This window comes from Piliocolobus tephrosceles, chromosome 1 (assembly GCF_002776525.5).
Source record: "Piliocolobus tephrosceles isolate RC106 chromosome 1, ASM277652v3, whole genome shotgun sequence".
Taxonomy (NCBI): domain Eukaryota; kingdom Metazoa; phylum Chordata; class Mammalia; order Primates; family Cercopithecidae; genus Piliocolobus; species Piliocolobus tephrosceles.
In genome coordinates this window covers 95,773,974-95,827,505 of record NC_045434.1, presented here as the reverse complement: position 1 = coordinate 95,827,505, position 53,532 = coordinate 95,773,974, and the positions used below count along the sequence as shown (strand labels likewise).

Here is a 53,532-nt window from a genome sequence, read left to right as displayed (position 1 = left end):
CATATGAATGTTAGGATTGTTTTCTCTGATTCTATAAAGAATGACATTTGTATTTTTACAAAGATTTCATTGAATCTGTAGATTATTTGGGGTAATACGGTTATTTTAAGGATATTAATTCTTCTGATATGTGAGCATAGGATGTTTTTCAATTTGTTTGTGTCATCTACAATTTCTTCCATTAGTGTTTTAGAGTTTTCATTGAAGAGATCTTTCACCTTCTTGGCTGAATTTATTTGTAAGTATTTTATTGTTTTTCTAGCTATTGGAAATGGGGTGGCTTTCTTGATTTCTTTCTTGGTTAAATCATTGTTGGTGCATAGAAATGCTACTAATTTCATATGTTGATTTGTATCCTGCAATATTACTGAATGTATTTACCAAACCAATGAGTTTCTTGGTGGAGTCTTTAGGTTTTTCTAGATATAAGATCATAATAACAGCAAACAGAAACAATTTGACTTCCTCTTTTCCACTTTGAATACCTTTTATTTCTTTTCCTTGCCTGATTTCTCTGGCTAGGACCTCTAGTACTATGTTGAATAGGAGTTGTGAAAATGGGCATCATTGTCTTGTTCAAGTTCTTGAAATGTTTTCAACTTTTCTTCATTCAATATGTTGTTACCTGTGAGTTTGTCGTATACGGCTTTTATTATTTTGGGGTAGTTCCTTCTATGCTTGGTTTGTGGAGAGTTTCTATCATAAAAGAGTGTTGAATTTTATCATAGGATTTCTCTGTATCCACTGGGATGATTGTATGGTTTTCAGTCTGTTGATATGTTGTATCATGTTTATTCATTTGTGTATGTTGACGTAACCTTGCATCCCTGATATAAATCCCACTTGATTGCAGTGGAATTTATTACCCACTTTTGATTACCTTTTTGATGTGCTATTGAGTTTTGTTTGCTAGTTTTGTTCTTGAGAAATTTTGTGCCTGTGTTCATTAGAGATATTGGTCTATAGTTTTCTTTTTTGTTGTATCCTTTTCTAGTTTTGGTATCAGGGAGATGCTGGCCTCTTTGAATGACTAGGGAGAATTCCCTCCTCTTCAGTTTTTAGAAGTAATGGCAGAAATTGGTTTTCATTCTCTTTTTTTTTTTTTACATTTGGTACAATTCAGCTGCAAATCCATGTAATTCAGTTTTTCTTTGTTGGAAGATCTTTTATTACTGATTCAATCTACTACTCATTATTGATCTACTCTGGTTTACTATTTCTTCCCGATTCAAACTCAGTAGCTTGTCTATTTCCAGGAATTCTCTATTTCCTCTAGGTTTTCCCATTTGTCAGCATATAGCTGTTCATAATGGTCTCTGATGATCTTTTGTATTTTTGTGATATTCATTTTAATGTCTCCCTTTTCATTTTTGATTTTGTTTCTTTGAATCTTCTCTCTTCTTTTCTTGGTTAGTCTATCTAGTGGTTTATCAATTTTGCTTATCTTTTCAAAGAAGCCATTTTTCATTTCATTGGTCTTCTGTATTTTGGGGAGCCTTTATTTGGTTTTATTTTGCTGTAATTGCTATTATTTTTGTTCTGTTAATTTAGGGTTTGACTAGATCTTTTTAGTTCTCTGTGTTGTCTTGCTTGATTAATTTTTAATATTTCTACTCTTTTGATTTAGACATTTCTTTTCTTAAACTTCTCTCAACACTACTTTTGTTGTCTCCCACAGGTTTTGGTATGTTCTGTTTCCATTTTCAACTGTTACAAGAATTTTTTATTTCCATGTTAATTATTCATTGACTCAGTGGTCATTCAGGAGCATGTTCTTTAATTTTCATGTATTTGTATATTTTCCAAAGCTTCTCTTAGTATTGATTTCTGGTTTTATTCTGATGTGGCATGAGAAGATGCTTGATATAATTTTGATTATTTTTAATTTGTTGAGACTTGCTTTGTGGCCTGATATATCGTCTATCATGGAGAATATTCCATGTGCTAATGAAAATAACTTGTATTCTGCAGCAGTCAGATGACCTGTTCTGTAAACATCTCTTAGGTCCATTGGCCTAAATTCCAATGCAAACCTAATGTTTCTTTGTTTATTTTCACTCCAGATGATATGTTTAGTGCTGAGAGTCAGGTGTTGAAGTTTTCACTATTACTGTATTGCGCTAAATCTCTCCCTTTTGATTTAATATTGGCTTTATGGATCTGGGTGATCCAATGTTGGGTGTATATATTTTCAAAATTGTTATATCCTCTTGCTGGATTGATCGTTTATCATTATATTATTTGTCTTTTTACAGTGTTCGTGACTAAAAGTTGGTTTTATCGGATATAAGAATACCTTCTCCTACTAGTATTTGGTTTCCATTTGTGTGGATTATCTTTTTACATTCTTTTAGTTTCTATCTTTATATGTATGTACTGGTAAGGTGAGTTTTTTGTAAGCAACATATAATTGGATTATGTAATTTTGTCCATTTAGCCATTCTATATCTCATAAGTGGATAATTTAATCTCTTTAAATTCAAAGTTACCATTGATATGTGAGGCTTTATTCCTGTCACATTATAAATTGTTTTCTGGTGGTTTGTGTATTCTTTGTTCCTTTATTTTTTCCTTGTCATTGTGGTTTAGTGGATTTCTATACTGGTACCATTTGAGTCTTTTCCCTTCCTCTTTTGTATGATTGCTTTACCACTGAGTTTTATACTTCTGTGTGTTTTCGTGATGGTAAATGCACTCCTTTCACTTCCAGATTTAGTACTTCCTTGAGCATTTTTGGGTTTTTTTTTTTTTGTCAACTTGTTATAGACTTTAATCCCTGGAGCATTTCTTGTAGGACCTGTCTAGTGTTAACAAATTTTCCTCAGTATTTGCTTTTGTAGTACAGAGTAGTTCTCCATTTATACAGAACAATTTTGCTTGGTATATTTTCCTGACTGGTATGTTTTTCTTTTTCTTTTGCACTTTGAATATACTATCCCATTTTCTTCTGACCTGTGAGATTTCTGCTGGTGAATCTACTGTTAACCTGACAGAGTTTCCTTTATCAGTGACTAGAGACTTCTGCTGTTTGGAGGATTTGCTCTTTATCATTTTCTTTAGATGATCTGATTGCAATGTTTCATGGAGAAGACCTTTTTTGTATTGCACCTGGCTGGGAATAATTAAACCCCTGTACCTGAATGTCTAAATCTCTTTATATACTTCAGAGATTTTCACCTATTATTTTATAAAAATGATAAATAGATTTTCTAACTTTATACCAGTTATAAATAATAATTTATACTATTTATAAATAAAAAATAGGTTTTCTAATTCTTTCTTTTTCTTTTCACCCTCAGTGATATGTTTTGGTAGTGTCCCCACCCAAATCTCATCTTGAATTGTAGTTCCCATAATCCCCATGTGTTGAGGGAGTGACCTAGTGAGAAGTAATTGAATAATGGGGGCAGATTTTTCCTGTGCTGTTCTCATGATAGTGAATAAGTTTCACAAGATCTGATAGTTTTATAAAGAGCAGTTCCCCTGCACATGCCTTCTTGCCTGCCACCATGAAGACATGCCTTTGCTTCTCCTTTTGCCTTCTGCCATATTTGTGAGGCCTCCCCAGCATGTGGAACTGTGAATCCATTAAACCTCTTTTTCTTTATAGATTATCCAGTTTCAGGCAAGTCTTTATTAGCAGAGTGAGAACTGACCGATACACTTGGGGATAGTGATAAGCCATATATTTGGTCACTTTTTGTACTCCCAAATGTAATAAAGGCTTTGCTCATCTTTTTAACTTTTTCTTTATTTTTGTCTGACTGAGTTGTTTCAAAGATTTGTCTTAAAGTTTTGAGATTTTTTTTTTTGCTTCATCTAGTTTATTACTGAATATTTCATGTGTATTTTGCATTTTCTTCAATGAATTTTTTATTTCCAAAGTTTTTGTTTGGTACTTTTTAAAAATATCTATGTATTTGGCAAATTTCTGATCTATAAGCTAAATTATTTTTTGACTTCTCAGTATTATTTTTCAGATTTTCTTGTATCTCAGTGAGTCTCTTTAAAATTAATGTTTTAAATTATTTATCTGAGATTTCTGAGATGTTTTTATTAATACCTATTGCTTGAGTATTACCTTGAAGGTGTCGTATTTTCTTCCTTTTTCTTGTTTCTTGTGTCCTTACATTGATATCTGCACATCTGGAATAACAGTTGATTCCTCCTATTTTTTGAATTTACTTTCGTAGGGACAACATTTTCCTGAAGACATATCTATTGATTGGTCTGGGCATTTTGGATTTGACTCTGAGTGTATGCAGTAATATAGTCTCTGTATATCTTTAGCTCTAAATAATGCTAGTGGTATCTGTGGTTTCCTATCAGGGTTAGGTTTTAGTTATTCGTGGAGGTTGTGGTGAAGTCGTGCTGGGGACTAGGAAGCCAGGAGGGTCAGTCTTCAGGCTACACTAGTAGCAGCAGTGGTCTGTGCATGTCTATCTTTGTGGTCCAGGGTGGTGTACCCTGGCACTTGTGTCAGTGGTTACCAGTGGGCTGATTCTTGAGCCCCTAAGTGGCTTGCTTGGGTGACTATAGTGGTAGCAGTGAGTCAAGTAGGTGAGCAGGTTCTCAGGTTTCTGGGCAGCCAGCATGGTAAGGGCTATGGCAGTAGCAGTAGTGGAATGACTGTTTGGGTCCCAAGTAATGTGGGCTAGTGGTGGTGGTGTCTGTGGTATGGGGTAGTCCCCAACACCCCGAGACACACTGCTTTCAATCTGTCTTGCTCCCTGTTGCAGCAGCACCATGAAGAGGGGGGAAATCCCAGCCATGGAGCCCCTGCTGCTAGTGGAGTCATAGCTATGACTCATTCCCCCAGACAAGTAGTCTACTGGCTCATTTGCTCCAGTCTCTGGTAGCAGAAAGAGAGGATGTGTGGAGGGGCAAAAGGGCTTTATTCTCTGTTTGTGAAGCCAAGCACAGAGGTCACTCTGCCAGTGAGAGGGGATTTTGTTCTTCCCTTGCAACACTGAGGACACAGTTTGTGCTGCTACTAAGGTCAGGGTCACTTCTCAAAGCTCCAGTCAGGGAGCTCTCAGACTCTGAAAAGCATGTGCTATTCCAAGCCCTTTTGGGCTCCTGGCCCAACTCAATGAAGCTGGCTACTCACTTTCTTCTCCTTCTGTACCTCAGATCTTTCCCATCAGTTCTCTGTTGGACTCCAGAATTCTCCTTTAGATGTTCTCTTTAATGTATGATTGTCAATTTATAATTTTTCTTCTTCTTTCCGAAGATGTCTCAAGTTAGCCATCTTGAACTAGAATCCTTCAATAGCCTCTTTCTTGGGGAAAAAAAACTAAAATTTTCTCATATTCTTGACAAATGTAGAAATTTACAGTAATGCTGATTACAGTAACCAGTTCTTTTCTGATGTCTGCTATTCCCTTAATTTCTATATGAAAATTGTAAAATATACTTCAGTTCTTTTTCTATTTTCCCATGACATACCTATTTTGAACAGCCAATTTATTAAATATTATCAGCTTTTCTGATGAAACTGTTTTTACTTCTCTTTAAAATAAGGAGCATCATCTTTATCATAGGCAATACTTAAACTGAAAAACTGGAAAATTACTTTTAATAATTACCAAACTTCTATTTGCCTCTTTATTTATTTCACCAGAACAAAATCTCAATAATCTTTAACTTTCTGTTTCTTTTATTAATACTCTCAAACTTCTTATCTTGGAGCCCCATAAGACAAACTTTTTCCATGGTAGTGCTATTCCCATAAAGATGGTTCTGATGCAAAATGTCCTAAGGGCCCAAGTACAGGCTCAGAACCTTTCCCTAATTCCATCACAGTGACTGCTGAGACCATTTTGTAACTCTTTATATTATTTGGTCATGTTTCAAGAATGAATTAATCTAGAGTTCATAGAGAATAATTCTTCTTGGTTTTAGTACAGGTTAGCATTTTGTTCCATAATGTATTATATAACTTCTAGTTTAGGTTAAATTGTATAGCGATTATTATTTTTTACTTCAATCCTTTCTTAATTTGCACCCTGATTACTAATGAAATCTGTTTTTTGTCTGTTTTTCCTTTTTGTGGAGAATAGAATCTCACCATGTTGCCCAGTCAAATCTGGAATGCCTGGGCTCAAGCTATCTTTCCAGCTATCTTTCCTCACTAAGTGCTAGAATTATGGGCATGAGCCACAACACCCGGCCCAGAAGTCTCTGTATTGACACCCTTAAAATCAACCTCTACATGACAGACCCAGTTATGCTTCTAAGATGCAAACATTGTAGCTACTCTTTTGAAAACTCTTCCATGTGTCAAAAAAAGAAGGTAAAATTGTACCAAAATAGGAAATGAGTGAACTGTGTCATCAGTTTTTTGTTTATAGCTCAGGGGAGAAGAAATCCCTTGGCAATGGCATGTTTGAAATCAGAAATTGTTTTTTTCAGATCTCTGTTTAATACATTTTTATGTTCTCATGCTAGTTTTGAGGAGGGAAAATGTGTCATTTCAATTTTTGATACATTGTATCTCTATCATTTACATCTTTTATTTTTTTCTTCTGAATTTATGTCTGTACATCTGGCATCTCAGATAATTTTGCTACAGACTCTGTGTAAATAAATTACTTGGCTATTATGTCTTTATGAACCTTTCAAATAAAACTATAATCACTATTATTTTGTAAGTATTACTTTTTAAATTTGTCACTGCTCCAAATTTATAACATCTCTGAAACTTGTACTTCTTAAAAATTTTTAGCACTTTGCTGATTTCCTTGATAACATGTTAATAAACTTGGACACATTCTCAAGATCAATTTTTCTAAGAAGTTCTTAAGAATAGTTTGTAAACACATGTTTTTTCCCCTCTTGTGAGATCACACCCAAATACTGTAGTATAACACACAAAGGCCTGTACATTCTACCCATATACTCCTTATACCTGGCCATGTCCCATTTCTCACATTCTATGTCTGTGCTTCTCAACCTACCTAAGGTGAAAGACCAATGTTCTCTCCCAGATTTATTGTAGACTTTGCAAAACACAATGAAACTTATTATTTTAAAAATGAAACAAAACAGGACATACAAGACCTTTCTTTGTTACTATTAGATTGACAGATGTAAAATGACTTTGTAGAATTTCCATAAAAGTTTCTAAACATTTACTCTCAATTTCTATACTTATCTTTTCCACAATGAGTAACAAATGTTTCCTAGTCTGACTCTATTCCTTGGACCATACTTTGAACAGCATTACTTGGATATAAAGATTTAAGTTGCAGAGGTGGAGCAAGATGGCCGAATAGGAACAGCTCCAGTCTCCCGCTCCCAGCGGGAGCGACATAGAAGACAGGTGATTTCTGCATTTTCAACTGAGGTACTGGGTACATCTCACTAGGGAGTGCCAGACAATTGGTGCTGATCAGCTGTTGCAGCCCGACCAGCGAGAGCTGAAGCAGGGCGAGGCATCGCCTCACCTGGGAAGTGCAAGGGGGAGGGGAATCCCTTTTCCTAGCCAGGGGAACTGAGACACACAACACCTGGAAAATCGGGTAACTCCCACCCCAATACTGCACTTTAAGCAAACGGGCACAGCAGGAGATTATATCCCACACCTGGCCGGGAGGGTCCCACACCCACGGAGCCTTCCTCATTGCTAGCATAGCAGTCTGTGATCTAACTGCAAGGCAGCAGCAAGGCTGGGGGAGGGGATCCGCCATTGCTGAGGCTTAAGTAGGTAAACAAAGCCCTGGGAAGATCGAACTGGGTGGAGCTCACAGCAACTCAAGGAGGCCTGCCAGTCTCTGTAAATTCCACCTCTGGGGACAGGGCACAGCTAAACAACAACAACAAAAAAAAAAAAAAAAAAAAGCAGCAGAAACCTCTGCAGACGCAAATGACTCTGTCTGACAGCTTTGAAGAGAGCAGTGGATCTCCCAACACGGAGGTTGAGATCTGAGAATGGACAGACTGCCTGCTCAAGTGGGTCCCTGAAACCTGAGTAGCCTAACTGGGAGATATCCTCCACTAGGGGCAGACCAACACCCCATACCTCACACGGTGGAGTACACACCAAAGAGGAAGTTTCCAAAGCAAGAATCAGATAGGTACACTCGCTGTTCAGCAGTATTCTATCTTCTGCCGCCTCTGCTGCTGACACCCAGGCAAACAGGGTCTGGAGTGGACCTCAAGCAGTCTCCAACGGACCTACAGCTGAGGGTCCTGACTGTTAGAAGGAAAAATAACAAACAGGAAGGACACCCACACCAAAACCCCATCAGTACGTCACCATCATCAACGACCAGAGGCAGATAAAACCACAAAGATGGGGAAAAAGCGAGGCAGAAAAGCTGGAAATTCAAAAAATAAGAGCGCATCTCCCCCTCCAAAAGAACGCAGCTCATCGCCAGCAATGGATCAAAGCTGGACAGAGAATGACTTTGACGAGATGAGAGAATAAGGCTTCAGACCATCAAACTTCTCAGAGCTAAAGGAGGAATTACGTACCCAGTGCAAAGAAACTAAAAATCCTGAAAAAAGAACGGAAGAATTGATAACCAGAATAATTAATGCAGAGAAGGCCATAAATGAACTGACAGAGATGAAAACGATGACAAGAGAAATACATGACAAATGCACAAGCTTCAGTAACCAACTCGATCAACTGGAAGAAAGAGTATCAGTGATTGAGGCTCAAATGAATGAAATGAAGCAAGAAGAGAAGTCTAATGAAAAAGAAGAAAAAGAAATGAACAAAGCCTGCAAGAAGTATGGGATTATGTAAAAAGACCAAATCTACGTCTGATTAGGGTGCCTGAAAGTGAGGGAGAAAATGGAACCAAGTTGGAAAACACTCTTCAGGATATCATCCAGGAGAACTTCCCCAACCTAGTAGGGCAGGCCAACATTCAAATTCAGGAAATACAGAGAATGCCACAAAGATACTCCTCCAGAAGAGCAACTCCAAGACACATAATTGCCAGATTCACCAAAGCTGAAATGAAGGAAAAAATCTTAAGGGCAGCCAGAGAGAAAGGTCGGGTTACCCACAAAGGGAAACCCATCACACTAACAGATCTCTCGGCAGGAACTCTACAAGCCAGAAGAGAGTGGGGGCCAACATTCAACATTCTTAAAGAAAAGAATTTTCAACCCAGAATTTCATATCCAGCCAAACTAAGTTTCATAAGTGAAGGAGAAATAAAATCCTTTACAGATTAGCAAATGCTTAGAGATTTTGTCACCACCAGGCCTGCCTTACAAGAGACCCTGAAGGGAGTACTAAACATGGAAAGGAACAACCAGTACCAGCCATTGCAAAAACATGCCAAAATGTAAAGACCATCGAGGCTAGGAAGAAACTGCATCAACTAACGAGCAAAAGAACCAGTTAATATCATAATAGCAGGATCAAGTTCACACATAATAATATTAACCTTAAATGTAAATGGAATAAATGGTCCAACTAAAAGACACAGACTGGCAAACTGGATAAAGAGTCAAGACCAATCAGTCTGCTGCATTCAGGAGACACGTCTCACATGCAGAGACATAGATAGGCTCAAAATAAAGGGATGGAGGAAGATCTACCAAGCAAATGGAGAACAAAAAAAAGCAGGCATTGCAATACTAGACTCTGATAAAACAGACTTTAAACCATCAAAGATCAAAAGAGGCAAAGAAGGCCATTACATAATGGTAAAGGGATCAATTCAATAGGAAGAGCTAACTATCCTAAATATATATGCACTCAATACAGGAGCACCCAGATTCATAAAGCAAGTCCTTAGAGACTTACAAAGATACTTAAACTCCCATACAATAATACTGGGAGACTTCAACACCCCACTGTCAACATTAGACAGATCAACGAGACAGAAAGTTAACAAGGATATCCAGGAATTAAACTCATCTCTGCAGCAAGCAGACCTAATAGACATCTACAGAACTCTTCACCCCAGATCAACAGAATATACATTCTTCTCAGCACCACATCACACTTATTCCAAAATTGACCACATAATTGGAAGTAAAGCACTCCTCAGCAAATGTACTAGAGCAGAAATTATAACAAACTGTCTCTCAGACCACAGTGCAATCAAACTAGAACTCAGGACTAAGAAACTCAATCAAAACTGCTCAACTACATGGAAACTGAATAACCAGCTCCTGAATGACCACTGGGTACATAATGAAATGAAAGCAGAAATAAAGATGTTCTTTGAAACCAATGAACCAATTCTTCACAGAATTGGAAAAAACTGCTTTAAAGTTCATATGGAACCAAAAAAGAGCCCACATAGTGAAGACAATCCTACGCCAAAAGAACAAAGCTGGAGGCAACACGCTACCTGACTTCAAACTATACTACAAGGCTACAGTAACCAAAACAGCATGGTACTGGTACCAAAACAGAGATATAGACCAATGGAACGGAACAGAGTACTCAGAAATAATACCACACATCTACAGCCATCTGATCTTTGATAAACATGAGAAAAACAAGAAATGGGGAAAGGATTCCCTATTTAATAAATGGTGCTGGGAAAATTGGCTAGCCATAAGTAGAAAGCTGAAACTGGATTCTTTCCTATTCCTTATACGAAAATTAATTCAAGATGGATTAGAAACTTAAATGTTAGACCTAATACCATAAAAACCCTAGAAGAAAACCTAGGGAATACCGTTCAGGACATAGGCATGGGCAAGGACTTCGTGTCTAAAACACCAAAAGCAATGGCAACAAAAGCCAAAATTGACAAATGGGATCTAATTAAACTAAAGAGCTTCTGCACAGCAAAAGAAACTACCATCAGAGTGAACAGGCAACCTACACGATGGGAGAAAATTTTTGCAATCTACTCATCAGAAAAAGGGCTAATATCCAGAACCTACAAAGAACTCAAACAAATTTACGAGAAAAAAACAACCCCATCAAAAAGTGGGCAAAGGATATGAACAGACATTTCTCAAAAGAAGACATCCATACAGCCAACAGGCACATGAAAAAATGCTCATCATCACTGGCCACCAGAGAAATGCAAATCAAAACCACAATGAGATATCATCTCACACCAGTTAGAATGGCAATCATTAAAAAGACAGGAAACAACAGGTGCTGGAGAGGATGTGGAGAAACAGGGACACTTTTACACCGTTGGTGGGATTGTAAACTAGTTCAACCATTATGGAAAACAGTATGGTGATTCCTCAAGGATCTAGAACTAGAAGTCCCATATGACCCAGCCATCCCATTACTGGGTATATACCCAAAGGATTATATATCATGCTGCTATAAAGACACATGCACACGCATGTTTGTTGCGGCACTATTCGCAATAGCAAAGACTTGGAATCAACCCAAATGTCCATCAGTGACAGACTGGATTCAGAAAATGTGGCACATATACACCATGGAATACTATGCAGCCATAAAAAGGGATGAATTTGTGTCCTTTGTAGGGACATGGATGCAGCTGGAAACCATCATTCTCAGCAAACTATCGCAAGAACAGAAAACCAAACACCGCATGTTCTCACTCATAGGTGGGAACTGAACAATGAGATCACTTGGACTCGGGAAGGGGAACATCACACACCGGGGCCTATCATGGGGAGAGGGGAGGGGGGAGGGATTGCACTGGGAGTTATACCTGATGTAAATGACGAGTTGATGGGTGCTGACGAGTTGATGGGTGCAGCACACCAACATGGCACAAGTATACATATGTAGCAAACCTGCACGTTATGCACATGTACCCTAGAACTTAAAGTATAATAAAAATAAATAAATGAAAAAAAAAGAGGCTCTTTGAGCAAACTGCATCTGCACAAATTGTTCAGGGCCTCCATGGGACCCAACTACACCTCCAAATCAAGGTGGGTGATTTGATATGTTTTATCTGCTGTTTCAGTGGCCAGACAAGAGTTGGGATGTGCTATAGGGAAAGGCTGTCTTATGCATGTGGTTTTCAACTCCACGACTTGGGCACATAAGAAAGGGCCTTAGGTCTGGAACATTTTCTTACCAGGAGACAAAGAGCCGCCATAGCTTTTGCCAAGTTTATTTTCTTGTGTGGGAAAATCTTTCCCTATTTCAGACTCAACGTGTGCTCCTCCATTTTGCTTCAGTGTGTGCATAAATGGCCCACTTTTGTAGCACACTCCCAGCTTTCAGTATTTCAGGCTCCAGGAAGAAAAGGAGAGTATCCGTCTGCTGCTGCACAAGAGAGATGTATACAAGCCAACTGCCCTGTGCGGGCTGCCAGGAGGGACCCATAGGCCAAGAGAGAGGGACACACACTATTGAAAGTGATTTTGCTCTGTCGCTTTTCTATGTAAGTAAAGTGTTATCCTATCCAGGACCTGACTGTGTTGTGTTTTTCATGGAAACTCTGACATCAAGAAGCATCGAGCAGAAGCGTTTGGGTTTCTATTCCTGATGGTTGGCATGGTGATGGTCTTTGCTACTCTCCACATAGTTGGAGTCCTCCTCCAACAATGGTAACTGGTGCACAGTGTTCTGTTTAACAATGACTATCTATGATTAATTGTAGGACCCATTTTTCACTTGATAATTGTATAGATAATTATTGCTGATAAACAATCCCCCTGTATTGGTTTCAATACATACATTTTTGTGATTACTGTGTTTACTATTTCCTCTTTAGTCTTGCCTGCTTATGCAAACAAATATGCATATAAATAACCCATAGTTAATAGAATGGTGTATACTATACATATATATAACACTACCATTTATTAAAATCAATAAAAATTAAACATACTATAACACTCAAACAAATTTGCTTGGAAACTCAATATTTTTATTTCATATTTTAGAATGGTTGTTCTTTATCTGAAGAATGTTGGTAATCTAAATTTTTTCTTGACACAAGAAATAGAACCAACTACCTCCCTTGGTGGAATTTCTCTTTTCTTTAAATGTATAATCAGGACACTGGGGCGTATACATACGATATGTAGTGGTAAGCAAAGCACTTACATTAAGAGTGACAGAAATTGAGAATATTTTTTAGGTATTTTAACAAATTGAGTTTATGTTAATCCTTTGCAACCCATGTAATTTCATTTACTGCTATGACTTACCTAGCTAATTTGGCCAATCAACCAAAACTGAAGGAAAAGTTGCTAACAGATTTTTCACTGAACCCCAACAGTTGGGTGAGAGTCAGAATCTGATGTTATTGTACATAGAGACTTTAAGAACACAACACAAGCCAAGCAACTTCTGGAACTGAGTATCAAATGAGTAAAGAATGGAAGCATAGCCCATACCCCATGTCTCTATATGGAGCATCCCTACATAAAGCCATCTGAGGACTGGGCAGAAGCTTTGTAGAAACAGGTGGTAGCTACCCTTGGAATAAAAATCATCTTTTTGCCATGGGTACCAGCAATTTTGAAGCTGTTCCAAGCAACCCTGAGAACAGCAGACAGTTGGCAAAGGGAAGCATGAACTGGAGAGGAATAAACAAAGCAGGTGTTACTTGATAACTGATGCTGAAAGACTGGGTTGTGAGCACAGGTGAGGCACACTTTTAGTGGGGATAAGTTTGTACTAGTGAAGATAAGCAGATTGGGATCATCGTAATTTGAGTGTAGATATAATCATGTCCCATTTTGTAGTCACAGATGGCAAACCCAGGTGACACTTGTGTTTAAGAACTCATCTCCTTTTGCTAACCACTGTATTAAGGTAGAATTGACATGTAAAAAGCAGTTAATGTTTAATGTGTATAATGCAATGAGTATAGAGGTAAGTATATGCCCATAATAATCACCACTATCGAAGCCGTAAGTCTCTTCACATCCCCTTTATTAGTAATAGTAAGGTTTTGTGTATGTTGTAGGAACACTAAACACAAGTTCTCTCTTAGCAAATGTTAAGAATGCGATACAGCATTATTAGTCATAGGCACTGTGCTGTACAGTAGATCTCCAGAACTTATTTATCTTACGTACTGAAACTTTGTGCCCATTGACCACAATCTCTCCATTGACTCCTCCCCTTAGGCCCTGACAACCACTATTCTACTCTCTGCTTCTCGGAACTCATCTCCTGTTACCTAACAACCGTTATACATTTATTTAAAACCCTGCAATGGCTTTTAATCACTGTACAATAGCCTATAAGGCCCCTTTGTGATCTGGCTCCAACTCACTGGCCTCATTTCCTATGTTCTCTATCATTTACTCCAATTCATCTACACTGGAATTCTCACAGGTTTTAGAAAACAGCCATTACAATGCCACTTTTCTTTGTAGTTCCTTTGACTGAAATGTTCTTACCCCAGATACTGCATGACTTGTTGTTTGTTCTTGCTTTAGTTCCTTTTTCAAAGGCCACATTCTCAGTGGCCCATTCTGTCCACAAATTTTGAAATAATAAATAATTTCTCTCTGATTCCTTTCCCCTGATTCAGTTATCAATCTTAATATGTCATCACTTTAATATAATATTTTTGCTTACTTATTGTCTGTCTTTCCAGTCCCTCCACTACCAATGTAAATTCTGTGAGGACAGGGTAATTTATTTTTGTGTCTTTAATGTTTTCCATTACCATAATAGCATTTATCACATAACAAGCTTCCAATAGTTATTTAGTGAATGTTTACTGTCATAGTTAAAGCAGGAATTTTGGAGCAAAATTGCCTACATACTTACTAATTATGTGACTTTTGTCTCCTCATATATAAAATAGGAATAATATTATATGCTCAGGATTGATAAGAAGATTACATGAGTTAATATTTATAAAGTGTGGAGAAAAGTGCCTGGCCTACAGCAGGCCCCATTCAAATGACTTTTATTATTCAATCAGCTTTAACTGTAAAACAGACACTTCTCTTATTTGCTATAATAAGAGCTCATGCTCAATATGTGATCATTATTGCATTATTGATAATGGCATTAGTAATTTGCATTACATTTTTGGCAGTGGGGTTCACACGTGGGTCAGGAACAAGGAAGAGGGAATGGAACATAAGAGAACTTATAAAGAAAGCTCTGATAACTTGCTATTCAGGAAGAATAATGAAGCAAGCAGAAGAAAGTTTGGATCTTGAGAAACTAGTAAGATAATGGAACCATTTACATAAGGAAGTGAGAAAGAGAAAATGGTTAATGAGGAAAGATTATGAATTAATTCTAATTCCTTAAGAGTAAAGTCAAAGTTTTAAAACTCTATAGGTACCTTCTATGCATAACCTGAAAAAGGAGTCATGTGCCTTTAATGATACCTCCTCCTCCTCTGAACACTAGCTCCAGAGCAGGTGCTGCATAAACATCTTTCTTCATTTGCAGGTGGTACACTTGGAGGCCTGGCCCCCTGTTTCAGTTTATGTTGCTCCGCTTATCAAGTTTTCCATATCTTCAGCTTACCTCATTCATTAGATAGAAGACAGCAGACAGGTTAGGTCATGGTTTATCCAGGGCATGTGGATACGGCACTGTTCTGAGCTTTGGCCCCAGCATATTATGATTCAGTCTGATGCAGTCCCACTGCATCCTCCCTCAAACAATAAATGCTATTTGTAGAGAAATTTAGCAACCATCAAGAATACCCCCTCTATCTCTTTTTCCAAAACTGCCTGCTCTCATTCCTACTGTATTTGTGTTTACAACAGAAAGCAGAAAGTTCCAGATGTGTACTGTCAGCAAAGCAGATTGTCTTATTTGTTCTATACCTGGTGAGAATGGAAATTGGTATCCTTAGCTTCTGAAAAAAAACTACCCTGGTCTTCCAGAGTAAGTGTCACGTCCCAGAGTTTCAGCCAGAATGAAGTGGTTAATAGTACTAGGTAACATCTCTGTCTTGGGGCAATTTAGCAACATGTTTTGCTCTTAAGTACTCCATCATCCAGGAGTTATAATGAAATTATCTAGCGCAAAGGTTTACCACACTACATGGAAGACCCAGAGCTTCTTTGACACTATTATGGATTGATATTTAAACTTCCTCAAGTCCTGTTGAGCTGATACTTCTTATAACAAGATTACTTGTCCTCAGGCTTTCTTTTTGACCCTTCTATGTCAATTTATAGGGAAGGAGGATGTATATGTGCAGGCAGCCCAGATCTATGGTCTCCAGGAGGTAAAGCTTGTGTCCCCCCCTAATATATGCCCACTTCTCAGCTAAAGGGCTTTGTGAAAAACTGACTTTGAACGCATTAAGGTACTTTGTTCAATAACCTGGAGCTTCTTAAAAATCACTGTAGACAACAGTCATCTGTCCCTAAGCAGTTCCATGGGGATCACCAAAATACAACAGAAGAAAAAAAACAAAGTGGCACTTGTGGTTAACTGGGGTTGCTACTCATAGTACAGAGGATTCTGATCTGGGGTCTCCTCCCTTCTTACTAAGCTTTATCTGTATCTTAGATTGTTGGCAGACTTGTAAAGTTAATGACTTGAAGGAAAGAGAGAACGTGGCTCTCACCTTCAAAGAGTGACCAAATTTTACCATCTTTGCACAGTATCTATGATTCACCTGGTTTTTTTAGTGACACCAGCACTTTGGAAACATATTAGTACCTGAAAATATATGGCCTATCAGATAGATACTGGTAAAATCTCTTCTGGCAAGTCAAAGTTTAATCCCGTTTTTTCACTCAACAAAACTTTTTAAAATCACCCACTATATGTCAGGCTATAATCTAAGCACTGAGATACAAATGTGATCAAGATGGATAAAATCTAGGATGTTATAGTGCTCACATTTCAGATGAAAAAGGCCATGAAGACATAAAAAGGTAATTTCAACTAAATTAAGTATTCAAAATAAATTGGACTAGTATATGACTGAGATGGAGTGTGCTGCTTAAGCTAATCAGAGTATGACACTTGAACTGAAAGTTTGACATAACTAAGAGACAGAAAAAAATCTAGTGTCACAGAAGCATAATATACAGTGGGGAAAATATTGGACAGGGGACCAGAGAAGGTAGCATGAGGCAGATCAGGAGTTCAAGAATTACTATAACTCTCCAAGGTAGAGTTACAACACGTGATGCAACCCTGACCTTTCATCATTTGTTGCTCCAAACAACCCTTTAAAATTCTACCTTCCTCTCTGGACTCTAGTGGCCTGACTGTAGATAGACTGATTGGATGTGCCATATGGAAGGTGATGGACTCTCAACAGTGAAAATTCTGGCCTCGATACCTTATTCATGAGTAAGAGTGCAGTCTGGATGTGTGATCGTGGGACCCTTGCTGATTATTTGAAAATGGCCAGCATGAATTTTATAACTTCCACTAAGAAATCTGCACACATTGTTCAATTATTCTATCTAAGGGAGGGCTTGACTGGACATGTATATAAATACTGCACCTCTACCAAATTCCTGTTCTCCAGTAGGCTCAAACAAATGTATCTCAATTGAAGTAAATTATATAAATGTAAGAATCCATATAAAAACTAAAGAAAAACAAACCGTAAATAATAATAAGCCAGACTAATATACAAAAACAAACATGTAGCTTAACTGGCATCCAATCACTTTTTTGCTTCATTACCTTAGCTCTGGCTCAAACCCTATGTCCTCTTTCTAATTGCTCAAGATATGAATTTATCCCATGAATATGCACATCCCCAAAGACACACATAGATAAACATGGCTCAGGGAAGTAGGAATGCCAGTTCAAACCTGTCCTAACTTTGAAAGGAGATAGCCCTTATGTTATTATTTTCCTAAATATCCCTGAAGATTCATTAACATCCCAATCACTCAGATTAAAGCACTCATCTGCCTCCTTCACCTCTGGTGAGAGACAAAGGGAGATAGGAAGAGTTTTAGTAAGAGCACAGTCAAATGATGCAGACATATCAGAGAGGGAATGGAGTAAAACAACATCACTTGATCTGACAACAAATTTATTCAGTCCGCATTCATTGAGAAATATTACATTCAAATTGAATCAGCTATATAATTTGTGGTGTCAGTGAAAAATGAAAATACAATATCTCTTGTTTGAAAATGACTAAGGATTTCAAGATGACAACAGCAGAGCATTAAATCTAGCATGGGTTCCTGCAGAGCATACGATTCCATGTGTCTGCACAGATCACATGCTCATGAAACTGGTCCTGAATTCAGATAAGATTTTTGGTCGTGAACACAGACACAAATACCTAAATCTTACTTTCAAGCAACTGAGATTAAAAAAAAAGAAAAAAGAAAAAAGAAAAAACCTAATTAACTACTGTTCAGAGTAGGAAGAAATGAATGTGCTTGTGAAGATCAGTTCAATTTGGGGAGTACAGGAGAGCCCTTAATTGGGTGATCATGGAAATCCATGAAAAAGAAGTATCTGGATTATAGTTTGAAAAATCAACAATGGTGGATATGTAGCCAAAGCAGGAAAAAAAAAATCTCTGGAAGATGAGGAAAAAAGTATTCCTAAAGGGATCAGTATCTTTGCTAGTACAAACTGTTTAAATTAAAGCATGCTTCCCTTATGGGACCTGGATGGTGTTTCAGAAGATGCAGACAAGGATTTTATGTATAAGGCAAAGCAAATGTCATGAGAGTTGGTTTAGGCGTGTCTTCCACTTCAAGAATCTGTTTTTGATCCACGATACTTGTGCCAAGCAGAAGTGATGTCTTGAATTATTGGTGTCCTGGATGTTGGCTCCCATGGAAAACACAGGGCTGGGTGCACGGGGAGAAAGAACGTTCTTATTTGAACTGTGGGAAAAGAGGAGGATATTAATCTCAAAGAAAGGAAATAAAGGGGAAAAGCAGAGGGAAAAAAGAAGATAGAGGAAAAAAAGAATGAGTTGATTACAGGTTGAAGAAACAAAGAACAAGAAAAGGCTCACCTCTGTTTTTTTAACCGTAAGTCAACTACAATCAATATGACCAGGTTAACTATCACAGTCAAACAGATCAGGATGAGAAAGATGGAATATCCACCTGGTTGGGGATAGAATAAGAATATCATCCCTAAATTACTCTATTCCACCAAGCTGAGATTTCCCATTTTGCAAGGGTGGTATCTTCCTAGAGTTTTCATCTGTGTTTTCCAGAGCTCTCATTTCAATTCCTCCTGATCCTTTGTCTGTGGTCTCCTCCCAGCTCTCTCCCACTAAATCACTAGCTCCTCCTCCTTTTTTTGTTAGTATGTCTAATTCCCTACTTCCATTTTCTTAAAATTTAACTACTGTCATACTCTATCCTTCTTTATTTTCATTGTCCCAGTTTTACCCTTTTTGTGCCTAGCATTCCTACCCATTTCCTCAGCCCCCACACTCAAAAGCCCCAGGGCTATTTTCATTATTTCCCAGCAGAGCCTCAGCTCTTTCTCACCCCAATGGATGATTAGATCATGGCCCTCTATACTGCTGTGTTTCACCCGACAGGACAGGCCAGTTGCCTCCCCAGCCGCCACATCCAGGGTTGCTCGGAGATACCATGTCTCGTCAGCATTAGGCAGGACGTCCCCTCGCTGAGTGCCCCGCTGCTCCTGCTCACCCCGCATCCACATCACCCACACGGGCTTTGGGTAGAATCCTGACACATGGCACACAAGCTGCAGACGGCCAGGGCCAGGACTGGGGCCACGGGACAGCCAGGCTTCTGGCTTCACTAGACAGAAGAAGATAAGAAAAAAAATGGAATTTTGAGGGGCACCCCAGGCCAGAGCTCAGGAACTTATGTGCCTAAGTAGTAATACTAAGAGTGATTTAATAATCACTTCTTTCTCTTTTCTAAGAAACAGTCCTAAACCCACACGTCTCATTCTCTAGTCTCTCACTTTGTCTTTCAAAATGATGATGAGAGGCAAATTCAAATAGGAGAGTTATAGTACTAGGAACAAGAGGGGAGAGAGAGAGTTGGGCTCACCTTTTCGTTTCAGTTCTGACTCCCCTGCTTCCATGAGCCCCGCTAGAAATCGAGGACAGGTGTGACCAAGAAGGCTTTGCAGTATTTCCTTAATATCTAGGTAGCGATTGAGCACTTTACAGACGTTCTGGGCCCGGATCCCTGCTCCTGGAGATGGCTCCCAGGAAATTCCTTGGAAACTCAGGAAATCTGATCCTTGATATGCCATATTGATGAAGATTTGTGGGGCATTCATTCTACAGCCAGCTAATATCTGGATCTCGAAGGGGTCTGAGAGTAGACAGGGACGAGAAATCAATATGGAAAGAATGACAAGGAAGAAAAACAAACAATTTAGAGAGTAAAGAGATTCAAGGGAAGAAAAATTTGCTGGGAAATCATATGGAGACTAGAGTTTAGTGGCAAAGGGAAGAAAATTTGTGGGAAGAAAATGTGAAGATAATAAGGATTCTTTGAAATAACTAATGGGAAAGTGGTAGATGGGAAGGCTATCAGGAAGATAGGAGATTGGTCATAAATAATTCACATGAAAGTGGTTAGGTACAGGCCAGTCCAGATCAACACTCAGGCAAAAGTTAAAGAAGGGTAGAAAGCGGGGTGAGAAAGGCTGAATCTGAGGGCAGGAATGAGGGGCAGAAGATCAAGAGGAGACAGTCATTCCAAAGAGCCAGACACAAAGGTATGTTCATGTTGAGATATGTACATACAGGCCCTTTTGTGTATATGGTGGAGTGAGGGTGGTGGTGAAGGGTGAAGCAGAGGAGGGAGTGGGAGCCAGAGAGTGGGGAACAAAGTTAGTAAGGTTAAATGATGGTCAGAGTCTATACACCATCTCCACTTTGGAAAATAGTTGATGTTCCCAGGCAAATTACCAGCTTAGAGCGACAAACTTACATTCAAGCTGAAATTGACCAGCAGAAGCTTGCACTATCGGGATAAAACCGTGGAAGTATAACTGGAACAGTGACTGTAAGTTTTTCAGCTCCTGCTTGCTGAAGTTTCCATGGGACCAGGGCTTCAGAAAGCGGATGGTGCCCATGACAGTGTCCCAGCCATGAGTCTGCAGGTCACCCAGCCATCCTGAGCCCTCACTGTGTGCCCAGCTGTGGTTGGCAAAGGAGGAAGTTTGGAGCATGCGGAAGGACAGGGGCTCCTCTGCTGCTGGATGGTAGGATTGTAGAGCCTGGGGAGCTGAGAGAGAAGGAAATGACAAGTAGAGAGAATGTAAAGGAATGGGAAAAGTGATGCCAAAGGAGAAAAAGGAACTTAGAGATGAGAGATAGTTAGGCAGTTTGCACATACGCTTTTCCTCTGGGGTGAGCTTCCTTTCCCCAAAATCAGAGACAAAAAGTGAGACTGAGGACAAGAATTCTCTGCCTGGAACTAGCCTGAAAGTCATACTCCAAGGGCATCCTAGAGGAGTACTGCTCCCTTCCCCCAGGACCTCCCCAGAACTTCTTCTCAGTCCTCTGGTGCCCTACCATAGGTAACTTTCCACCTGCACTCTTCTTACCTGCTGTATTTTCCCCAGGACAGCAGAGTCCCTCGAAGAGAAGGAACAGGAGCAGCATTGAAGCTCTGTTAAAGCAAGGATTCTTTGGCAGGACACCTGCCCTCAGAATTCAGATGTCAGTACCCCTCTCCACGCCCTCTTGTACTCTCATCTGACTTCCCTTACTGCACAGACAGAAAAACCTCTCCCTCTGCCAACTTCCCTGTCAGAGAAGCCCCACTGCCTCCCTTTGCCACAGCCTCCCACGGGGTTGTTCATTTCCCCTCTGTCTCTCCCACTGTCTGGCTCCAAATTTTCTCCCTGCTCTTGTCTACATCCTCCCAACCCCCCTAATTGCACTAACTGCTGGAAAACGGGTCCTGGCTTAAAACAAATCTGTGGTCTAGCTAGAAAATTGAGTAGCTTTTCGCCTTGAAGAAATCAAATCCATACTTGGGTTGTCAATAATCTAATCTGTGAGAAGTGATGGTAGTCACTTGGTGGTGCCTATCCACCAGTCTCCCACTTCTACCTTTCTGTGATCCTTTCCTCTGCCTGTGTCTCTTCACTCTGCTCTTGATCATGATCAGAAGACACTCGGCATCCTGGATGTAGCTGCATAATCCGCATGCAACCCTCCATAATCCAACTCTCCATGCCGTGCCTCTGAAAAAGGAGCAACAATGGCAATGCAGATTATCAGATAATCTAAAGAAAGCTCCCTTTTTTTCAGTTTCCCCAGTCAAGCTAACTATCACTGTTAAAGTGGTCCATGAGTGGGCTTGACCTGGAAGTGGTGAGCTAAAGGGCAGGTAGATTTCACCCATGTTTTACAGGTGGGTCTGGAAGAAATACACAGGGGACTTGGATCCCCATCCCTACCCAGATGAAGAGAGCATGTCTGGAAGTCTGTGGGCCAGTTTCGCCCTGGGTATGAAGAAAGACTGAGAACAAGCATGAAGCTTCTCATTAGTTCATGGCCTGAGAGCATTGGCATCCCCGTGCTTGCGTTTGCTTAGAAAGCAGTTTTGGTGAACACAGGGAAGTAGCCTTAGAGGACTGAAGTGTTCACTGGAGAATTAATTACTCTATTGAGTCTTTATTTTTGTTTCTTTTTCATTGGTATTTGTTGTGACACCCTGAAGGCAATTGAAATAACATTCCTTTGTTTGGTTTTTATACATTTGTTCAACTGACATTTATTCAGAGCCCTATGACCAAAAACAATTCCCAGACCCTAAGATATCAGAGATAGAAGTCTTTGGGAAAAAAAACAAACAAAAACAAAATTCAGCCCCAAACCTCTACTTTTCTTATAGAGTGAATTTGCAGAATGGTGGTCAGAATTATTGAAAAAGGTCCAAACCTAGTTTCATCTTATTATCATTTCTAAATTCTAAGGTTAAAAAAAGATAAAAATTTTCCTTGTTTCTTGAGTAGAATGTCTACATTTATTTTCAATACTTTTTCTTTTCTACAAATACATTCAAAGCTATAAGTTGCTATGTAAATCTATCTATAAATCGCTATGTAAATCCAAAACTGGTTTCATAATAAAATTATCAACAGTAAACAAAGATAAATATTCATGAGAATATATACTAACCTACAAAAACCATAACACATAGTAAAAAGATTGGCACGACCTATGCCAGACATCAATACTACAAGTAACTGTTTTCATTGGAATTTTTGTTTTGTTTTGTTTTTTCCTGAGATGGAGTCTTGCTGTCTTGTTGTGTTGCCCAGGCAGTGCAGTGGCACAATCTCAGCTCATTGCAACCTCCAACTCGCTGGTTCAAACTATTCTCCTGCCTCAGCCTCCCTAGCAGCTGGGATTACAGGCAAGCGCCACCATACCCAGCTAATTTTTCTATTTTTAATAGACACAGGGTTTCATCATGTTGATCAGGATGGTCTTGATCTCCTGACCTCGTGATCTGTCTGCCTCGGCCTCCCAAAGTGCTGGGACCATGCCTGGTCCATTAGAATTTTTAAATCAGGCCAGGCACGGTGACTCATGCCTATAATCCCAGCACTTTGGAAGGCCGAGACAGGCGAATTTGAGACCAGCCTGGCCAACATGGCGAAACCCTGTCCCTACTAAAAATACAAAAATTAGCTGGGTACCTTGGTGTGTGCCTGTAATTCCAGCTACTGGAGAGGCTGAAGCAGGAGAATTGCTTGAGCCTGGGAGGTGGAGGTTGCAGGGAGCTGAGATTGTGACATTGTACTCTAGCCTGGGCAAGAGAGGGAGATTCTGTTTCAAAAAAAAAGAGAGAGAGAATTTTTGTATCGTTTGCAAAGTAAAATAAAGCTAAGCATAATTGGAGAATAAAGCAATTTTGTTATTCCACAAAACAATTGCACTATTGTACAAGTAAAGATAACCACACCCTAGTTTTTAATTTTGAGGTTACAGAACTCAAAGATAACTGCAAATTACTAAGCAAAGTAGAAATAATGTCTGATAGCAACCCAATAATCATTAACAAAATATTTAATGAGATTCCTTCTAAATTAAAATTATCCAGAAGTTAAATTCCAAAGAAAAAACATTAATTTTAATTTTTGTAACATTATATGGTACATTTATTTCCTTCCTACTTTACAAAATTCCATAAGTGAGTAGGCCAGGTGCCGTGGCTCAAGCCTGTAATCCCAGCATTTTGAGAGGCCGAGGCAGGAAGATCAGGAGATCAGGAGATTGAGACCATCCTGGCTAACAGGGTGAAACCCCGTCTCTACTAAAAATACAAAAAATTAGCCGGGCATGGTGGCACGTGCCTGTAGTCTCAGCTGTTTGGGAGCCTGAGACAAGAGAATCACTTGAACCTGGGAGGCAGAGGTTGCAGGGAGCCAAGATTGTGCCACTGCACTCCAACCTGGGCAACAGAGCAAGACTCTGTCTCAAAAAAAAAAAAAAGAAAAAAATTCCATCAGTGCCTAACCACATTTTTTACTAAAAATACTTACTGTCTGTGGCCAGAGGTCTCTTTTAAAAAGAAATTCCCCCTCCTATGTTTTTCTGAGGCTGCCCCACAGTCACATTTGCAGATCCCCTTTTGCCAAAACCAGAAAATTCTCTCAAAACATATTACAAGATGTGACTTGGGACAAATTAATCTTTCTATGTAAGAAATTTGTGGGAGATAAATCATTAAAATTGATTTAAAATAAAATTTTTGAGTACATTTGTAGAAATTTAAGAAGATGTTCCATCTGCTAATTTTTTTTCAAAGAATTTAAATAAGAGTTGTATTCTTTTGGCTTATTTTCAGAAAAGATTGAAATGTCTACATATTTTCTTGTTTGTGTATACTTTTATTTCTTTAACATTTATTCAAATATGTTTTTCAGCTTTAGTGAGGTACAACCAACAAATAAAAATTGAGTGTAAAAAAAGTATTTATTGCCACTGAGCTGTACATTTTAAAATGGTAAAGATGATAAATTATGTATTTATATTCTACCTTTTTTTAAAATTGAGTATACTTAAGGTACACAACATGATATTATATGTATATACTGTGAAGCAATCACCACAGTCAATATATTACCATATCCATCACTTCGTATAGTTAATTTTTTTTTTTTTTTTTTTTTTGAGATGGAGTCTCTCTGTGTCACCTAGGCTGGAGTGCAGTGGCACAATCTCGGCTCACTGTAAGCTCCGCCTGCCAGGTTCACGCCATTCTCCTGCCTCAGCCTCCCAAGTAGCTGGGACCACAGGTGCCGCCATCACACCCAGCTAATTTTTTGTATTTTTAGTAGAGACGGGGTTTCACCATGTTAGCCAGAATGGTCTCGATCTCCTGACCTCGTGATCCGCTGCCTCGGCCTCCCAAAGTGCAGGGATTACAGACGTGAGCCACCACGCCTGGTCGTTTGCAAGTATTTTCTCCCCTTCTGTAGGTTGCCTCTTCACTCTATTGTCTCCTTTGCTGTACAAAAGTTTTTTAGTTTGATACAATCCCGTTTGTCTATTTTTGCTTTTATTGCCTGTGCTTTTGGTGTCATATCCAAAAAAAATCCCATAATAAAGGGCATATATGAAAATCCCACAGCTAACATCATGATCAATCTTTTCTCTAAGATCCAGGACAAGGTATGAATGTCCACTCTCGCTACTTCTATTCAACACAGTGTTAGAAACCCTAGACAGAGCAAGTAGATAAGAAAAATAAATAAAAGGCATCAAAATCAGAAAGTAAAAGGTAAAATTACCTGTTTGCAGCAATAATCTACAAAATCGATATAATGTATAAAATCTACATGATGATGTACACAGAAGACCCTTAAGGCTCAACAAAAAAATGATTAGAAGTAATAAATTCAGTAAAAGATGTAGAACACAAAAATCAACACACAAATATCAATGCTGTTTCTATACACAATAAGCTATCATGAAAGGAAATTAAGAAAACAATCTCATTTATAGTAGCATAAAAAGAACAAAATACTTAGGAATAAACTTAATCAAAGACTCATGCCCTGAAAATTACAAAATTTTAATGAAAGATATTAAAGTAGACACAGAAAAATGACAAAGAAAAAGTGGACAAAGCACCAGTAATTGAAGGGGATGTTACCCAAACGTGGGAATGGACTTGTAGAGAGACCCATATATTGACCCCCATCTTCACTTCCCAGAGCACTGTTGCAAACACACTGAAAAACAAAAGAAGTGTACAGCTAAGAGACTATTTTTCAGCCTACTCTTAAGCACCATCTACTTGACTGCAGCCTGAAATACACCACCAAACAAAAATGCATTTCACCAGCACTCATTGCCTGTGAAACCCACTGCAGGAAACTATCTGCAACCTAGAACCTGTACAGAGCCTTGGCCCTCTGAAATAACTCAATCTCTTTCTCTCTCTCTCTCTCTCTCTCTCTATATATATATATATATATATATACACACACACACACACACACGTATATATGTATATATACGTGTGTGTGTATATATATAGTGTTAGTGTGACCTATATATATAATTAGTGTGATATACATATATATAATTAAAAACTTCATCCAAATGGCAACAAATTCAAAAAGAAAAAGAAGTGCCAGCTCCTTCACATGGGAAAGAATCAACACAATAACTCCAGCAATTCAAAAAGTCCGAGGTGTTTTGTCACCTTGGAAAGATGACACTAACTCCCTAGCATGAACCTAACCAGACTGAAATGTATGAAATGACAGATATAGGACTCAGAATCTGGATGCTAAGGAAGCTCAACAAGATCCAATAAAGTTTAAAGCCAGCATTTATGAGGAACTTAAACAAATTTACAAGAAAAAAAGTCCCATCAAAAAGTGGGCAAAGGACATGAACAGACACTTCTCCAAAGAAGACATACATGAGGCCAACAGTCATATGAGAGAATGCTCAACATCACTTATCATTAGAGAAGTGCAAATCAAAACCACAACAAGATACCATCTCACATCAGTCAGAATGGCTATTAAAAAGTCCAAAAATAACAGATGCTGGTGAAGTAGTGGAGAAAAAGAAATGCCTTTACACTGTTGGTGGGAGTATAAATTAGTCCAGCCATTGTGGAAGACGGTGTGGCAATTCCTCCAAGAACTAAAAACAGAAATACCACTCAACCCAACAATCCCATTACTGGGTATATACCCAAGGGAATATAAATTGTTCTATTATAAAGACACATGTAGGTGAATGTTTATTGCAGCGTTATTCACAATAGCAAAGACATGGAGCCAACCTAAATGTCCATCAATGATAGACTGGATAAAGAAAATGTGGTACATATACACCATGGAATACTATGCAGCCACAAAAGGAATGAGATAATGCCCTTTATAGGACATGGATGGAGCTAAATACAGGTCATTATCCTTAGCAAACTACACAGGAACAGAAATCAAAATACCACATGTTCTCATAAGTGAGAGCTAAATCATGAGAATACATGGACACATAGAGGGGAACAACACACAGTGGGGCCTATTGGAGGTTGCAGGGTAGGAGGAGGGAGAGGATCAGGAAAAACAACTGGTGGGTACTAGGCTGAGTACCTGGGTGATTAAATAATCTGTACAACAAACCTTCTTGACAGAAGTTTATCTATGTAACAAGCAAGTACCCCTAAACTTAAGATAAAAGTGTTAAAAAAAAAAAAGACATGATCCAAATAAGCATAAGCAGAAATGGAAAAGGTGACATTACAACTGATCCCACAGAAATACAACAGATCCCCAGAAACTACTATAAAAACCTCTATGCACACAAATTATAAAATCTAGAGGAAATGGGTAAATTCCTGCAAACACATAATCTCTCAAGATAGAACCAGGAAGAAATTGAAACCCTAAACAGAGCAATAACGAGTTCCATAACTGAATCAACAATAAAAACTTACCAACCAAAAAAGTCCTTGGACCATCAACAAACTAGGCGTCAAAGGAACATACTTCAAAATAATAAAAGCCATATACAACAAACCCATAGCCAACATCATACTGAATGTCCAAAAGCATTCCTCTTAAGAGCTGGAACAAGGATGCCTACTCTCACCACTCTTATTCAACATAGTACTGGAAGACCAAGCCAAAGCAATCAGTCAAGAGAACAAAATGAAAGGCATCCAAATACCTAAATAGGAAGTCAAATCTCTCTCTTCACTGATGATATAGTTTTATTTGTAGAATACTCTAAAGATTCCACCAAAAGGCTCCTGGAGTGGATAAACAATTTCAATAAAACTTCAGATACAAAGTCAATGTACAAAAACTAGTAGTATTACTATACACCAGTAACATTCAAGCTGAGAGCCAAATAGAGAATGCAATCCCATTTGCAGCATCCACCAAAAAAAGTAAAATATCTATGAATACATTTAACGAAAGGGGCAAAAGATCTCTCCAAAGAGAACTACAAAACACTGCTGAAAGAAATCATAGAGGACACAAACAAATGGAAAAAGATTTCATGCTCATGGATTTGAAGAATCAATATTATTAAAGTGTTCATACTGCCCAAAGCAATCTATAGATTTGATGTTATTTGCATCAAATCACCAACATCATTTTTCACAGACTTAGAAAAAAACTATCCCAAAATTCACATGGAACCAAAAATAAGCCCAGATAGCCAAAGCAATCTTAAGGGAAAAGAACAAAGCCAGAGGAATCACACTACCTGACTTCAAACTTTACTATTAGGCTACAATAACCAAAACAGCATGGTACTGATACAAAAATTAGCAGATAGACCAATGGAACATAATAGAGAAATCAAAAATAAAGCAGTATACTTACAACCAACTGTTCTTCAACAAAGTGAACAAAAATGAGTAATTAATAAAGAACTCAATATCCAATAAATAGTGCTGGGAAAACAGCTAACCATATTACAGAAGAATAAAACTGCACTTCTGCCTTTCACCATTTACAAAAATTAACTCAAGGTGGATTAACAATTAAAATGTAAGACCCTGGCCAGGCACAGTGGCTGACACCTGTAACCCCAGCAATTTGGGAGGCTGAGGAGGGTGGATCATTTGAGCTCAGGAGTTCAAGACCAGGCTGGCCAACATGGTGAAACCCTGTCTCTACAAAAAACTCAAAAATTAGCCAGGCGTGGTGGCGGGCACCTGTAGTCCCAGCTACTCAAGAGGCTGGGGCAGGAGCATAGCTTGAACCCGGGAGGCGGAGTTTGCAATGAACCAAGATTGTGCCACTGCACTCCAACCTGAATGACAGAGCAACACTCCATCTCAAAAAAATAATAATAATTAAATGAATAAATAATAAAATAAGCACCTATATAAACAGATCTCCATAATAATAATAACAAAAAATTTTAACAAATTTAAAAGAGAATATTCTTAATCTGGTAAGAAAAGTTTACACAAAACACTCCCAGCAAATATGACTCTTGTTAACCTTTTAAAAAATCTTATCTGGGCTGGGCGTGGTGGCTCACGCCTGTAATCCCAGCACTTTGGGAGGCCAACACGGGTGGATCACCTGAGGTTGGGAGTTTGAGACCAGCCTAGCCAACATGGTGAAATCCCGTCTCTACTAAAAATACAAAAAATTAGCCACACATGGTAGCAGGCGCCTATAATCTCAGCTACTAGGGAGGTTGAGGCAGGAGACTTGCTTGAACCCGGGAGGTGGAGGTCGCAGTGAGCCAAGATCGTGCCATTGCACTCCAACCTGAGTGACAGAGCAAGACTCTGTCTAAAAAAAAAAAAAAGTAGCTCTCAAAAATTCTATTTCTCATTTTACTATAGGTAATAAGCCAGTGAGAATGGGTAAAAAATATAATAAAAGGTATAACAATTGAAACAAAACTAATGAAACTTTTGTATCTAGAGATATCATTAGAAAATCCAAAAGGATCTATAGATAAAACATTAAGCTTAGTAAGTTAATTTAACATGGATACTGGTAGCAAGGTCAAAATATTTTTTTTTATTTATAACATACAGTAGACCTCTCCTTATTCATGGTTTTGTTTTCCACAGTTTTAGTTACCCATGGTCAATGGCAGTCTGAAAATATTAAATGGGCAATTCCAGAAATAAACTGTCTATAAGTTTTCAATTGTGCACCGTCCTAAGTAGTATGATGAAATTTCATGCCAGCCTACTTCATTCGAACGAGGATGCAGATCACCCCTTAATCCAGCGTATCTACACTGCATATACTACCCAACCATTAGTCACTTGGTAGCTGGCTCAGTTATCAGATCAGCTGTCCTGGTCTCGCAGTGCTTGTGTTCAAGTAACCCTTATTTTACTTAGTAACGGCACCAAGCACAGAAGTAGTGATGCCTGTAATTCAAATATGCCAAAGAGAAGCCATAAAGTGCTTCCTTTAAATTAAAAGGCGTAAGCTTTTGACTTAGTAAGGAAAGAAAAAAAAAATATGCTGATGTTGCTATGATCTACAATAACAAGGAATTGTCTTCCCATAAAATTGTGATGGGAAAAAGGTAATTGTACAAATTCTACAGTCACACTTCAAATTGCAAAGGTTATGATCAGAGTGTGTGGTAAGTGCTTAGTTAAGATCTTAAAAAGCCATCAAATTTGTGGGTGGAGGACATGAGCAGAAAGGGGCTCCAATTGGCAGCAATCAGGTTCAACACTATTTGTGGTTTTGGGCATACACCGAGGGTCATCTGCTACTTTGTGTTCATTGACCTACATCTCCTCATTTCCTCCCACCACCACCTGCTTCCTGCCCCTGGTAATCAATGTTTTATTCTCTATTTCTGTGTACTCAACTCTTTTAAGATTCCACATATAAGTGAGATTATGCAATCAATATCTGAGAAAACCTGTGTCCTGAGGAGCTTATTGGAAGTGTGCATTGTCTTTAGGCCCATCGGAGAATATGTGTCAGAATCATCAATTAAAGTTTCGTTTTAGAAGTGTGCACATGTTGATTTTTTAATTTAAAACCAACACTGGGACTAGGGATAATCTTTCCCTGGAAGACGGGTTTCATATGTCAAGTAACAATGTTACTAATGCAGAGTGGAAGTACAAACCATGCCATAGCACTGAAAGAGCATAGTCACAGCATAGTATGGAAATGTGAGACTCTGCTATGTGGACACTGTGGACACTGCCATATCCGTTTCTGTACTTTTGAAACAGAAAGGAAATATGAAATATTGGATACGATATGTGGGAAAGAACGTAACTTGAAAACCTGGTTAATTTCTAGACCTTTCAAATAATCTCAATTGCTCCACTTTTCAGGGAAAAGACAGTGTATAAAGTAAATTTTTCCCTCAAATATGACATTTGAAGAATTCCAAAATTTTCATTTTGTCTGGCGATTTTCTTAACTAAGTTTAAATTTACAGTCATCTTCTTGCAAATGTTGCCAGGAACAAAACGGAGTCACTAAGGTAAAAAAAAAAAAAAAAAAAAAAAAACTGGCAGAGCTAGGGAAGACTATGCAGAGAGGGTTCTCACACTTGTATACCTAATAAGAACCACCACCATGAAAGACTTTGCAGAAACCACAACCTTGAAAAGGCCATCACAACCTTACACGAAAAATGCCTCAAAGACACCTGCCTTGCCAGCAACTGTCTGTTTAACCTCTGACTGGTGTCACCCTTGTTATTGATATTTGTAAGCAAGGATAATTATTTCAAAACAAATATGTAATCTCTTCTTTTTTTTTCTTTAAAAATTTTGCCTTCCTTTACCTCCCTGAATATGCTCATAGTTTACTATGGCATATATATTTCCATTGCAATGCTCTATTCCCAAATAAATGTATTTTTCTTTTAGAGAGCCTCTTTTTCTGTTTGTTATTTAGGTAGACATTCTGCACATATTTGACAAAAACTTACACGCTGTTGAAACTGAAACCAAGACCTCTTCCTCTATCTTCCATCTCTCAGGCACAACTCAATTTCTAATGTGGTCTTTGGCAACACTAATATTCCTTTCTGGTAACATAATTTTGACTGGATTACTGTTCTCATGTTTTAGGTTTACCTTGTTTAAAAATTTGAGAGTGGCCGAATGTGGTAGCTCATGCCTGTAATCCCAGCACTTTGGGAGGCCGAGTTGGGTGGATCACGAGATCAGGTGATCAAGAGCATCCTGGCCAACATGATGAAACCACGTCTCTACTAAAAATACAAAAATTAGCCAGGCGTGGTGGCGGGCGCCATAGTCCCAGCTACTCAGGAGGCTGAGGGAGGAGAATCACTTGAACCTAGGAGGCGGAGGCTGCAGTGAGCCGAGATCATGCCACTGCACTCCAGCCTGGGCAACAGAGCAAGACTCTGTCCCAAAAAAAAAAAAAAAAAAAAAAAGTTGGATGTGTGTGGGGCTAGTGTTGTGATAGTCTCTTCTGCCCTACCAACTCTTTTGGATTATTTTTTTAAATGAGGAACATTTCAGATTTAGTTTGTATCAATTCAACTTTGGGAGTCTTGGAAGAACTCACTCATTTTAATGGAAAATAGCTCAGGTTGTCTACCAGCTTTTCCTGAACTCTGTTTTGGGTGTTCTACCCAAAATAAAAAGCTTATAAACACAAAAACAATAATGTTCATGTCTGTGACGGCCAATGTTAAGTCTCTGCTATTGTCTATGGCTGTTATCCAAAAAGTAGATTCAATTCTGTCATGTTTTGGAGTCTGGGAATATTGTTAAGAGATACATACATTGAAATTTGGAGAGCTGCTCTGTATCTATCAATTAGGCAGTGATAATCTTGGATGAAGGCTAGTCTTATTAATGTTGTGAACCAGTTGTTCCCAGGAATAGAGAACACTACACTATTCACTTTGCATTTTCTTATCCACATAATAGAATTAGTTAGTGGTAACCCTCTACACTTGGAATTATTTGTCGCTACATTTCTGCATGACACATAGATCTATGCAAATACGTGACTTTTTCCCAAATGGAGAAAATCCAAAAATTCTTAACATTTTCCATGGGCATACAAGAAGATAGGAAGTGACATTTTAAAACAAGTATCTCTGAACTTTTTGTATAAAAAAATAGTGGCCTCTTTGCTCTATTTTTAATACCTCATGTGGTGTTATGAAGGCCCAAATGTAGACAGCAGTTATGAGATATTACAAGAGAAGAAGATAGCTCTGCTGCTTATAGAACCTTATCCAAAAAGTTATCTTTGACAGGCTGGAGGTGCACATAGCATAGCTCCTAGAGTTCTGTTTATCTCATAAATATTTGTTACTCAAAACTCCATAGGCCAAGAGCTCCTGAAGAGAAGGTCATATGCTAGAAGCAATTGTCATTTTTTCCCTAAATTTTGCTATAGTATAATTTTGTTTGAATTATAAACTTCAGTCTTTATTATATTTGATTCTGGCATTTTGGTTTGTAGTGCTATAGTACCGGCAATGTTTTAAATGCTTTGCCTTTATGTAAGTGAATATTGGCACACACACATGCACACACACACAGACATAGACACACACACACGCACAGCCAGTTTAGAATGTGGAGTAAGGAACACCAGACAAAGAGGGCAATATAAGAAAGAGAAGACATTGAAAACATTGGGAAGGGGCAGTAACAGAGTGCCAGAGAAGATAAGGCAGCTAGGAGGGGGAAAGACTAAGTGAGGTGCATCAACCAAAAGCATCCTTCTAGGTTAAAGCAGACTAAAAGCTTAGCAATTGTTTAATATCATCATCCTATCCTATAGATGTGGGAATAAAGACTAAGGAAGGTGAAATGAAAATGCAAAATCATACGGGGGCTTTTCCAAGGAGGAATGAAGGAAGCTGAGGACAGGGAGAGCAGCTGGAAGTCAGGGGGTAAGAGAAAGTCTAAAAGTCAGGGCTTGAGGGAAATAAAAGGTGAGGTAAGAGGCTCAGGGCTGTGGGAGGCACATTTTTCTCTGAAAAGCAATTTGAATGAGGAAGAGATTTGTCAGTTGGAAAAGAGAAGAAGTCACTGCAGGGTAGTGAGGAAAAGGTTTGCTGAAATTGGAGATCAAATACCAGCTCTGCCAGTAAGAAGTTGCATCTCCCGGTGAAATGCTGCTGCTGCCATTTCAACTGTTAGCTTTTCTCTTTCCCGGTGGTGACAGTGAACAAGGTAAGAGTCACTCTGGAAGCTCCCAACACTGATGCAGGGTTTGGATTTTAAAAAGCATGCAGCGCTTTCCTAGGTGCAATTGGACACTAAGGGTCTGGGTCTTTCTGTCTCCAGTCCTCTTCAACCATTCTGGTGTTTGGGACTAGAGCGTGAAGCCCTAAGGCAGTCAAATGTGTCAGACTTTCTGTGTTCTTTAGACTGTAGGTTCTTGTTTCCTAAATCATTTTCATTCCCATTCGTCTTAATTGTCTACTGCTCTCTTTATCGTCACCATCTTGCTTTTCCACTCTTCACAGCCTTCCAGGGGCCGACCTCCTTTCATGTCATCCAGACCTCGTCCTTTACCAACAGTACCTGGGCACAAACTCAAGGCTCAGGCTGGTTGGATGATTTGCAGATTCACGGCTGGGATAGTGACTCAGGCACTGCCATACTCCTGAAGCCTTGGTCTAAAGGTAACTTAAGTGATAAGGAGTTTGCTGAGTTAAACGATATATTCCGAGTCTACATCTTTGGATTCGCTCAAGAAGTACAAGACTTTGCCGGTGATTTCCAGATGAAATGTGAGTCCAGTCCACTGAACTGGGAAGATTCTCAAGGACTCTCTTTTCTGCAAGGTGTTGCTCTCTCTGATCCTTCTCCCTTCCTTTCTATTTTACCCAACTGCATGCACACGCTTTTCTAGGGTAGTCTCTCACTCCAGCTTCACACTTTCACACCTCGTATTTTAGATTCTTGCTGCCTCTGCACTCTTCTCTTACTCTCAGACTAAGGCCTCTACTTTGTAACCAGCTGCTGTTTTGTCTTGTGTGAAACTTCTCCTCAAGGGCCCTTACTTCTCCTACCCCATGCCCGAGTGATCTAACGTGTGGCTTTCTCCCTTAATCCATCTTTTCAATCATCTCCTCCCTGCACCCTCCTTCTGCTGAGAATCTCCAGCTCACTCTTGTTTCTGAAAATGTCTAAATGTTATCATTAGTTTTTAGCTCATCATCATCTTACACCCGAGAACTTTATCCCCACCAAAATCTAAAATCCTAAGTTCTTTTCTCATGCCTTTTTTATTTGTGTTTAATAACCACAAATACTTGCTCTCTGTTTTCCTTCTACATAGACCCCTTTGAGATCCAGGGCATAGCAGGCTGTGAGCTACATTCTGGAGGTGCCATAGTAAGCTTCCTGAGGGGAGCTCTAGGAGGACTGGATTTCCTGAGTGTCAAGAATGCTTCATGTGTGCCTTCCCCAGAAGGTGGCAGCAGGGCACAGAAGTTCTGTACACTAATCATGCAATATCAAGGTATCATGGAAACTGTGAGAATTCTCCTCTATGAAACCTGTCCCCGATATCTCTTGGGCGTCCTCAATGCAGGAAAAGCAGATCTGCAAAGACAAGGTTAGTCCTGCTGTTATTTCACTTCCCACCACCTCCTGTAAGATCAAGAGTAGGAAGATACCCAAGGATAGGAGCTTAATTAACAAGTTATTTGGTTCCCAAAGGAGTGAATGGGGTCACTGTCCAAGCTTGTAGGTTTCTGAGTTCATAACCTCTGAACTTGAGTTATAACATGACACTTTTTCTTCCCCTTCCTGCCTTAGTGAAGCCTGAGGCCTGGCTGTCCAGTGGCCCCAGTCCTGGACCTGGCCGTCTGCAGCTTGTGTGCCATGTCTCAGGATTCTACCCAAAGCCTGTGTGGGTGATGTGGATGCAGGATGAGCAGGAGCAGCGGGGCACTCAGCTAGGGGACATCCTGCCCAATGCTAACTGGACATGGTATCTCCGAGCAACCCTGGATGTGGCAGCTGGAGAGGCAGCTGGCCTATCCTGCCGAGTGAAGCACAGCAGTTTAGAGGGCCAGGACATCGTCCTCTACTGGAGTAAGAAATAGCAGGGCCCCAGGCTGGAAATGCCAGGAAGTGATCTTCAGGCATAGAGGGAGGCACTGGGAAAGGATAGAGCTTGAGAAATGAAAGAGGCAGAGAGAAATTGATTGATTGATTTCCAGGACCCCAATCCCAACGGGAGTAAAAATAGATAATCCAAGTTATCAAAAAGGTAGGAATTAAGGACCCGTAAACTGGGTAGAGGTGATCAAAGGGTGGATATGTGGTGGGCAGGAATATGAGAGAGGAAGTTGGAGATGACCGTACATTGGAAGTAGTTGGGCAAAGGAAGGCCAGGGAATTCTGTGTATAGGATCTGAAGTGACATCCTTTTGTCCTCTCTCATTTGCCAGGAAACCCCATCTCCACTGGCTCGATTGTTTTGGCAATAATGGTGCCTTCCTTGCTCCTTTTGCTATGCCTTGCATTATGGTATATGAGGCGCCGGTGAGTTGTGGGTGTCTTTTTTTTTTTTTTTTTTTTTTTGGGGTTTTTTTTTTTTTTGGGTTTTTTTTTTTTTTTTTTTTTTTTTGCGTGTTTTTTTTTTTTTTTAATATGTCTCTTCTGTTCACCATTCCACTCTTTTTTATCATTTTATCTATTTAAAAATTGTTTATCCTCAATCCTTTCACCATATCCTTTCCCCAAACTCCCATCCCTTTTATGTGGACTTAAAAAAAATTCTGTTAAAACACACATAACATAAGGTTTACTATCTGTACCATTTTTAAGTTCAGTGGTTTAAGTATATTCACATTGTTGCACAAGCCATATTCAAAACTCTCCTGTGTTGCAAGACTAAAACTCTATTCCTATCATACTGCAAGTTCCCATTTCCCCTCTTCTCCAGGCCCTGGTTAGGACAGTTCTACTTTCTGTCTCTATGAATTCAACTACTCTAGGTAATATAAGTGGAATTATAAAGTATTTGTCTTTTTGTGACTTATTTCGTTTAGCATAATATCCTCGTTGTAGCATGTGACAGGGTTTCCTTCCTTTTTTGAAACTGAACAATATTCCACCATATGTGTATAACACATTTTGTTCATCCATTCATCTATCTATGGACACTTGGGTTGCTTTCACTTTTAACTTTCATGAATAATATTACTATGAACATGGGTGTACAAACATCTCTTACGTGGAGCTCTTTTGTTCTTCTGTTTTTAACAGGTCATATCAGAATATCCCATGAGCCCTCATCATGTCTGCTCCCCCATTCGCAATAAGTACCAAGAAGCCCAAGTTATCCACCCAAAAGTCAATCTTACCATATTTCAAATGATTATCAAATTTGATGAAATCAAAGTTTTCATGTATTTTAAAATAAATTAAATTTAAACATCAGCAAAAAAGTACTTAAAACTGTAAATTTATAATGAGACTGTATATGATTCACCCAGATTTTACACACATTAAAATGTTAGAAAGAATGTGTCTTAGAATAAATGCAATATAATACATATGACTTAATGGTGACTCCCTTTGGCTTCCTATTTTAAAACTTTTCTTTTTCTGCTTCTGGTTAAATATCATCTGTCAAAGTGAACGAAATATAATTATACCAGGATCACTGTATTTGCAGAGACGCCGAGCCTTTTTGATGTAATTTCTTCTCTGTCTCTGCCTGGATGACTTTCTAGCCCTGAAGGCTCAGCTGAGATGTTTCTTCCTCAGGAAGCCTTTTCTAGTGCTGTAATAAAAGGAACTATGCAGAGATCCACTTTACACTGTACCCACAGTGTTGGAGTTATTTTTGTTTTTCCTCGCCTTCTCTTTGTAAGTTCCTTGAGGACAGTGTTCCCTATTTGTAGAACTCTGGAAAGATCTCTCAGCTGCAAATTAATTTTCTCAGTAAAAACAATCTGAGTTGCTGTAACTGCCAAGTTAAGTGTTTTCTTTCAGAGTCATCTACTTTCTTTCTTTTTTTCTCTTTAGTTGATATTGTAGATCCTCCTCTTTTTACTAAAATTGTTTCCACTTAGCCAAAAAATATTATGCTTTCTTTATTTCTGTTCCAAACTCCTTTGGAGAAAACTGCCTTTGGCTTACTACAGCTATAGTCTAGCTTTAAAGGGTCATATTGAGAGGTGAAGCCAGCAAGACTTCCTGGGTTGAGTGGGGACTTGGAGAACTTTCCTGTAGCTAGCAAGACTTTTGTTAAATGCACCAATCAGCACTCTGTAAAAAACGCACCAATCAGTGCTCTGTAGCTAGCAAGAGGTTTGTAAAATGCACCAATCAGCACTCTGTAAAAGAGGCCAATCAGCGCTCTGTAAAATGGACCAATTAGTGCTCTGTAAAATGGACCAATCAGCAGACTCTAAAAGTAACCAATTGCAGGGAGGATTGAGAAAAGGGCATTCTGATAGGACAGAAACAGGACATAGGCAGGGACAAATAAGGAAATAAAAGTTGGCCACCCCAGCCAGCAGGACAACCCACTTTGGTCCCCTTCCAGGCTGTGAAAGTGTTGTTTTTTTTTTGCTCTTCACAATAAATCTTGCTACTGCTCACTCTTTGGGTCTCTGCCATCTTTAAGAACTGTAACACTCACTAGGAAGGTCAGAAGGTCCCTGGCTCCATTCTTGAAGTCAGTGAGACCACGAACCCACCAGAAGGAACCAACTCCAGACACAAAAGAAATGGGATTCTACTCATTTTTCCAGTGAGAATGAGTGAGAGAGGCAAGGTGAGTGAGGAGTAATAGTTTAGGTAGACTACAATATATTCAAGGAAAAAAGAGCACTGTTTCTTCCCACAGAGTCTTTGATATCTGTGTTGTATCAATTTAGTTGTACCTTTGATTTGCATTTACCTTTATTCATTTTTTGTTTATTCCATAGTTTTCTAAAACAACCCATTTTAAAACATCTAAATTCATTTTTATTAAAACAATGAAGACCAGGGCAATTTGAGTATGTATTTTCTGTAGAACTTAGGAAGGTAGGTCAGGGCAAACAGAAGTTTTGGAGAAGCCCGGAATACTAGGAGCAATTTTCCCACCTGGAAATTTTAGGACAATGTGGCATTTGGAACTTGAGAAGTGTAGGAAATGGGTGAAAACACAGCTTTCTCCTCTACTAAGACAGCTGGTTGCTTCTCCAGAAAGCATTCAACTTGACCCCATCTTGTAGCATAGCCATGCTTTTGTTTTATGCTTGACTGCACCTTAAGTACAGTCTTGGGCCCTGGTTAGTCTGCGGTTCTTGAAATATAAACTATGAACTATCTGCAGCAATAGCACTTGGCACCTTGTTAGAAAAAGCAATGTTTAGCCTTCCTACCCCACTGACCTGCTGAATCAGAAAATCTGAGGATGAGAGCCAGTGATCTGTTTTAAAGACATCCAGTGATTCTGATGCACATTCAAGGTTAAGAACCCTTGGTCTAATCGTTTCTCTTACTGTTGACTATTGACTATTTTGGCCACTAATGACCACTCTTCCACTATTGACATTTTGGCCCATTTAATTCTTTGCTGTGGAAGGCTCTTCTTTGCACTGTAGGATGTTTAGCAGCATCTGCTTACTGGATGCCAATAGTATCTCGTCAGCTGTGACAACCAAACATATCTTCAGACATTGCCAAATATCTCCTAGGTGGCAAAATTGACACCAGATGAGAACCAAGATCTAAGATAATACTCAGAATGGTATGCCCCTGCTTAACCAGAATAATTGGTTCATAGTTTATATGTGACCCGATTGGCCAAATCCAACTGAAGACTTGGGTTAATGTTTGTTGGTTGAGGAAAGAGGAATTCTGTCTGGATGGTGTAATGTGTGCAAAGCCTAAAATTGCTGTAGAATTTTATTCCATAGAAAAACCTGGCCTAGAATTGAAGCCCACAAACAAAAAAGATAAAGGAGCAAATGAGATAACAGGGCCAAAGCCCAGATCAAACTATATCTGGAAACTAAACTACCTGTGGACAGTTTAGTATATGAACCTAGTAAGTCTCATTTTTTCCTTTTAAGCCAATAGAGATTGAATTTTCAGTTGGGTTGAAAATGCTGACGTTACTGTGATCTCTGATGTCTTAAACCAGCTTTTTTATATTTTTCTTATTTTTTTCTCTGTTTTCTTTACTCTTATTTTTTTTTTTCCAAATTACCAGCCCTCAACGGTGGTGTGTTGTTGTTGTTGTTTTGTGTGTGGGGTGGGGGGATTGTTGTTGTATTTTTTTGTTTGGATGTAAGATTTTCCTCTAAGGGTCCTTACCTTGGTAAATCTTAATTTACTCGTGATTTTAACTATGACCTCTGAATGAACGACTTTCGGAAGTAGATCTTCTGCCTCAAATTATAAGGCCTTCTTGACTGTTTTTATTTATGAGAGAGTGTGTGCATGTGTATGTGTTTGTGCTATTTTGGCCAAAATATTAAAATACAGTCATTCCCCCTTATCGACAGTGGACGTGTTCCAATACCCCCAGTGATGCCGAAAGCCTGCAGATAGTGCCAAACCTAATTGCCATCAGTTGGAACACATTTCTGTTTATGTTTTCCACCTACAAATTTAATGCCTTAATTATCTTAACTAAGCGCTTATCATGCATGCACTCTGTCATAGCTTTTGCAGTGTGAGGTGTAACAGCAAAATTACCACTAATTTCTTTTTTTTCTTCACAATTTCATGGATAGAAAATTCATTCTTACTGAAGATTTTAGCAACCTCAGCATACAATTTTTTTCTTTGCTTATTTTTCACCTTTTCACTTGAAGGAAGCACTTTACAGCTTCTCTTTCATGTATCAAAATTGCTAGCATCACTACTTCTGTACTTTGGAACCATTAATAAGTAAAATAAGAGTTACTTGAACTGTGCTTGTAGTAACTCTACAAGCACTGTGATACTACCGCAGTCAATCTGATAACCAAACCAGCTACTAAGTGACTTAAAACCATGAGGTAAAGAATGACTCCTTTTCAGCTTTTTAATTAATAATTTTATGGTGAAACCCTGTCTCTACTAAAAATACGAAAATTAGCTGGGCATGGTGGTGAGTGGCTGTAGTCCCAGCTACTTGGGAGGCTGAGGCAGGAGAATCACTTGAACCCTGGAGGCGGAGGTTGCAGTGAGCCGAGATTGTGCCACTGCACTCCAGCCTGGGTGACAGAGCAAGACCCTGCCTCCAAAAATAATAATAATAACAATAATAACAATAATAGTAATCATAATAATAATTTTTTAAATGCAAAGATAAAGAAAACAATATAAAAATCACCCTTTGCTCATTAGACAGTTTTGAAAAAATTATCAACTTGTGATTAAAATGAATTTCAGATATTATATCATTTCATCCTTAACTATTTCTACATGTCTTTCTGTAACATGTAGGCTTTTTTAACATATAGCCAAAATTACATTATGACATCCCCAAATAAAAGATTTCTTAATATCATTAAATATATAGTTGGTCAGCAGTCAAATTTTTTCCAACTGTCTCATGAATTGTTTTTTACAGTTTATTTATTAAATTGGAATAAAAATAAGATTCATGCATCAAAATTAGTTGATATGTTTCATAAATCTTTTTTAATCCGTAGGTTTCTTTTCTCATTTTTAGCCTAGAATTTTTTTTAAGAAATTTCATCATTCTTATTGTAGAATCATCCACAGTTTGGATTTTGCTGATGACATAGCTATAATGTCATTTAACATGCCCCTTTGTTCTCTTTATTTACTATACATAAATAGATTTGTGATGTGATCAGATTCAGGTTTTATTATACTATGTATATCTCACAAGAGGCATATAATGCTTGATGGTCTTCATTCATTACTAGATTAATAGGTCTCAACTCTTACACATTTTACACATGTAGAAGTTATTGAGGGTGCCACAATAGTGTGAGTGTACTTAATAACACAGAATTGTACACTTAAAAATGGCAAAGATGGTAAATCTTATGTATGTGTATTTTACTGCAATAAAAAAAGATTGAGATCACCAGAAAAACTTTTCTTTGTGTGATGGAGAGAGTGTGTGTGTGTGTGTGTGTGTGTGTGTGTGTGTATAAAATGTATGTCCAGACAGATAGCTAGATATATCTTAGAAGTAAAAACTAATAAACTAATAATTAAAATATTTATAAACTTCTCTATAATTAAACATGGATTACATATCAACAAAAATTACAGCTTTACTTTTAAAAGTTTTTCAAAAATGTAGTGAGAAGCGTGGTTTTACAGCTGCATCTATTTATTTATTTAGTATTTTGGCAATTCACTTTAATGTTTGGCTTAATAAGAAAACAGCTACATTTTCATATCTGCTTTGACATCCAATCTGATGCAATATCATATTTCATGTAGTCTCTGGAGAACAACATACAATCATGAGAAGAACAGAATTAAAAATTTAACCTGCTAGTATTGTTAAGATTTATTGTGAACTATGAACCCACAGAAAAGGAGTCGGGGACCTCAAGGTGCTGTGGGTCGCATCTTGTGAACGAATGGCCTAGGGGTGAAAGAAAAATATGTTAAACATTCTTCACTTATTAGTTAGAATATTCCTAAAGAGACACTACCCTCAGTAACTACCTTATTACCTTGAGGGAATCAAAGAATAAATTATTTATTCTTTCTATTTATTTGCCAGTTCTCAAGAGGATGAATGCTTTATATGGCATTCTCCACAAGCAATCAATTTTTTTGTATAATTGTATACTCATGAATTTCAGCTTATTTAAAATGTTTGCATCTCTCTTAGTAGTTGTTTTATTGAAGCTCAAATTGTCCTATCTGTGACAATGAGACTTTTTTCAAGTCAGTTCTTCCTGAACTCCATCAATACACCTCTGTCATCAAGACTCTATTGCTTTCTGATGTGGCAAAGTTGCTCAAGGTTCTTGCCACAATTTCTTGCCCTACACTGGAAATTAGGAAGGATCTTTGGTCCTTGTTAGTGGAAAACATGTGATATGGAAATTACTGGGTTAATCCTGGTATCTAGGCCTTCTAAGGGGAAAAACCTAAAAAAAAAATTAGACTGGGAATTTTTTTAAGGATAAATATCATCACAAGCTCATATTTATACTTTCACTTCAAATTCAAAACTACATGTTTGGCCGGGCGCGGTGGCTCAAGCCTGTAATCCCAGCACTTTGGGAGGCCGAGACGGGCGGATCATGAGGTCAGGAGATCGAGACCGTCCTGGCTAACACGGTGAAACCCCGTCTCTACCAAAAAATACAAAAAACTAGCCGGGCGTGGTGGCGGGCGCCTGTAGTCCCAGCTACTCAGGAGGCTGAGGCAGGAGAATGGCGTGAACCCGGGAGGCGGAGCTTGCAGTGAGCTGAGATCCGGCCACTGCACTCCAGCCTGGGTGACAGAGCAAGACTCCATCTCAAAAAAAAAAAAAAAACTACATGTTTAACTCATCAGTCTCACTTATACTTCTCTTTTCTCCCACACGGAAAATCTTGGTTTCCAATGAATCAACGTAATTATGTATTCACCTAATCCCACTATATACGTTACAGTCAGAATAGAAATACGAACACTATGTCAGAAAGATGGTGGAATAGGAGGTAACCCACTCATATCCCCCCACTCCAAGAATTGTCTACTCATCCACAGACAAAAGTCTCTCTGAGGAAGCCTCAGGAATCAGGAAGGAATCTATGAAAATTCAGTGGAACCTAAGCCCTAGGTAGGCAGCTTTGGGTTTGCAGACCAGCACCTGGATAGCAGATCCACCAATGCTACTCCAGGTTTCAAACTTGGAACATCCCCATTAACCAAAGGCTTGGCTACTCCCCAATTTTGTCTTGAGTCTTGAACCAAATACATCTGCCAATGTGTCTAGGAGGAATCACGTACACTAGTGCCTTGGCAGAAAAGCTCTTCTGCCCATTACATTTTTGGCAGTGAATCTGAAACTTACCCTGTAATTTGGCTCCAGACCCACTCAGCTGTGATCGTAGTTTGTTACTGTTCACACAAGGATACCTAGAGAAAGACTTACCCATATCTCATAGCCAGGAAATTACCCATTTTTCTGAACCTCCTTCATGGGACCACTAACCTTTGTCCCAAAATAGATCCTGAGGGGACCCAGTCTCAGCTCTAGCTCCTCTCACTGCAGTTGGGAAATTCTCTTGCACATACATGTGACTACTGGAGATTGTGTGCCCACCTGAGCTACCAGGGAGAGTTGCCAGCATCCATCCCACAATGGATCCTGAGGATGCACAGTCTTAGCTCCAGCTCCTCCCATTGTAGTCACGGAATTCCTCTGCCCATGCAGCAAACTGCTGGGAAGTGCACACATCTGGAAATGATGTAAGACTGAGGTAAGTCTGTCAGCCACCCTCCCACAGCAGATCCTGAGCCGGGACAGTCTCAGAACTATCACCTTTTAATTCAATTGGGGAATTGTCCTAAATGTGCAGGGATCTACCAGGAAATGTACACCTATCAGAGCCAATGAGACAGGCTTCTGGACTTAGGTCCCTGGTCAGCTTCCTCACACAGCTTGGGTATCCTCCTTGGGTCTTCCTCATATCCTTCTACATAAGGGCTCCATGCCAACCTGACAGCCCTCGTGAGACAGTGAACCTGGGCTTAGCGTTCCCTCTACTGCTGAAATGGCTGCTGCAGTCATGGACTCTGACATTAGGTTTGCTTAAATTCTGGACAGTCCCAGTGAAGAAAAACAGGCACAAACAAAGCCAGACTGTGAAGACTAAAATAAATACCTTTATTCAAAGCAAATACATCAATGTACGTCCACAAGCATCAAGAACAACCAGGGAATTATGACCTCACCAAGCAGACATAACAAGATGCCAGTGACAAACCCTAAAGTGATGGAGAAGTATTATCTCTCAAGGAATTCAGAATAGCTTGTTAAGGAGGTTTAGTGAATTTCAGTAAAACACAGAGAAAAACAATTCAGAAATTTATCAGAGAAGTTTAACAGGGAGTAAAATAATGAAAAATCTAACAAATCCTAGAGCTAAAAGATACAATGAATGAAATAAGAAATGCAATACAGAGCATTAATAGCAGAATTAATCAAGCAGAAGAAAAAAAAATCAGTGAAGTAAAAGATAGACTATTTGAAATATTGCCAAAGGAGAACAAAGAATAAAAGAAAAAAAGAAACAAGTGAAGTTCATGGAGTCTATGGGATGCTACTGAAAGAGCAAATACTTGGGTCATCAGAGTTCAAGAGGGTGCAGAAAAAGACAAAGAGATAGAAGGCTTATTCACAGAAAATCATAATAGAAAATTTTACAATCCTGGAAAAAGATGTAAATGCTGTAGAGGAAGGTCAAAGGCCATCAATCAGATTGAACACAAATAGAACTACCTCAAGACATACCCTTTGACTCTCAGAAACAAAGCATTCTAAAAACAGTAATAGAAAAGAAGCAAATAACATGTAAGGGAATGTTGATATGCCTGGCAACAGACTTTTCAGCAGAAACCTTGCAGGCCAAAAAGTGTAGGGCAATATATTCAGAATGCTGAAAGAAAAAGATTGCCAACCAAGAATAAAGTAACTGGCAAATATATCCTTCATAAATGAAGGAGAGATAAAGACTTTTCCAGACAAACAAAAGCCAACTAAATGCAACACCACCTGATCTGTCTTACAAGAAATAACAAAGGATTATAAATCATGCTGCTATAAAGACACATGCACACATATGTTTATTGCGGCACTATTCACAATAGCAAAGACTTGGAATCAACCCAAATGTCCATCTGTGACAGACTGGATTAAGAAAATGTGGCACATCACATATACACCATGGAATACTATGCAGCCATAAAAACGGATGAGTTTGCGTCCTTTGTAGGGACATGGATGCAGCTGGAAACCATCATTCTTAGCAAACTATCACAAGAACAGAAAACCAAACACGGCATGTTCTCACTCATAGGTGGGAACTGAACAATGAGATCACTTGGACTCGGGAAGGGGAACATCACACATCGGGGCCTATCGTGGGGAGGGGAGAGGGGGGAAGGATTGCATTGGGAGTTATACCTGATATAAATGACGAATTGATGGATGCTGATGAGTTGATGGGTGCAGCACACCAACATGGCACAAGTATACATATGTAACAAACCTGCACGTTATGCACATATACCCTAGAACTTAAAGTATAATAAAAATAAATAAATAAATAAATAAAATGTGGCACATATACACTATGGAATATTATGCAGCCATAAAAATGGATGAGTTTGTGTCCTTTGTAGGGACACGGATGCAGCTGGAAACCATCATTCGTAGCAAACTATCACAAGAACAGAAAACCAAACACCACATGTTCTCACTCATAGGTGGGAACTGAACAATGAGATCACTTGGACTTGGGAAGGGCAACATCACACATCGGGGCCTATCGTGGGGAGGGGAGAGGGGGGAAGGATTGCATTGGGAGTTATACCTGATATAAATGACGAATTGATGGGTGCTGACGAGTTGATGGGTGCAGCATACCAACATGGCACAAGTATACATATGTAAGAAACCTGCATGTTATGCATATGTACCCTAGAACTTAAAGTATAATAAAAAAATAAAATAAAATAAAAAAGAAATAAAGGAAGTTCTTCAACTTGAAAGAAAAAAATGCTAATGTGTGACAAGAAAATATCAAAAGGTATAGAACCCACCGATAAAAGTAAGTATACAGGCCAGGCATTGTAGCTCATGGCTATAATCCCAGCACTTCAGAAAGCTGAGGCAGGTGGATTGACTAAACCCAGGGATTTGAGACCAGCCTGAGCAACATGGCAAAACCCCATCTTACGGAAAAAAAAAAAAGCCATGGTGGCTTCTGCCTGTAGTCCTAGCTATTCAAGAAGCTGAAATAGGATAATTCCTTGAGCCTAGGAGACAGAGGTTGCAGTGAGCCAAGACTGAGTCATTGCACTCCAGCCTGAGTGACAGAGTAAGACCCTGCCTTTAAATAAATAAGTAAATGTAGGTATACAGATAAATTTGGGATATCTAATACTGTAATTATGGTATGTAAAACACTTATAACTTTAGTATGAAGACTAAAATGCAAAGCTCTTAAAATAATAACTAAAATAATTTATTAAAAGATAAACAATATAAAAGATGTAAATTGGTACATGAAAATTCAAAATACATGAGAAGAAAGGAGAGTGTAGAATATTTTTGTTTCCTTTATTGTTTTTTTTTAATTTTTAGGTATTTTATTTTATTTTACTTTATTTTATTTTATTTTTTATTATTATACTTTAAGTTCTAGGGTATATATGTGCATAACGTGCAGGTTTGTTACATATGCATACTTGTGCCATGTTGGTGTGCTGCACCCATCAACTCGTCAGCACCCATCAATTCGTCATTTACATGAGGTATAACTCCCAATGCAATCCCTCCCCCCGACCCCCTCCCCACAACAGGCCCCAGTGTGTGATGTTGCCCTTCCCAAGTCCAAGTGATCTCATTGTTCAGTTCCCACCTATGAGTGAGAACATGTGGTGTTTGGTTTTCTGTTCTTGTGATAGTTTACTGAGAATGATGGTTTCCAGCTGCATCCATGCCCCTACAAAGGACACAAACTCATCCTTTTTTATGGCTGCATAGTTTTCCATAGTGTATATGTACCACATTTTCTTAATCCAGTCTTACTGATGGGCATTTGGGTTGATTCCAAGTCTTTGCTATTGTGCATAGTGCTGCAATGAACATACGTGTGCATGTGTCTTTATAGCAGCATGATTTATAGTCCTTTGGGTATATACCCAGTAATGGGATGGCTGGGTCATATGGTACTTCTAGTTCGAGATCCTTGAGGAATTGCCATACTGTTTTCCATAATGGTTGAACTAGTTTACAGTCCCACCAACCAACAGTGTAAAAGTGCTCCTATTTCTCCACATCCTCTCCAGCACTTGCTGTTTCCTGACCTTTTAAACTGGTGTGAGATGGTATCTCATTGTGGTTTTGATTTGCATTTCTCTGATGGCGAGTGATGATGAGCATTTTTTCATGTGTCTATTGGCTGTATGCATTTCTTCTTTTGAGAAATGTCTGTTCATATCCTTTGCCCACTTTTTGATGGGGTTGTTTGTTTTTTTCTTGTAAATTTGTTTGAGTTCTTTGTAGGTTTTGGATATTAGCCCTTTGTCAGATGAGTAGATTGCAAAAATTTTCTCCCATTCTGTAGGCTGCCTGTTCACTCTGATGGTAGTTTCTTTTGCAGTGCGGAAGCTCTTTAGTTTAATTAGATCCCATTTTTCAAGTTTGGCTTTTGTTGCCATTGCTTTTGGTGTTTTAGACATGAAGTCCTTGCCCATGCTTATGTCCTGAATGGTATTCCCTAGGTTTTCTTCTAGAGTTTTTATGGTATTAGGTCTAACATTTAAGTCTCTAATCCATCTTCAATTAATTTTCATATAAGGTGTAAGGAAAGGATCGAGTTTCAGCTTTCTACTTATGGCTAGCCAATTTTCGCAGCACCATTTATTAAATAGGGAATCCTCTCTCCATTTCTTGTTTTTCTCAGGTTTGTCAAAGATCAGATGGCTGTAGATGTGTGGTATTATTTCTGAGGACTCTGTTCTGTTCCATAGGTCTATATCTCTGTTTGGTACCAGTACCATGCTGTTTTGGTTACTGCAGCCTTGTAGTATAGTTTGAAGTCAGGTAGCGTGATGCCTCCAGCTTTGTTCTTTTGGCTTAGGATTGTCTTGGCAATGCGGGCTCTTTTTTGGTTCCATATGAACTTTAAAGCAGATTTTTCCAATTCTGTGAAGAAAGTCATTGGTAGCTTAATGGGGATGGCATTGAATCTATACATTACCTTGGGCAGTATGGCCATTTTTACAATATTCATTCCTCCTATCCATGAGCATGATATGTTCTTCCATTTGTTTGTGTCCTCTTATTTCACTGAGCAGTGATTTGTAGTTCTCCTTGAAGAAGTCCTTTACATCCCTTGTAAGTTGGATTCCTAGGTATTTCATTCTTTTTGAAGCAATTGTGAATGGAAGTTCATTCATGATTTGGCTATCTGTTTGTCTGTTACTGGTGTGTAAGAATGCTTGTGATTTTTTGCACATTAATTTTGTATCCTGAGACTTTGCTGAAGTTGCTTATCAGCTTATGGAGATTTTGGGCTAAGATGATGGGGTTTTCTAAATATACAATCATGTCATCTGCAAACAGGGACAATTTGACTTCTTCTTTTCCTAACTGAATACCCTTGATTTCTTTCTCTTGCCTGATTGCCCTAGCCAGAACTTCCAACACTATGTTGAATAGGAGAGGTGAGAGAGGGCATCCCTGTCTTTTGTCAGTTTTCAAAGAGAATGCCTCCAGTTTTTGCCCATTCAGTATGATATTGGCTGTGGATTTGTCATAAATAGCTCTTATTATTTTGAGATACCTTCCATCAATACCGAATTTATTGAGAATTTTTAGCATGAAGGGCTGTTGAATATTGTCAAGGCCTTTTCTGCATCTATTGAGATAATCATGTGGTTTTTGTCTTTGGTTCTGTTTATATGCTGGATTATGTTTATTGATTTGCGTATGTTGAACCAGCCTTGCATCCCAGGGATGAAGCCCACTTGATAATGGTGGGTAAGCTTTTTGATGTGCTGCTGGATTCGGTTTGCCAGTATTTTATTGAGGATTTTTTCATTGATGTTCATCAGGGAGATTGGTCTAAAATTCTCTTTTTTTGTTGTATCTCTGTCAGGCTTTGGTATCAGGATGATATTGGCCTTGTAAAATGAATTTCGGAGGATTCCTTCTTTTTCTATTGATGGAAGAGTTTCAGAAGAAATGGTACCAACTCCTCCTTGTACCTCTGGTAGAATTTGGCTGTGAATCTGTCTGGTCTTGGACTTTTTTTGATTGGTAGGCTATTAATTATTGCCTCAATTCAGAGGCTGCTACTGGTCAAATCAGGGATTCAACTTCTTCCTGGTTTAGTCTTAGGAGAGTGTAAGTGTCCAGGAAATTATTAATTTCTTCAGGTTTTCTAGTTTTTTTGCATAGAGGTGTTTATAGTATTCTCTGATGGTAGTTTGTATTTCTGTGGGGTGGGTGGTGATATCCCCTTTATCAGTTTTTATTGCATCTATTTGATTCTTCTCTGTTTTCTTCTTTATTAGTCTTGCTAGTGATCTATCAATTTTGTTGATCTTTTCAAAAGACCAGCTCCTGGATTCATTGATATTTTTGTAGGTATTTTTGTAACTCTATCTCCTTCAGTTCTGCTATGATCTTAGTTATTTCTTGCCTTCTGCTAGCTTTTGAATGTGTTTGCTCTTGCTTCTCTAGTTCTTTTAATTGTGATGTTAGAGTGTCAAATTTAGATCTTTCCAGCTTTCTCTTGTGGGCATTTAGTGCTATAAATTTCCCTCCACACACTGCTTTTAATGTGTCCCAGAGATTCTGGTATGTTGTATCTTTGTTCTCATTGGTTTCATAGAACATCTTTATTTCTGCCTTCAGTTCGTTCTGTACCCAGTAGTCATTCAGGAACAGGTTGTTCAGTTTCCATGTAGTTGAGCAGTTTTGATTGAGTTTCTTAGTCCTGAGTTCTAGTTTGATTGCACTGTGGTCTGAGAGACAGTTTGTTATAATTTCTGTTCTTTTAAGTTTGGTGAAGAGTGCTTTACTTCCAACTATGTGGTCAATTTTGGAATAAGTGCGATGTGGTGATGAGAAGAATGTATATTCTGTTGATTTGGGATGGAGGGTTCTGTAGATGTCTATTAGGTCTGCTTGGTGCAGAGTTGAGTTCAATTCCTGCATATCCTTGTTGACTTTCTGTCTCGTTGATCGATCTAATGTTGACAGTGGGGTGTTAAAGTCTCCCATTATTATTGTATGGGAGTCTAAGAATCTTTATAAATCTCTAAGGACTTGCTTTATGAATCTGGGTACTCCTGTATTGGGTGCATATATATTTAGGATAGTTACCTCTTCCTGATGAATTGATCCCTTTACCACTATGGAGTGGCCTTCTTTGTCTCTTTTGATCTTTGATGGTTTAAAGTCTGTTTTATCAGAGACTAGGATTGCAATCCCTGCTTTTTTTTGTTTTCCATTTGCTTGGTAGATCTTTCTCCATCCCTTTATTTTGAGACTACGTGTGTCTCTGTATGTGAGATGGGTCTCCTGAATACAGCAAACTGATGGGTCTTGACTCTTTATGCAATTTGCCAATCTGTGTCTTTTAGTTGGACGATTTAGTCCATTTACATTTAAGGTTAATATTGTTATGTGTGAACTTGATCCTGTCATTATGATATTAGGTGGTAATTTTGCTCTCTAGTTGATGAAGTTTCTTCCTAGCATCAATGGACTTTACATTTTGACATGTTTGTGCAATGACTGGTACCTGTTGTTCCTTTCCATGTTTAGTGCCTCCTTCAGGATCTCTTGTAGGGCAGGCCTGGTGGTGACAAAATCTCTAAGCATTTGCTTGTCTGTAAAGGATTTTATTTCTCCTTCACTTATGAAACTTAGTTAGCTGGATATGAAATTCTGGGTTGAAAATTATTTTCTTTAAGAATGTTGAACATTGGCCCCCACCCTCTTCTGGCTTAGAGAGTTTCTGCCAAGAGATCTGCTGTTAGTCTGATGGGCTTCTCTTTGTGGTTAACCCAACCTTTCTCTCTGGCTGCCCTTAACTTTTTTCCCTTCATTTCAACTTTGGTGAATCTGACAATTATGTGTTTTGGAGTTGCTCTTCTTGAGGAGTATCTTTGTGGCATTCTCTGTATTTCTTGAATTTGAATGTTGGCCCGCCTTACTAGGTTGGGGAAGTTCTGGATGATATCCTGCAGAGGGTTTTCCAAGTTGGTTCCATTTTCCCCGTCAGTTGCAGGCACCAAAATCAGACGTAGATTTGGTCTTTGCGAATAATCCCAATTTTCTTGGAGGCTTTGTTCATTTCTTTTTACTCCTTTTTCTCTACACTTCTCTTCTCACTTCATTTCATTCATTTGATCTTCAATTGCTGATACTCTTTCTTCCAGATGATCGAGTTGGTTACTGAAGCTTGTGCATTTGTCATGTAGTTCTCGTGTTATGGTTTTCATCTCTATCAGTTCTTTTAAGGACTTCTCTACTTTGGTTATTCTAGTTAGCCATTCGTCAAGCCTTTTTTCAAGGTTTTTAGTTTCTTTGCGCTGGTTACATAGTTCCTCCTTTAGCTCTGAGAAGTTTGATTGACTGAAGCCTTCTTCTCTCAACTCGTCAGAGTCATTCTCCGTCCAGCTTTGTTCTGTTGCTGGTAATGAGCTGCGTTCCTTTGGAGGGGGAGATGTCCTCTGATTTTCTGAATTTCCAGCTTTTCTGCACTGCTTTTTCTCCATCTTTGTGGTTTTATCTGCCTTTGGTCTTTGTTGATGGTGATGTACTGATGGGGTTTTGTTGTGGGTGTCCTTTCTGTTTCTTAGTTTTCCTTCTAACAATCAGGACCCTCAGCTGTAGGTCTGTTGGTGTTTGCTTGAGGTCCACTCCAGACCCTGTTTGCCTGGGTATCAGCAGCAGAGGCTGCAGAAGATAGAATATTGCTGAACAGCGAGTGTTGCTGTCTGATTCTTGCTCTGGAAGCTTCGTCTCAGGGGTGTACCCCTCTGTTTGAGGTGTGAGGTGTTGGTCTGCATCTAGTGGGGGATGTCTCCCAATTAGGCTACTCGGGGTCAGGGACTTACTTGAGCAGGCAGTCTGTCCATTCTCAGTTCTTAACCTCCATGCTAGGAGATCCACTGCTCTCTTCAAAGCTGCCATATTGGGGCATTTACCTCTGCCGAGGTTTCTGCTGCTTTTTGTTTAGCTATGACCTGTCTGAGAGGAGGAGTCTACAGAGACAGGCCTGCCTCCTTGAGCTGTGGTGGGCTCCACCCAATTCGAGCTTCCTGGCGGCTTTGTTTACCTACTTAAGCCTCAGCAATGGCGGGTGCCCCTCCCCCATCCTTGCTGCCACTTTGCAGTTAGATCTCAGACTGCTGTGCTAGCAATGAGGGAGGCTCCCTGTGCGTGGGATTCTCTGGGTCAGGTGTGGGATATAATCTCCTGGTGTGCTGTTTGCTAAGACCCTTGGTAAAGTGCAGTATTAGGGTGGGAGTTACCCGATATTCCAGGTGTTGTGTGTCTCAATTTCCTTTGGCTAGGAAAAGGAATTCCCTTCTCCCTTGTGCTTCCCAGGCAAAGCAATGCCTCGCCCTGCTTCAGCTCTCACTGGTAGGGCTGCACCCGTGGAGCAGTGCCACCTGTCCGACATGACCCAATGAGATGGACCTGGTACCTCATTTGAAAATGCAGAAATCACCCATCTTCTGTGCCATTCACACTGGGAGCTGGAGACTGGAGCTGTTCCAATTTGGCCATCTTGGGCCGATTCTTGCTCTGTTGCTCAGGCTGGAGTGCAGTGGCATGATCTCGGCTCACTGCAACCTCCGCCTCCTGGATTCAGGTAGCTGAGACTACAGGTGTGCACCACCACACCTGGCTAATTTTTTGTATTATTAGTACAGACAGGGTTTCACCATGTTGACCAGGTTGGTATCAAACTCCTGAACTTGTGATCTGCCTGCCTTGGCCTCCCAAAGTGCTGGGATTACAGGTGTGACCCATCACAGCTGGCCAGGTTTTTTTTTTTTTCTTTCTTTCTTGCAATAGAGGACACAGGTCTGGTTGGGACTTACTACCTTTCCCATGCAGTAGCTGTGCTCATTCCTCAGGCC

At 39.1% G+C, this 53,532-nt stretch overlaps 2 protein-coding genes across 3 annotated transcripts; one reads left to right on the top strand and one right to left on the bottom strand.

Annotated features, from left to right (window-relative positions):
- Window positions 1-17,853: 17,853 nt before the first annotated feature.
- Window positions 17,854-21,958, bottom strand: LOC111543837 (T-cell surface glycoprotein CD1e, membrane-associated). Its single transcript, XM_023214159.1, has 7 exons — window positions 21,867-21,958; window positions 21,356-21,420; window positions 20,737-21,033; window positions 19,843-20,112; window positions 19,306-19,584; window positions 18,819-18,912; window positions 17,854-18,684 (listed from the first exon to the last, which is right to left on the bottom strand). Exons 1-7 carry the CDS (start codon window positions 21,953-21,955, stop codon window positions 18,519-18,521), a joined length of 1,260 nt encoding a protein of 419 aa, XP_023069927.1. The 5' UTR covers window positions 21,956-21,958; the 3' UTR covers window positions 17,854-18,518.
- An 11,753-nt stretch (window positions 21,959-33,711) lies between these two features.
- Window positions 33,712-37,394, top strand: CD1B (CD1b molecule). Of its 2 annotated transcripts, none has more exons than XM_026457072.1 (6): window positions 33,712-33,930; window positions 34,227-34,493; window positions 35,045-35,227; window positions 35,527-35,805; window positions 36,165-36,258; window positions 36,985-37,394. In XM_026457072.1, exons 1-6 carry the CDS (start codon window positions 33,870-33,872, stop codon window positions 37,004-37,006), a joined length of 906 nt encoding a protein of 301 aa, XP_026312857.1. In that variant the 5' UTR covers window positions 33,712-33,869; the 3' UTR covers window positions 37,007-37,394. The 2 variants fall into 2 exon arrangements, with proteins under 2 accessions (XP_026312857.1, XP_023069926.1); XM_023214158.2 differs by having other exon boundaries at window positions 33,764-33,930; window positions 35,045-35,323; window positions 36,985-37,276.
- The last annotated feature ends 16,138 nt before the right edge of the window (window positions 37,395-53,532 follow it).

What these genes read in the sequence shown, in the direction of transcription:
- LOC111543837 (XM_023214159.1), bottom strand. Translation starts at nt 21,955, where the DNA reads ATGCAGCTACATCCAGGATGCCGAGTGTCTTCTGATCATGATCAAGAG. An exon ending in TCCTGGGGAAAATACAGCAG is followed by an intron (nt 21,034 to 21,355) that starts GTAAGAAGAGTG and finishes CTTCTCTCTCAG; the next exon opens with CTCCCCAGGCTCTACAATCC. An exon ending in GTCAGAACTGAAACGAAAAG is followed by an intron (nt 19,585 to 19,842) that starts GTGAGCCCAACT and finishes TCTTCTGTCTAG; the next exon opens with TGAAGCCAGAAGCCTGGCTG.
- CD1B (XM_023214158.2), top strand. Translation starts at nt 33,870, where the DNA reads ATGCTGCTGCTGCCATTTCAACTGTTAGCTTTTCTCTTTCCCGGTGGT. An exon ending in CGGTGATTTCCAGATGAAAT is followed by an intron (nt 34,494 to 35,044) that starts GTGAGTCCAGTC and finishes CCTTCTACATAG; the next exon opens with ACCCCTTTGAGATCCAGGGC. An exon ending in GGACATCGTCCTCTACTGGA is followed by an intron (nt 35,806 to 36,164) that starts GTAAGAAATAGC and finishes CTCATTTGCCAG; the next exon opens with GAAACCCCATCTCCACTGGC.